The 72,089-nt window shown below is 41.3% G+C and overlaps 3 protein-coding genes and 1 long non-coding RNA gene across 4 annotated transcripts in view; all 4 read right to left on the bottom strand.

The window, feature by feature from the left end:
* Positions 1–517, bottom strand: part of SPAG11B (sperm associated antigen 11B) — a 1,998-nt gene extending 1,481 nt beyond the window's left edge. Inside the window, exon 1 of the mRNA XM_003364244.3 lies at positions 369–517. Within this exon, the coding sequence (XP_003364292.2) occupies positions 369–423 (55 nt within the window). The 5' untranslated portion in view covers positions 424–517. The remainder of the gene's footprint in view (positions 1–368) is intronic.
* An 18,299-nt stretch (positions 518–18,816) lies between these two features.
* On the bottom strand, positions 18,817–24,026 carry LOC102150190 (sperm-associated antigen 11B-like). Its single transcript, XM_005606459.2, has 3 exons — positions 23,961–24,026; positions 22,870–23,019; positions 18,817–19,474 (listed from the first exon to the last, which is right to left on the bottom strand). The coding sequence occupies exons 1-3, from the start codon at positions 24,013–24,015 to the stop codon at positions 19,341–19,343; spliced, it is 339 nt and encodes a 112-aa protein (XP_005606516.1). The 5' UTR covers positions 24,016–24,026; the 3' UTR covers positions 18,817–19,340.
* A 4,800-nt stretch (positions 24,027–28,826) lies between these two features.
* LOC138920986 (uncharacterized) lies at positions 28,827–63,396 on the bottom strand. Its single transcript, XR_011433106.1, has 2 exons — positions 63,023–63,396; positions 28,827–32,066 (listed from the first exon to the last, which is right to left on the bottom strand). It is a non-coding gene; the product is annotated as an uncharacterized lncRNA (long non-coding RNA).
* LOC106782660 (beta-defensin 15-like) lies at positions 39,732–42,645 on the bottom strand. The gene is made up of 2 exons (XM_014736703.2): positions 42,490–42,645; positions 39,732–39,994 (listed from the first exon to the last, which is right to left on the bottom strand). The coding sequence occupies exons 1-2, from the start codon at positions 42,536–42,538 to the stop codon at positions 39,849–39,851; spliced, it is 195 nt and encodes a 64-aa protein (XP_014592189.1). The 5' UTR covers positions 42,539–42,645; the 3' UTR covers positions 39,732–39,848.
* Positions 63,397–72,089: the final 8,693 nt, after the last annotated feature.

The following is a 72,089-nucleotide window of genomic DNA, read 5'->3' as shown; positions in this document are numbered from 1 at the left end:
AGAAAACCCCTACACCCTTCCAGCTCTGACATTTGTCGAAATGACAAATGCTATCATTTCCTTTTGAAAACTTTTTTCAGACTGCAGTGAGTTCTTCCTATTTCTATCGGAGCAAATCTGCCCCTCTGTCTTGTGTTATCACCCTGATAACTCATATTTAGCTTTTAAAAACTCTTCACAGGGGAGATTAAAATGGTCCAGAGCTGAGACCCAGAGCTGAGGTCACCTGCACCCACTAACAACACACAGACACACTCCCACCCCACACACAGACACACACATCAGTGGAATTTCTGGCTCTCCCAGTCTCTCCCAGTTCATCTTGACTATCTGAGAGCAGCTTTCCACAGTGGCCAAGAGACATTTACCTGAGTTCATTTGGACCAAACAGAAGAGAATGGCGAAAAGAAAGAGAACCTTCATGTTTTAAGGTTCTCTCGGATCTCCCAGCCCTCCTGTGCTGAAAAGCAAATCTGATCAAAGAGTGAAGTGGAGTGGAGAGGGCACGCAAAATGGGACATTTATAGTTTTTTGGGAACACTAATCAGAGATGAGCACATTTATCTGGTCTACTGAGTAAGGCTGTGGGCAGAAGGTACTGGATACTCTTTATTTCTGCCTAAAAATAGACAGGCTTCTTGGTATTCAGAGAAGCAAGGCTTGATCAATAACTCAGCATAACAAGGTTGAAGTGGAAAGAGATCCAACAGGGGTGAATGGATACTTAGCACCAGGTGCTGTGTTAGTTGATAGAGATAGAGATGTGCAAAGACATGTTCCCTGCCTTCAAAGAGCTTTTTGGCTGGGCAGTGTCCACCAAAGTTGGACACCTGGATACACGCCCAGGTGATACCCAACAGACGTAGGCCCACGGGGACCGAGAGACATGTACAAGAATGTTCATTGTAGCATCACTCATTACAGGCATCAACAGAACCCAACCCAAATAGTGTATTAAAACATAGTGATGAAACAAATAATGTATTTCCCCATGGCAAGGAAAACAAAAAACTCTCAACTGCAGGTGCATACAACACGGATGTACCTCATAAACATCATGGACAAAAAAAGAAAAACGATGGATACAACATACAGTATTATATTAAAAATTTGGCAAGTCTAATCTACTATTGAAAGTCAAGAAATTGTCTACTTTGGGGAAAGAGTGACTCTTCTCTCACTCAACAAAGTTTTGTTGACTTGAGGGGGTGGCGGTCCAGGGGAGACACAGGGAGCCCGACCAGGGTGCTGTGCTGGGAGAGCTCTGGAGGGCGCTGTGGGTGCAGGATGGAGAGCCACCTGGGGGGGGGACAAAAGGCAAGTCTTCATAAGGGGGTGGCACTACAGCAGGGTGTGGAAGGACGGCTTTCCATGCAGGTTTACACAATACTGAGGCTAAAATGCCCAGGGGACATGGCTACAGGTTTTTGCCCTGCTTCATTTTAGTCCTAGCATCATTAGATTTATTTCTTCTAAAATTTGCTTTGAAGTGAAAAGCAAATCTTCTTTCCATCCTGTCTCCCAGGCCTTCCTCACAGCTTACTAGTTTCTTATCAGTCCTTCCAGAGGTTTTCTACATATACATAAGGACATAGGAATTTATGCCTCTCTTTTTGTATAAATAACAACAGACTATGCATCTTATTCTGGACTTGCCTTTTTTTTTTAAATATGACACCTCTTGGAGATTTTTTAAATAGGTACATGGAGAGCGTCATCATTTTTTATAACAGCTGCATAATATTTCTTGTAGTTGGTGTCCAGCCTTATTTAAACAGTCTGCAACAAACATATTTGGCCATGAGTCTTACCTAGAAAATGGAATTTAACAAAGAGAAGTCAGGTAGTGGCTCCAGATTTATGGAGGTGAACAAGGGCCCAGGTGAACAATGTGGGCATTCTGAAGAGGTGAGGGCCACGGGTTCATTTTGGAGATTCCAAGTCTAGAAAGATTAAGTAGACAGAGAATCCTAATAAAGGATATCCTGATTCACTGACCTTTCCATACCTTCTAAAAACACCTATGAAAATAGCACTTTGGGAGAAATCATTTGGGGACAAAAAGCAGCTTTTCTCTCTTTGCCAATGAAAGTTCACTCTGTAGGTAACGACGAACTAAGTCATTATAAAATAGATACGAAGATGTGTGTGTATGTGTGAGGGTGAAAGAGTCAATAATAAATCTCTTAAAAATTGAAATTCTTTTTCTATGAAGCATTTGTTGTGAACACATCTCTGAAATCCTCCAATGTAAAAAAAAAAAAGCATACGCAGTTTGACTCAACCCTTGAGAAAACTGGCTTCCACACCAAGAATACATCCTAAGTTTGAGGGTCCCATTGAAGAGTCATAACTCTGAATGCACCTCTGCGGATGGAGAGAGTGTCACATAAGATGCAAGAAATATCATTTGATAAAAGCACTACAGTGCATATATCCAAATGTATGGAGCATTATTTAAAAGTCACCTTGGTAGACTAGACAATAAAAAGTATGTTTTATACTTTGAGTTCATTCTTGCTATCTATACTCGCGTGATTCAGAAAGGGTTTAAGGTAAGTGGTTAGTGTATTTTTTTCTAGCAGTGTGACCACTGATCGATCATTGTGCAATTAAAGTTTGGAAATAGTGTTCTGTATAGTTTTGAAATTTTGTGAGCTATGTTGGAAAATAAGCTCATTTGGGAAAGAAATAAATTAATAGTATCAGGATTTATCACCCACATTTTCCTCCATACCTGAATCTGTTTCCAAGGCACAGACTTGGAATGTAACCACTAAGGAAGAATTTTATAAATAGTTTTGGGGATCAGGCATGCCATTCCAAAGGAAGACCAACTAGAAAATCAAGCCCAGTGAATAGTCTCATTAGTCTGGTCGTAGGTTCATAGGTTTGTATAATTACAGGGTGGAAAGGAACTAAAGCTCAGTTTGTCCCAATACAGAAGGTAATTATTCTGATGTGCATTATACTCAGGAATTGAAGAAACTATAAGGAAAGTTAAAAGATACCCTCGGGTTTGCAAACATTTGATAGCAGTAAAACATTTTAATATATTAAAATAAAACTTTGATATGACAACAACAATTAGACAGTCTCATTAAAAAATGGGCAAAGAACTTGGGTAGATATTTCTATAAAGAAGAAATACAAATTGCCAATAATCACATGAAAAGATGCTCAACATCCTTAGTCATTAGGGAAATGCAACTGAAGTCACAAAGAAATATCAATTCACATGCACATGAATGGCCATAAGAAAACAAAACAATAACAGCAACAGAATGGAAAATAACAAATAATGGTAAGGCTGTGGAGAAATTGGAACCCTCATACATTGCTGATGGGAAAGTAAAGTGGCACAGCCACTGTAGAAATGTTTAGTGGTTCTCGATAAGTTAAACGAGTTATCATATGACCTAGCAAATACATATTTTATTTATTCAAGTAAAAACGTGTACGTGAATGTTCATAGCATCACTATTTACAGTACACTAAAAGTAGAAATACACAGATGTCCATTGACTGATGATTGGGTAAACAAATAGTGGTATAGCCCTATAATGAAGTATTATTCAGTCATAAAAAGGAATGAAGTAGTGATACATGCTATCACATGAATGAACCTTGGAAACATTCTGTCAAGTGAAATAAGCCAGACGCCAAGGGACCACATATTGTACGATTCCATTGTGTGAAATGAGCAAAACTGGCAAATCCAAAGGGATAGAAAGTAGATTACTGGTTGCTGGGGGCCAGGGAGAGGGCAATGGAGAGTGTCTGCTTAATGGACATTTCCGTATGGGACGATGGATAAGTTCTGGAACTAGGTAGTGGTGATGGTTGCACAACATCGTGAAAGTACTTCATGCCACTGAACTTTATGCTTTGAAATTGTTAAAATGGTAAATTTTGTGTTATGTATATTTTACTACAACAAAAAAAGAAAACCTTAAGGATTTTTGAAACCATATATCAGTACAGCAAGGAACCATTAAGGATTGTGTTATTAAAATCCCTCTCATTTTAGAGAAATTGACTCAGCAGAGGACACAAGGATGGTTAATTACAAGTCCAAGAACCAGGTCTTTGAACAGCCTGCAGGTGTTTTAACCAATGTGATCAGTGGTGATGCTAAGGACACATACATAAGCACACACAAACTATTCTACCCCCACCATATAAAATAGAACACTCTGATTTTACTTATGGAATCAAGATAAAATTCTTTCAGTTCCATTTCTGTGTCCACAGGTGGCAATACATGATTCTTAATGCACTTGGGACAAATGCTTTCCTGAGACAATTATTTAGAAATCCGTAAGAGAAGAGGACTGAGTTGAGCCACATTTTCAAACAAAATGAAAAATATTCCACTAATCTTATAAAAATGAGAATCTATCATCATCAGTGCAATAATCTCTAAAAATCTTTATAAACTTTGATATGTTCAGAAGCCAGATACTTCATCTCTTTAGGGGTTTGATTCCTCTATCTGTAGAGTGAAGTGTTGTGATTTTAAATAGCTTAGAGTCTGAAAGTTATGGAATTCTTTGATTCTATCTCTAAAATTCAATGGAACTTAGAAATCAGATGACAATCAAATAGAAAAATCTTTGTTATTTTATAGAATTATTTAATTATAATGTCTTGCTTTTGTGAATTTTTCATAATTAAAAATTGACTTTCACAAGCTTTGTCTCTTCTTCAGCAATTCCATAATCTAGATGGGCCGATTATCATCACTCCAGTTTTAACAGATTAAAAACTGGAAGCTGAGGGAGGTATAAAGTTGCAAGGATTGTACGGCTCTGACTTGCAGAATGGGGGTTTTCGGTTCCTAGTGCAATGTTCTTCATCTCCACATATTTGATCACAATTTTAAATCTGCTTTCCTCTATAATATGTGTTAATCATGCATTGTCATACCTTTGTTACCATAGGCTGTCACTTAACTCCCAGACCCTTAGTACTGGTAGCCAAGCATCTGGGAACTCCTAGGCAAGAGAAACTGTGTCATTAGTTGGTTTATATCAATGTTCTAATCTTCATTAAGGATGTGACCCGGAATCATTATAAAAGACTATACAAAAGGACAAATCCTCACATTGTCTCATTTTTGGTTTTTTTTGAAGAAGAAGATTAGCTCTGAGCTAACATCCATGCCTATCCTCCTCTATTTTATATGTGGGACCCCTACCACAGCATGGCCTGATAAGCGGTACGTAGGTCTGGGCCTAGGATCCGAACCAGCAAACCCTGGGCCACTGAAGCAGAACACATGAACTTAACTGCTGTGCCACTGGGCCAATGCCCCCCACTGCCCCATTTTTAACAAGCTTAACTCAGTTGTCTTTCTATTACTTTAGATCCTGAAAGGAGAATTAACATTTATGTAAAAAACAGGCATTAGGGGCTGGCCCCATGCCTGAGTGGTTAAGTTTGCATGCTGTGCTTTGATGGCCCAGGGTTCACCTGTTGGGATCCTGTGCGTGGACCTACACACTGCTCATCAAGCCATGCTGTGGTGGCATCACAGACAGAAGAACTAGAATGACCTACAACTAAGATATACAGCTATGTGTGGGGGCTTTAGGGAGAAAAGAAAAAGAAAAAGAGGAAAGCGAGGAAGGCTAGCAACAGATGCTAGTTCAAGGCCAGTCTTCCTCATCAAAAAAAACAAACACAACAAAAAGAAACCCAAGCAAATATTAATTTGGCCATTGATTTTCACCGCGGTTTCTGTATCTGGGTAAGAAACAGTAAGAGTTGCCTCGAGGCATTGTTTGGGGATTATACATAAGCAAGTAAAATCTAAGCACCATGTTTGCAACAAAGTATATTTGGTCAACTATGGCCACCTAATGGAGACCGCGTGCTGAACCAGAGCCCACTCCAGTATGCTGAAAGAAGATGCTGTTATTATTCTGACAGCCATGGACACAAAGGCATTGGAGCCTTGAGGTGCCAAAACGAGGCAACAATCTGTGGCACAAGGAGGGAGAATGTCTTTGTCAGCTTTCCATTAGGGTCTGCTGGAAGAATCCCAGGGCTGTGCTGTTGCTGCCTAATGTTCTATAGAGCTTTATTTCCAATTCCAGTCTATTTGACCAAATGAGTGACTGGGTACAGTTGTGGTTGGGCTGGGACTCCCACTCACCTGCCATCCAGGTGATTCTGAGATAGGGTCCTACTGCTCTCAAATAAATGGTGAGTGAAGCCATTTACTCTTTCTACTCTTTTATTTATCCCTCTAGAATGTAAGCTCCATGCAGCCAGGAGTTTTCTAAGTTTGGCTCTTTACCGTTTCTTTAGCACCTTGAACAGTGCTGACCATATACTAGGAGCGCAATAAATAGAATGAATTCATGTTTGCCAACAGAGATTGAACTCAAATCAATACAGAGTGTACAAAAAAAATACAAAATAAAGGGAAGGGAATATTATTGAGAAGACTCAGAAAAAGAGCTATCCCATAAAAAAAGATTCACTGCAGGAAACAGCAGACAATTCTGTCTCACATATTTTTGAGAAAGTAGCATCTACTAATTAGAAGCAAGTGTCTATAAGAGCAAAACAGGGTAAAGTGAAACAATAGCAGGTTAAGATGAAAAAAAAAAAGAATTGGAACAGTAAAGAAAAGTTTATGTATTGAGGAAAAATTGATAGCTTGCGAGTTGAATTAATGATATGTGAGGATCAGACATGAGTTGGCATTCCATACTGAGAAGGAAAAAAACACAGGCATGAAATTATTGGAGAGGTAAGATGGAAGTCAGAGGGAGAAGAATCAATCTAAATGGTATGGTATTCCTGAGAAGAAAACAGAAAATGTTTAAAGAAGAAATAATGTCGAATGGTGGTTATTGGGGAATGGAGGGATGGGAAATGATGAGCTTTTAATCAATAGGTATAAAGTTTCAGTTAAATAATATGAGTAAGCTCTAGGGATCTGCTGTACAACATTGAACCTGTAGTCAACAATACTGAATTGCACGTTTAAAATTTGCTAAGAGAGGGCCGGCCCGGTGGCGCAGCGGTTAAGTTCGCACGTTCCGCTTCTCGGCGGCCCGGGGTTCGCTGGTTCGGATCCTGGGTGCGGACATGGCACCGCTTGGCAGCCATGCTGTGGTAGGCGTCCCACGTATAAACTAGAGGAAGATGGGCACGGATGTTAGCTCAGAGCCAGGCTTCTTCAGCAAAAAGAGGAGGACTGGCAGTAGTTAGCTGAGGGCTAATCTTCCTCCAAAAACAAAAACAAAAACAAACAAACAAACAAAAATTTGCTAAGAGGATAGATATCGTGTTGCCTTCTTATCACATTACAATTAAAATAACGTTTATAAGAAAGAATGTTAAAATACAATTTTAAAATAGTTTATGAATTAGAAAATGACACTTAATAGGGTTTTCTAATTTTCATATAAAACCAGTAAAATGAGAATTGCAGTTGAATATGCCTTAATGAAATATTTGAAGAATAAACAAAAAGAAAAACAGAACCTACAAAAATAAAGCATTCTTTCAAAAAGCAAAAGTAGACCTGTGTTTTGTATCTCTTACACTACATTAAAGGCTAGATTTTAAGAGGAAAATTCTGTTGCAGTGATTTGGTTCCATGGCTAATTATCTTTTATGAGTAAAAGAGAAAATCATTCTGGAATATGCACAGAATCAGAAAATAGTTCATCCAAACAGCATTCTTAAAAATATCATAAAATTTACTATTTGTACGTTGTATTGCCTTTTTTTTTTAAAAAAAGGAAGACTAGATGGTTGTTTCTTGCTTTAAATTTGCCATTTTCAAACCCATTTTCGTGTGTCCCTGTTACAAAGGATGCTCATCATCCTGACGACAGAAAGCATCAGTGTTAAAACTCTGTGGCTTTGCCATTCTGTCTGTTCCGGAAGTCACATCTACCAGTGAAAAGCATATGGTGGTTGGCTAAATTCATCTTTCCCATCTCAAAGTCATACGTATGTTCACATTTACATTTCCTCAGTCCAAACTGGCTCTTCAACCTTACTGAAGCATTTCTTACCTCACTATGTGTCCATTTCCTCATGAATAGTGTTTCATGACCTCCCTTTTAGTCCTGGAGAATTAACCAGAATTTTCAGTCTTCAGTATCCCAGTGGAATTATGTCACATTCTTCTAAAAACCACAGAGGAGTGTCTTGATTGTCTATAATAAGACTAATTTCTCTATTCAGAGGCGTACATCAAGTGCTTGGTTCCCAGCTACTCAAATTACATCAACCCAGACCTTGGGTTTAGACCAACTGAAATAATAAACTGGGTCCCCACCACCTGACTTTGGCTGGAGGCAGTTGTTCTTATTCTTTGGCTAAGAACTCTTACCACAATATCCTCTTGAAATGATCTTCCTACTGACTTCCTCTCATTCTATAATACACATGGTTTCTTTCTCCTGTGTCTTTCTTTTGTTTTTATTCCTGTGGCTTCAAATAAAGAGAAAAAGTGACTAATCAGCAAAACCAACCTCCTTTCCTCCTAGCCCTGGAAACTCCTTTGGGGCTTTCTTTACACTGTACTAACTCAGTTCTTGAGTTATTTCCTATAATCCTCCATATTATGCCCCCATACTGCTAACAATCACTCACCAGACCCTTGGCAAAGCCAGGGAAAAGTTGGGGCAATTAGTTATCATTTTCCCATAGTCTTACACCAAATTCTCATCCTGTTTGTCTCCCACATCTTTCTTCTCTTCCAGGTTCAACACAATTTACCAGAGGAGAGCATGCAAAGCTCCTACAATCATAACCCCTTTTTCTACCAAGGTCCTTGAGTAACTTCTGGAAATAGGTCTTGCAGATGACCTCTGTTTAATGTCCTCACCAGCTGTGGTCATGCCACTTGTTTCCCAGGATGAGTTCCTCATTCATACAAATACAACTCACTGATCGTCACAAAAAGCTTAGGTGTAGAAGGGCATTTTTGCTATTGTGCTCATTGGGAGTTACACAAAGGATCAACACAACTGTTATTGGTGTTGTGACTGGAACCCAGTATCCAGAGTTCCCAGTGAGTGCTCTTTTCTCCACATACAAACTTACATAGTCATCTGAGATTACTGAGCCATATGCCCTCCACAAGGAAGGCACCTTTCTCTGGAGCTTGTTGAGGAGCTTTCTATCCTTGTCCTAGCCAGGGGACAAGGTTGCAGCCAGGAAAGCTTGTGAGAAATAAATGTGTGTTCTCAGAGAAACATCAAGGTCATGTCAGATAAAAAGCTCACAGTTTGAGTCTTCTGGCTTGAAGTGAGCTGAATTAGGGTCCTGGATATGTCTCCTGACCTAGTTTGGGTGCCCATTACAGGTGCCTTGGATTGACAGATAGGAGGTAGCAATAAATTCTTTAAGGGAGTTCCCAGAGCTCTCGGAGAAAGGAGGAGCAGAGTAGAGGCAAATCACAGAAGGAGTCTATAGGAAGCAGATGGAAGAGAGAACAAATTGTCTGATGCTTTCCTGCTCTTGCTTCCTAAATACATAAAAGGACTGCCCACATGCTTCACCACAGCACACACTGATGCATTTAGACCTGACAGAGCCATTTAATCAGACCCTTCCGAGACAAGCACCCTCTAATGTGGCTCAACATGGTTTCCCCACAGCCAGGGTCAGTTCTCATCTCTGTTGTCTTTGTAGGTAATGTTAGTGTTACTCATCTGACTCCAGGGACATTTTTCGGTCTGTCAAAAACGTGGCCAACCCCAGTGGCCTAGTGTGGTTAAGTTTGGAGTGGTCACCTTAGGCGGCCTGGGTTACATTCCTAGGCATGGACCTAAACCACTCATCTGTCAGTGGCCATGCTGTGATGGTGGCTCACATACAAAAAGAGGAAGATTGGTAGTGGGTGTTAGCTCAGGGCAAATCTTCCTTCAAAAGAAAAGAAAGGAAAAGAAAAATGCAGATGCTGTGTTAATGAATGGAGTTTCCCTTCATTTGGACATAGGAATTTTAATTTTTGAGCCTATTTCTAAGGATCCATTCCTTGGGTCCAGTAAAGTCATTTGCTATGACCCAAGAGATAAAGATAAGCTGAGTCTGAGCAGGGCCCAGCCTATAGGGGTATAGTGACCACCACATGTGTGGACAGGAAGAAAAGATTAGGTGAGGCCATTATTAAAGTCATAGGATATGACAAATGGGGATATGGCTGACTGAGCCTGCCCACCCTGTGCCCACCGCATCAGACCTTGTCACTGAGGGGGAAATAGACTTCCTGATGACACGGAAGCTCTGGGGGATGGATGAGACAGAGGGATCAAAGCTCACAGAGGCTTCTAGGGGTGCAGTGGGAGGGCAGGACACTGTGTGTGGATGGTGGGCGTGGAAAAAGGCAGAAAGCAAGGCAGTCAGGTGTGTTATGACTGGCTCTGTAATGACCCAGAGCAACCTGATGGCTAAAGGATCTCTTCCCACCAGGGGTACAACTGGTGTCCATAAAGCATCATTATCGCTCAGGGTCCTGCACTAAGCAGGCTTCTGTGAAAATAACAAGACAAGTGTAAGTAACCGAGTTGCTGGCTCAGAACTGACCTCGAGAGACCATCATGCTCATTCCCTTGTCTCCAACCAGAACTGCAAAAGTTACCGCAGAGTGGTAGAAAAAAATCAGTTTTTACCTTTTCTAATGAATCCCAAAGTGGGTTCCAAAACCTCTCTGGGTAACATGCTGTGATGTTTTACAATATTAATGCTCAGGAAGCTCTTTCTTATGTTAAATTTATGACTTCCTGGAGGCAATATAAGTGTACTGTAGAACGTCTTTGCCTAGGATGGAAGTGTGTTTCTGTTTATATGTGTGTATATATTTATCCTTAGGCACATCAATTTCATCTATTATTTAAACGTGTATCTAAAGTATAAGAGTAATACAATAACTTGACAAGGTATTTTTAAAAGACAAAATAATTTAAAAATCACCAATAATCTTAATACTGTAACCTAAAATCTTTTTTACTTTTTTTGCTTTTGGACATATTTTTCACAATTAATTTTACAGGGCTGGCCTGGTGGCTCAGCAGTTAAGTACGCACGTTCCGCTTTGGCAGCCCTGGGTTGGCTGGTTCGGATCCTGGGTGCGGACATGGCACCGCTTGGCAAGCCATGCTGTGGCAGGCGTCCCACATATAAAGTGGAGGAAGATGGGCATGGATGTGAGCTCAGGGCCAGCCTTCCTCAGCAAAAAGAGGAGAATTGGCAGCAGTTAGTTTAGGGCCATCTTCCTCAAAAAAAAAAAAAACAATTTTACATCGAACATATGAAAACTTTATCCTGTAATTTCTAAGACAGAAAATTATCTTGAACTTTTTATATTATTTTTTTATGATATTTATTTGCTTATATGTTTATTATGCCTAAGGGATATGGAACATCCCTTTAAGTAGATGTACGATAGTTTCTTATGGTGTTGCTCCATTTTGAACATTTAGTTTTTTTCAAAAAGTTTCTCAAACTATTTTTATTTCCAAAGTGTAATTTTACTTTTCATTTTTTAATTTAATTTTACTTTTCATTTTTATTTACTGAGGATAATTTTATTCTTCTAAGGATAATTTTGTTCTTACCTTTTTGTTTTTAATTAAAGAAGGTAAGAACATGTGACATGAGATTTCCCCTCTTAACAAACTTTTAAATGCACATGACAGCATTTCTAACTATAGGCCAATGTTGAACAGAAGATGTCTAGAACTTGTTCATCTTGCACAATTGAAATTTTACACCCGTTGAAGAGTAATTTCTGAGAAGCAGAATAACTGAGTCAACAAATACAAGTATTTTATATCTTACATACATATTAAAAAATTGCCTCACAAAGAGGTTAGGTAAATTGGCAACGCTTCTGGTTTTGTATGTAAGTACCAGTTTCATGATACCTCCACTGTCCTCTGAGTGCCAGCCTCCTCTGAGTGTGCCTGTGTGTTAATTAAGTACAGAACACATTTATTCAGAAAGAAGTCTGGAAAGGCAGCATTCTCTAAAGAGGCGTAGGTCCCTAGCTTTGTTGTGCTGAACTTGATACCGAACCAAAATGAATTCACTCTCTGGTAAGTTCAAATCAGACTCTCCACTAGGAGTAGTTGTCACACAAAGCAAAGTATATTTGCAGCAAATAGGAGACCATGTGGAATCGTTTCCAAAGTTGTTGCTCCATGAACAAGGGTAAGCAGGTCTTTTCACTTCTGGTGGGGAATGAATATTTAAATGGGAAGTTTTGTCATCACATTTAGAGACCTATATTAGTTGACGCAGGTGCAGTCTGAAAACGTGTGCTCACATACATTACGTGTTATGCTAATAAGGCCTAGGCCCCTGCTAAGGCAGAGACTACAGCATTGAGATGAGGAAAAGGGCACTTTCTGGTCATCTCCAGAGCATCTGGGTGGGCACTACCCTTGGAGTGGGGCTCCATCTGGTTCAGGCCAGTTGACCCTGGTATCTCTTCCCAACGGAGCTGTAAAGCAACCCTTGAGGGTTGTAACCACCTTTAAATTTCCTTCAAGGTGCTTAGGGAATGCACCAGGGAAGAACTCTGGAATCTTGATTTTAATCCAGACGCCCATACATAACGGTATCAGAAAGTATTTTTGTATTTTTTTAAAGGTACATAGTACTTTCTCTCTTTTCAGGTTTTATTGAGGTAAAATTAACATGAGAAAGAATTCTTTTTTTCTGGTTTTATTGAGATATAATTGATATACAGCACTGTATAAGCTTAAAGTATACAGCATAATGATTTAACTTACGTGTATTGTGAAACGATTACCATGATAAGTTTAGTTAATATCCATCATCTCATATAAATCCAAAAAGAAAGAAAAGGAAAAAAATGTTTTATTTCCTGTGATGAGCAGAAAAGATTCTTAACTCGTGAGAGCTAAAGAAAGATGTAGAAAGAAGGATGGACTCAACATTTTGTAACATGAGTCACAGCAGTTTACGAATAATTAACTTGAGCCTAAAAATAATCGCCACTTGTAAATATTTCATAAGTTTATGCAAATTGCACTATTTCCTCACTATGAATCTATTAAGAAATCCCTGAAACTTCTTCTGAGTAGAGACGCTTTACACAAAATTCCAAGGTAAACAACAGATGGGTTCTGTCCTGGGAACACACTCAGCCGTTCACCTGAGCGCTTGCTTACCTGCCCCACAAGAGGACCTCCCTAGCACCTCTCTTTGGGAAATTAGGGGTTAGCAGTCAGTATAAACTTAGGAGAAGTCTAAGGGGAATCAGCACTTTAAAAAAGTAGGAGAGACAAAACTGAACTGGCATAGGTGTCATTTCAATGAGGAAACACAGAGAATTTTTTTTTAAGTTAATGTGTATTTATTCTCAATAAGATTTGAGAAGATACAGTTTGATCAACAAAATAAGAACTGGATGCCATGAGAAAGGGATCCTTTGAGGAGGAAAAAGACTATTTTGAAAAATCAAGAATATTTAAAAGTAACTAAAAGTCTAATATCTGAAATGAAAATCACTCCTCCTCGCCAAAAAAAAGTGAAAAATAGAGAGGAACTAATAAAGGAGAAATTCGTGATCTAAAAAAATTACAAAAAGTGGAGAGCAAAAGGGGAAAGACATGGAAATTACAGGTGAAAGATGACAGACAGGAAGACTATTCCCAGGAAAACTGGGGTTTCAACAGTAGGCATTCCAGGAAGAGAGGAGGGAATCAGTGATGAAAGAACACGTGAGGTGCTGTGTCCCATATGGAAAAAGAGCACGCAAACACAGATAAGAATGGAGTTGTAACCCAACAAAATTGTGAAAGCTTACAGAAGAGAAAAAATGATTAATGAAAAACTACTCAACTACAGTGATCAAAGATATACCTATTCTATAAATTAGCTACAATTTTTCACTCAACACAGTGAAAAGACTTACTTAACTTTTAATAATATTAGAGGTTGGAAAGGGTGTGGAGAAACATGTATTTTAATACATTGATGATGGGAGTATAAATATAAATCTTTTTAAAGGGCAATTTGTATAGGTCAAGATTTTTTCTTGTGGGGTAAGGAAGCTGGGCCTTGAGCCAACATGTGTGCCAATATTCCTCTGTTTTGTATGTAGGATGTCACTACAGCTTGGCTTGATGAGCCGCATGTGTGTGTCCATGCCAGGGACCCAAAACTGCGAACCCCAGGCTGCTGAAGAGGAGCATGCAAATCCAACCACTACGCCAGCAGGCTGGCCTCTAGATTAAGGCTTTAAATACACATACTCTCTAACTTAACAGTGCCAATTCTCAGTATCTTATACATTTTCTTAAAGATGATTGGACTAAAATGCTTGTTACATTATTGTTTGTAATGTCAAATAAATAGCAGCCACTTGCTTGTCAACAGGAGAATGATAAAATAAGCATGGTACGTCCATACAATTAAATATCATACAGCCATTAAAACAAAAAGAGTGAGACGATGTACACTTGCTTATAGAGAACTCATAGATGTCGTTTTAAGGGAAAATGAAAGTTACCATGAAAATGCCATTTTCCTGACGACTGCTGTGCAGAATTTCCCTAAATTTGCTCTTTGCTCCTTGGTTTGTGAGTAGCAGAAATAAAGTGTGATCAGGTTTGGGTAATGAAAGACTAAATTCTGAAACAAAGACTCACAATGAAGCTAATGATTGGTATCTAGACAATCCTACTCCCTTCCATGCCCTATTTCTCGTGGCTCGGGAGGTTTGGGGTGCTGGTTAGGAAAAAATGGATGGGCAATTGATTACTTATTTGAGAAATGGGTCAACTCAGCAGGCCCCTCACAGTCCTGGACTCTATTTCCTGTTCTTTCCATCAAAGAAACTCCATTCCAACAGGAGCACCATCATATCTTCTTCTCAGAGCCGCAAGAGAGATAATTCCCTGTTCCACAGAGTTTAGGGTCACCTCTATTGGCAGAGCCAAGGTTGACCTGTCGTCTAACTCTGACCTCCTTCAGGATCACTGTCTCACTGGTGAGGAATAGAGTATTCTATTTTGTCATTTGGAATAAACATCTCCATTTGCATATGGAGGCCGTCCTCCCACTACCTCATTGCTTACATTATTCTATACAACAACAGGAGGATCTGGGGCCTGCCTATCCAGGGTTATTTTTGTTGGTGGGTTACTTTTGAAAAGCAGATGCTGCTGGGGAATCCTCCCTGTCCTTCAAGATCTGAGTGAAATTGGGGGTAGAATATAGGATTATTAGCTATAGGACAAATGAGGGAAGTAAGGCCTATCCAATAGCCTCTTATTATAAAGTGTGACTCCATCTGTGCTTTTTACTCCTAAAATCCTTGGCATGGTTACTACAGCCCTCTAGATCTTCCCATTAGAGTCACAGAAAGAGCTCCCCCTCCAGTCCTGCCCAGTACTGCATTAGAAACACACAGCCAAAACGTGGTACTGAGATTTGGAACTTGCAGGATACGTTAATACAAAGTCTAACTTCTCTCAATTAAAAGAAATTCCCCTCATGGGATTAGCTGAGTTAGGAGCAGCCATGGGGACCAGAGACAGGGATCAGCCCAGCCTGTGGGTAGAGTGACCCAGGACAGGGAAGGGCCTGGAGACCCCTCCTCAAGTTCCCTCTGTCCCAAGGACTCTTCTGTCACTGTCCCTTCATTCACTCACAAACACTCATGAGCACTTGTGTACACGTGTATATGATGTATAAGACATGTGGCACTGCAGTTTGGCAGCGAAGGGCACAGACGTGCTCCCAGCACTCATAAATTCACCTTGGAGTGGGGGTTAGACATTTGCCAACCCTGCATTACTTAACTGTGGCTTCACGGGGACATTTAACCTCCCTCTGAAGGTGAGTAGGTCAAGTAAAGGGGCGTGGCAGCATAGAAGGAATTCAAAGCAAAAGGTCAGCTTGTGCCAAGGTATGCCAGGGAGAAGGGCCCTGACGCACTTGAGGAATGAAAGACCATTGTGCTTGGGATTCAGGGAGTCAGGAGGAGAGCAGGAGTCAGAGTACGGTAGGCGGTAGAAGCCACGCTATGGATCCAGGGCTTTGTGCTGGGAGCGGTGTCATCCTTGACTCACCACTTGCTCTCACACCCCATGTCCAATGTGTCAGGAAATCTCTTAGCTTCCCATCTTACCTGATTCAGAACTTAACCCCTTATCACCTCCATGGCACAGCCACTCTCACCCGGCTTATTGCAATAACCTCCTGATGAATGGCCTGCTTCTGCCTTTTTCCCTCCTCTACCCTCCACACAGCAGCAAGCTACCCTCACAACCCCACAGTGGGACCTGACCTTGGAGGCAGTGAAAGGGATGCCATGGGAAGAAGAGATGAATACTGCGGGGGGTGGTTCTTCAGTGGCCTCAAGAGGGATAAAGGTCTGAACTAAGTGGAGCACCTGTGTCATTAGGTGGATGGAGGCGTTAACTACAATTAGGAACCTGGTGGGCAAACAGGACTGAGGATGAGGCTGAGGATTCTGAAGTGCAGTTGTCTGCATGGGCTCCTATAAGAAATGATTGAGGAGATGATTAGAAATACTCAGATGGGATTCCAGCGAGGGACTAAGGATAAAGAATGGGTGTGGAAGTTGCTGATGTTAACAGTGTTCACATGAAAAATGAAAATTTAGAGTTGTATTAATAAATGTACTTCCCAGTCACCAGCAGTGGTCACAGGCTCACATTGGCACTCAGAGTCGCATGACACAATAGGTCTTTCCCCACTGTGACTTTTATTTGGCTTAAAGGGACAGAAAATATGATGTGCAGTGTTTTCATCTCGCAAACCTGAAGAGAGTTGCAAGGTCATTTCCCCAGGAAAGCCCCATTCTAATGTTGACACCTCATTCCCAATATTGTCAATAAAATACTCCTTATAAATATAGGAAAACAAAGAAACAAGGAAACTCTAAATGGCTTCCTAAATTCCTCAAAGTGAAAGTCCAGGTCTTCCTCTGACTCCGAGTTCACCACCTGACTCTACTGCCCTCTGGCCTCATTGCCGACCCTGCCCCTAGTTCTCTTGGTTGCAGCCACACTGTCCTTTTCTTGATGGTCTTCAAATGTGCCAAGCACATGTCTTCCTCCGGACATTTGTCATTTCCTCTCCTGGATGTGGGCCCATCCCCTACCAAATACAGCGCATGGAGGGCCCACTCCCTCACCTCTGTTAAAGCTTTACTCAGCAAAGACTTCTCCAACTCCTGCACCCAAAGTGGACCCTGCTGCCTGGCAATTTGTATTCCTTTCCCGCTTTTTCTTATCCTGTATCATTTATCACTTTCTACTATATGACCTATTCTATTGGCACGTCCTGCTTATTGACTGTCTCCCCAGTTAGAATGTGAGCTGCATGAGGATAGGGGATTTTGTTCATTGCTGGATGTCCTGTATCTAGAACGAAAATCAGGGCATTGTAAATCCTTATGAGATATTTGTAGAATGAATGAATGAATGAATGGATGGATGGAGTGAGTGAAGACAGTAGGGAAGCCATTAGAGAGTTTTAAGGAGGATGGTGACATATTTAGATGTGCTTTTTTGCGGGGAGGTCCTCTAGTTTTTGCTGTCCTTTCTCAGTCATCTCAACTTTATGCTACCATTAAAAACTTCTCATATACACATATGCTCCACCCATTCACTCTCACAATAATCACTATTTTAACTCTTACACCAAAAACAAACAAAAAGCTTCCCTGAGTAAATTTTTGTTCTCATCACTTAGAAGGAGACACTGACATCCGAAGGCTAAGTCTCCCAGGCTATGTTGCTAACTGAATTCGATGTAGGACCCAGGTGCCCTGAGGCCCAATCCCTCAGCTAGAGGTAGCTGCAAAAACATGGAGACAGATGTCACCCTTCTCTTTTTCCCAGTATCTCTTCCTGTTGTCTCAGACCCCACTTTCTTTCCTGGACTACCTTCCATGGCACCAGAATTCCTCCTTTCTCATCTTCTAGATCCCTCATCATCTCCCTCAGTGACTCCTCTTTTCTAAGCTTCACTCGAACATTAGCCTTCTTCAGTGTTGTCCCTCTGCTCCCCTAGAAAGTTGTCCCTGGATGATAGATTATAAGAGTTTTTCAAGATTTCAGTTACCATCTACAAGGGAATGCCTTCGACTCTTTTGTTTCTTGTCCCCTCCTCACTCCTGGAATCCATATAAGTCCATTGAAGTCCATACTGGTCATCTTGAATGCCCCAACCCTTCAAATCCAACGTGTTCAAAACCAATCTACTCCTCTGCGTGCTCCTCCTGCTCCCCCTCATCCTGTGTGTGTTACCTTGGTTAACATGACTCATCCACTCCATAGCCTTCCTTCTTCTCTGTCACCAAACCTGTAAACTCAGTTTCTTTAGAACCCCCTTAATTGTTCCCTCTTTGTAGCCATTACCTCCACGTTAGTCACTGAATGGATGTCCTTGGACTCCCCCATTGTGATCATCCATTACCAGTGTTCCTACCTCCATCTCACACATTTCCAGTCCATCCTCAATTCTGTTGTTAGAATTAATATTCTAAAATTGAAAATATGATTATGTCACTCCCCTGGAGCACCTGATAAGCTTCTTTTGTGTAGCACTCTAAAGTCTTTATCACAATATTTGTTTCCTTCCACAATTTCCCAGCATTTTCTAACACCAGCATCATTTAATACTCGTAACGTCTCTTGCAGTTAATGTTTAATTTCTCCCCGTGTACTTAGCAAACCATTCTTTAATGTCTCCATGCCTTTCTATAAACTGTACCCTTTGCCTGGAAATCTCTGTCTCTCACCTTCGCTTCACAAACTCGTAGTCATCCTCCAAAATCCTGCTCAAATTTCCCCAGGAACCCTTTCTTAATTCTCCTATATCTATCTTCCTCATATATTGCCTTGGATATATCCACATTATGGAATATGTAGCATTTTATCGTATTTATGTCTTTAGATATCTGTCTCCCCACATATTCATGTTTCCAATTCATTACATTTCTTAGTGCCTAGGATAAAAGCAGGTAGTCAGAAAATATTTTTAAAGTAAAAGAGCAAATTACTTGAATGTTTTCCTATGAGGGTTTATTGCATCCACCTGTGTCAGCAAAAATCACCTGATTTTGAAGATTTTGTACATCTCAAACTAAGTTAATTTCTCTAAGATCAAGTCTATAAGATCATGTGTAGCCAGTCTTTTCCTTAGCTACAATAAAATGTTTAGACTCTCTGGCATAGATTATAATGCCTGACCTCCTCTCTGCTTGACCCTTTCTCTCAAAAACCTGCATCTGGATTGATGACGTGGCCCAGGAGAATAGGCAGGTGGACAGAGCTGTGGTTCCTATGTCAGCAACCTCAGTTCGGATGTAAACAGCAGGCATCCTTTTTCTTAGAGCAGTAGCCTACTTGTACTTCCATATAATTACAATATTCTTGACAGTAGCCTTCGCTTCTCTTGCAGTTGACAATTTTGAAATCTGGTTCAGGATCTGTATAAAGAAATACCCAACATTAGGCTCTTAAAATCATTTCAAGAAGCAAATGGTCATTTTACCTGAAGGGATATGGTGGAAGATGGCAAGGATAAGAAACAGGTTTCCTTTGTATGTGATCTCTCATGTTTCCATGGAACCATCTGATATATAAAAATCAGATCCTTGATTTTGGCTTAAAAATGAACTGTTAATTTACAGGCGACTGGGAAGAGAAAGAGTGATGGATGTGTTATGATAAAAATGTTTCAATTTAAATAATTTAGAATTCTGTGTAAGAAGACAAATAAGGACTCTCTGAGGCAAACTGGGACGTGATATGGCCCTATCAAACACGTATTGAAGCGCAGTGGTCCTCTGTGGTAGTAGATAGAGCCATCCCTGGAGGGGAGTTGGATCGCTAGGCCAGGCCAGGTGAACAGGGTAGCATAGGGTAGAGCTTTAAAGAGTTAAAGAGATTTCTTTTTTCCCCCTCATCATAAGAGAGTGCTTGGAAGACTATTTGGGACCTAAAATGTGTGCCAAGTTTCTTGAGTAATGTGAAAATGATGTCTCACTCTAAGGTTCAAGTACAGAAATTATTAAACATTAATTTTTCTCTTATATGGTACATTATGATGACAATTGGTAGAAAAGAGAAAGGGGCAAATGTTAAAAGAACAAAATAGATGAACACAATGCAAGCAGAGGGATGCTATCAGAGTATTAGTGGTAAGTATCTATCCGGGGAAAACTTCCGATGGACATCATGCCAGGATGCTCTGATTATCATAGGTTCTGTCAGTGACTTGAGATCTGATCTTAAGACAAATTAAATGTGAAGACATATTGTGGTCTTCCTGTCCTAATTTTTTTCACCAATATACGTTGCAATTATTTGTCTAGATTAATGAATCAATGGGTTAGTCAATTAAAATTATTTTATCACTTCATTGTCTGACCAATAGTCTTCTTTTTTTTGATAAACAAAAGCCTTAGCATATTTAATGTACACAATTTGATGAGTTTGGACATATGCATACCCTTGTGATACCATCACAACAATCAAGGTAACAAACATTTTATCACCTCCAAAAGATTCCTTGTGTCTGTTTTTGTTTTTTTTTCTGTTTTGTTTGCTTTTGTTTTTCTTGTGGTAGGAATGCTTAACAGAAGGTCTCCTCACTTCACAAATTTTTAAATGCACAATACAGCATTGTTAACTATAGGCATGGTGTCGTCCAGCAGATCTCTAGAATTTATTCATGTAGCACAACTGAAACTTTATACCTGTGGAACAACAACTCTCCATTCATTTCTCCCATCCCTTATCTTCTAGAAATTCCATTCTATTGTCTACTTGTATGCCTTTGATTATTTTAGAAACCTCATATAATTCATAGTTTCAAGTTCGGAACTATAAATTCAACTCCAGATACATAGCTCTGCTTCTTCAAGAGAGAGGTTATCTGTTCAGACCTTTATCTGTCTTGTTCAATCCCTGACACAATGCAGGAACTATTTCCTTTATGCCATCTCCGGTAGATGAACCTAGAATCATCTAAACACTGCTGAGAACTTTCACATTTTTCTAAGTCGTACTGTGCCAAAGCTGTAAAAGAACCATTGTTAGGAATCCTTTTCTTTTTGGGATTCAAAACTCCTTCTCTATAAAGTTCACTCTCTGATTTTGCTTAGTCTTTTGGATCTACTCAAAATAATCCTGCTTGCCAGCTAGAAAGTGGCTGACTAATTTTCTCCTAAAAACACCCATACATTCGTACGTACAAACATACATGCACGAAAACAACTCAATCACTCTTCCTTAGAGAGAAGTTACGTTCTTCTGCTGGTTGATACTTATGTTGTAAAGACACAACAATAGAGGCCCAGGAAGCCCACACAACTTCCCTGAAGCTCGTTGCTCAGGGCTGCTGCAGGCAGGGCATGGGATGCGGTTGGCAACGTGCTCTGTTCTTAAAACACCTACTCTCCTTCTCTTAGCTGGATTACTGAGGTGTCTGTCTCCTCTGAGGCTTGTAACAGAGGAGAGGATGACAAGGAGAACAGAGAGCAGAGTTTCTTATTGCTTTGTTCTATTACATGCTGACTTTGTGCTCAGAGTCAGCTGACAGGAGGACGCATCTCCACTCCAGCTCAGGGCTTACTCCTTCCTGGGCCCCTAAGTATCTGGTGACATCTAAAGCTGGTTGTTACTGATGCCTCATGGCCTCAACTGTGTCCCTCTTCAACAGGAGCAAAGAGACTCCTGTGTGAGACCCACATCGGGACCACAGAAAGTACACATTTCCCCCACCCCCCCACCCAAATCGCTAGGAGTGCAGGCCCATTCCAAAGCAGCAGCAGCCTCTCCTTTGCACCCGCCATTTGGAAAGACCTGGGTTGAAGTCTTGACTCTGTCATTTACTAGCTGTGTAATCCTGGACAAAATATTTCAAATCTCCTCAGGTCCCTCAGTCACCAGATGGGAATAATAATCCTGTCTCATAGATTTGTTGTTACACTAAATGACACTGCCTCGTATTGTTTATATTTGTGGCCCAATCATATTTTTTTCCCCTCCCTTGGGAAGAGAACCAAACTCCTGAGTCCCTTGGAACTGAGGGCCACTTGCAAAGGGACTGAAGAGATGCTAGGATAATGCAGGGATTACAGTCTACAGCACTTTAGTGTCTGAGTTTCCTCTGCCAACACCCATGTGTCCTCCCTGCTCTCACCTATTGATCTTCCAGCATCGTTTTCCCTGTTTCTGGGTCAATAATGAGTTTTGGATTAAGGACATCTTGGAATCTATGGTTTCCTCAAGGTCCATATGGATTGGAAGCTGGCACTGGACAAGGGTTTAGGGGTTAAGGATTGACCAGAAAAGTGGCTTTTTGTCCTTTGTCATTCCCTATACTCTGCTTCGTCCCAGTAGCCTGACATCTCTGACTCTCCTTTGCCATCTCATCCCGGGAGCCATTCCCTGAGCACTCACTGGTCCCCTGGCACTCTGCAAGTATTTAGTAAATTCCTGTAGCAAGAATGGACTCCAAGGCCAAGGGAGAAGGGCTCAAACTGGCAGGCAAGGGATGACTTACTCAGTATCATCTCCTATGACTATTGGGTTTGGGTGAAATAAGAGAATTGGCCTCAGATGATTTTTTCCTCTCAGGTTCCCAAGTTTCCCATGTTTCATGAGACCTTGAGTGATCCAGTCCCAGAGGATGCTGTAAGACCCCCATGACCTTCCTGACAGGTAGGGCGGCTTGAGCCATCCACATGGTGTCTTCATGAAACACAGCCTGTCCTGACTCTCAACCACTGCTCAGCCCCACACAGTCACCTTCCCATCTATTCATTCACTAAACAGTTCCCGGGTGGATGAACTTGTCATCAGCTTTTGTACTTACCCTCGTAAGGGGGAGTGCGTGGTAAGAGGTAGTCTTCTACTAGCAGGCGGAACATGTGAGCCCTGCTTGTTCCTCGTTGAGGGGACTCTTCCCTGGGTTCTCTGGGACCCTTGGTACCTTGCTGGTTAACATAGCTGGCTCTTGCTGATCCTGGTTAAGCGTAAATACACAGCAGAGAAGCTTCAGAGCTCTCTATTCAGCAGATCCAGGAAGATGCAGCACCTATACTCTAAGGGGGAGTCAATGTGAAGGAGGGAGGCGGTGTGGGGGGTTTTGCTCAGTGGGGGTGAAGTTTCAGCCACGTAAGGGGATACGTTCCAGAGACCGGCTGTGCGGCACAGTGCCTCTAGTTTACAATACGGTATTGTGCACTTCAAGATTTGTTGAGAGGGGAGATCTCATGTTAACTGTTCTCACCACAGAGAAAAAAAAACAACACAAAGGGCCACAAGGACACTCTGGGAAGTGTTGGATACATCTGTTCCCTTGGCTGTGGTGATGGTACCACAAGGGTTTGCATGTGACCAATTCATCAAATTGTACACATTACCTACATGCAGGTCTTTGCATAATAATTATACCTCAATAAAGCTGTAAAAGAAGAGGAAGTGGAGGATGGGATGGAGTAGGTTGGAAGGGACCCAATGTTATGTGGATTTGTGTGCTTGTGTGTGTGTGAAAGAGAGATATACAGAGAGAGACAAAGAGGTGAATGATGTGTGAAAGGATAATGGAGCCTGAGTACCTCCTTGAAGCCAAGCTGAGCATCCCCCTAGGGCATCACCAATACCGTTGTTGAGATCCCCTAAAATTTAAGGTCCTTCCTGATACAGACTGTCCTTCCCTGTAATGGGAAGGACAAAGTTAAAAGATAAGAAAGTGGAGTCAATGGCGTGACCCTCTGTCCTGGGAAGCTATGCCGTCAGCATATTCAAAGACTCATTTACAAATCAGCCAGAGACTCCTGCCTAAAACCCATCAGGAAATGGGCTCCCAGGGCCTAGTGTCTGACTGCCCTGCCTGGACTCCCATCCTGGAAGTGATCATTGGGGAGAGCCTGGCTCCGGGCCCCGGTGGCATTTCTGATTTACCTGGAAACAGCAGGGCCATGAGGAGAAGGGCGAACTGAGGGAGGGATTGCTTCATGTCCTTGAGGGGCTGCAGGCTGGGATGGTCCAGGGCGGGCAGCAGGGCTTCCTTTATAGAGCTGAGCAGGGAGTGGGCCTGGTGCCCAGAAGAGCTGCCGTCCAGAGTAATGTCTCAGTCCCGGAGGACACATGTAGGTGCATTGTTTTCCCACTGCCGGGGGAACAACCATGGAGCCATTTTTCTCAGGAAGTAAATAGCATGCCTGAATGCTTTAGGTGGGTTTGGTGAACAACAAAGAACAGGGAAAGAGAGAAGTAGCAGAAAATCAAAGAGAGAGGTAAAATAAGTATGTCATTAACATAAAATCAGTTTCCTCAAGTGCATTTCATTAAAATTTGTTCCATGGTAACATAAATAAAACTGTCCTATTGCTTCTATTCTATCTTCTGAACATATTTATTTTAGTGCAAAAAATCATGCAGAAAAACAAAACATTTCGGTATGACCTGATTTTCCAAACTGTCGTTTGCTGAAGTTATATAGGTGGCTCCTAAGCCGTTCCATGTTCTCTTCCCTGTCCTTTCTCCCCTGTTCCTTGAGTCTCTCCCTGGTCCTTGGCCTCCTCCACTAGTCCATCAGCTCCTTTTACTCACCACCCTTTTTGATTTTCATTTATCTGACTCGTCTCCGTTTCTCTCCCTCCTTTCTGTCCTCTGTTCTCCAGATCCCTGGCAATCAACGCCATTGGGTCCAATTCAATTCTGCTTAAAACGATTTTGTAATTGAGTCTGGATTTTCTTTTCTAATAACAGCTAAGCAAAAGGCTGCTCCCCTGCCCCTTCCCCTTGGCAGGCAAGAGGTTTGTTTTGCTGCATTATCTCAGGCATGCACAACCCAGGCAGCCCTGTCTGGACTCAATCAGAGAAGCATAGGCTCTGGTTCAAGAGCATTATAAGCATCTACATCAAATATGACATCAGTGATGCTGGAAAGGGTGATGTTTATCTCATGTGTCTCCATTGCACATGCTCTTTGGTCCGGAGAAAATGTCTTAGATCATTTGTGTAAATGAAATTACTTATACTCCACTTGGAGAAAGATGAGAGTGGATGGAGAAAGAGGCAGCAGCCACACCAGAAACTGAGCATCCAGGGAAGCAACAATGAGGAAGAGAAGGTTTGGAGCTAAGAACAGATGTGCACAGAAGGTGTCCCAGCATCGTCATCATGCAGTAATCACTATTCTAGGTCTTGGGACAGATTCAACAACAGGGAGCATGGAGGTGCTAGTTGGAGATAACCTAAGAGCATTCACATCCTTTTATTTTTAAGCACTAGGAAATCTTCCAGTTTGAAGGGGACAGTGAGGATACTGGCAGAGATGGGAGGCAACAGCCCTTTGATAAAGGCTGTGAATCACCATGGCCTCCAGATTCTGACAAAAAGTAGATGGTCAAGAAAGGAGGTGGAAAGCTACTGCTACCTCAACTCCCCTCGAAGATTCCCCTTGTCCCCTTACCTACACGTTCTTTTTTCTTTTATATTCTAGTCCAGAAGCTATTTTTTTAAATATTTGCATTTATATTTATTTAAGTGTACAATTGGGATCATTTATAAAAGTGATGAAAATTCTAGAGTATATGAGCAACTTATTTCTACAGTTATGTGTCTTCTCCAAAAAAAGAGAAACAAAAAAAGCCTATTCTAGTATTCAGACATTAATAGTGATGAATCATGAATTAACATATAACAGCATTTTGATCACCGCCACTCAGCTAAAGAGTTGTTCTAATTCATTAAAGTCATTTGATCTAATTCGATGAAGACTTTGAACAAAAAACAGTCAGATCTCACTTCCTCTGTCTAGATCTTACGATAAAATAAGCTTTCCCAATACTTCTGAAAGAATAATCTTAAAAAGGAGGGGCCAGTGAAATGTCAGGTCTCATTTTTGACAGAAAAAGGTAGGTGAAGTCATTATAAATGCAGTTGGTGCCACACCTGTCCTAACAGAACAATGTTTTGAGATCCAGTCCTCTTCCCAGAATTCTGTGTTCTAGAAAAACCATAAACCAATTTACCTTCTGAAAGCTACATCAACCCTGAGGGGAGGATAACAGAACTCATTAGAGAATATTCTAATCAATGGTTCTAACTCTTTTTTAAACTTCTTATTTTTCTTTACTTACTTATTTATTTACTTATTTTTGGAGGGGAAGATTTGCCCTAAGCTAACATCTGCTGCCAATCTTCCTCCTCTTTTCTTTTTTCCTTCCTTTTTCTCCCCCAAAGCCCCAGTACATAGTTGTGTGCAGCTGTAAATTCTTCTGGTTCTACTATATGAACTGACACCAAAGCCTGGCCACTGACAGATGAGTAGTGTGATTTCACACTCAGGGACCAAACCGGGGTGCCAGAATGGAGTCTGCCGCCATTTAACCTCTAGGCCCTTATGGCTGGCTCTAAACCTTTTATTTTGTCCATGAAACTAATAAATAGTATGTTTTTAAGCTGCTTAGTAGGTGAGATCTTGATTCATTTGAACTGCGTGGATGGGGAAAAGTGATAGAGGCAGCATTAGCAAAGATATTCTGTACCACATATCTCTGCATATCGTGTAGTCATATCGTCCAGGATTTAATATGATGTCACTTGGGAGGCAAAAAAAGAGGACATGTCAAGGCTGAAATTTCCACCCCGTGCATGTTTCCTTTCTCCATGAAAGACCTGGTTGACAGATCTCTCACCCAGGTGTTTGCTCCATCCATCTTTCCCTCCTTCTCAACTTCCAATAATACAAATGTATAAATTTAATAAAGTGAAAAATGTCCAAACTCAATTCTTCTATCTGCTGATTTTCACTGAGCTAATTTCAAATGGTTATTGATTTTCCATTTTGAACAGCAGCCTACAGGTGTGTATACATCCTTCAGAGAAAGAAGAAAATTAGCAACGTCATTGGGAGTTTCTGAATGTATAAGTAGTGCATTAAATATCTCTTGATAATTCTGGAAACAATCATTTAGAACAATCTACTTTTGTTCTTTCACTCTGAAGCCACGAAATTAAAATAGCGTGATTTTGTAATTCCCTTCAGTGCTGAGAGCAGCAGTTCACTAACCTGACCATGAATTACACAGAGGGGGCGCTATTTCAAAGTCTAGCCCCTTCACAAAGCGAAAGGATGGTATATCATGACAGCAAGCAAAAGAAAACCCCTGGGGTTCCTCAGGGCAAACAGGATGTAAGGCCACACTGATTTTATCTGATTTTGTCTGATGACGAGATGCTTTTTCTCTCTGCTTGTTTTTCCCACCCTGACCACTACCATCGGTGGTGGTAACTAACGTTTGCAACAGTTTGTTGCTTTTCTCCATTGTCATATTGGAAAGTACAGCATGGCCCCTTGCATGGCAAATGGAAAACAAGAAAGGAGACCAAAAAGTATCATTGCAGAACAGGGTCTGAAGTTGGCTCTGAGCTTCGAAGTGTTGTTTGAAGCGCCATATCGCAGATGGGAAGTCAAGGTAGAAACCTTCCCATGGTTATCCTCCAGGTGGGAGAGCTGGGATTCGAGCTCACCACGCTGTTCTGCTCTGATGTGTGCTGGCATGTGGGGTCTATGCCTCGCCCTGCCCAAGACTCTGATTGACTTTAGCAAAGCCGCTCTGAGCCTTAGTTTCCACACCTAAGTGGTCGGGACAATGCCTGTTATCCTGATTAATTCAAAAGCTTACTGTGAGGATGGAAGACATTATGTACGTGGAAGTTCTTTGTAAAATACAAAGTATGAGAACAATGAAGAGGGACATTAAACAGGATGGGAAACAATTTAAATTCAACGTTGCGGTGTTGTATAGTATATTCCATAACCCGTAGTTGGAGTGTTGCATCCTTGGGGGCTGTTTAACAGGTTCCTCTCTCCCCTGTAATCACTGTGATGAGATCTAGAGGCTCATCCAGTTCACATCTGATTTTTGGCGCAGTACTTTATAGGTGGAACAGCAAGTATGCAACACCATCCTTACAAGAGGCCTTGGACACAAACCACCAAACCTAGTGTGTAGAACTTTTCGGATCCTGGTTCTAAGAAACTGCCTCTGACAAAAGCGCTTATGAAACAACCAAGGTCACCTGAACACTGGTTGACTCTTAAATTATAGTAAGGAGTTAGTGTTGATTTTTTCCAGGTGTGGTAATAGCACTGTGGTTACATTTTTTTAAAAGCAGTCTTTTACCTGATTTATATGTTCCAAAATATTTTCTGATGAAGTTTTATGGCATTTTGAGTATTCTTGGAGACAATCGTGGGGAGGCGCTTATCAAGTGATGAAACAAGATTAACCACATGTTGAAGCTGAGTGATGGCTACATGAAGGTTCATTTACTATTTTTTGCCAAAAGGACATAATGTAGCTTAACAGCTCCTAGGTGGCGCTGTGTACATCTAGTAAGAGCCATGTAACATTCGTGTCCTTCTTGTTTATTTTAGCAGCTATTGACATTCATTTCCTAAATCATTCTTTCCCTAGGTGTTTGCAAAATAGTTATATTCTCATTCTGTCACTTCTCTTTCGTTTATTAGCTGGACTCCTCTTTTAGAGAGAAGCTTTCCTCACAAACCATTTGGTTACCCTGAAACAGTTTGGACAGGAAAGGCAGATCAAATTTTTTACTACAGGACAAAGGCATCTGGTTGCATCCACCCACACCGCCCAGGGACAGGGCTGCTCTCTGCTGCCATCTGCTGGATAAGATCCCACACAGACATCTGCTTGGGTCAACCCACACCTTCTCATTACCTAGTAACACTTTTGTTTTTCCCCCGCGGAGGTCCGTGTTTTGAATGATAGTGTATGCCAAAAAAACTGCGCTTAATATTGGTTTATTTTCCATTTTCATTGACAAAAGACGCATATAATTGCTGAGCAGAACTTCTGATGGGAAAAGAAAACTAATGTTATTGAGATGAGTTGGTATGTTGTTCACTTGGGTTTGTAGCTGATTAGATATATTTTTTGGTTCATCTTTTAAAGTGTTAAGCTCTCAGTTAACTCGCATTGCTATCCTCTCTTCTCACAATCAGAGAAGCTCGTCGGAAGCTCAGAAGCCTGAGGCCCGTATTCTGCTGCAGCCTCCTACATTGGCTCTGCGTGGAGTGAAAGCTCGGCAAATCCTCACTTAATAATTGGATTGATGGCTGCCACTGGGGATGTTCTAGGTGTGAGGCCTCAAGAAGGGCAGGCTCAGAGGTCCAGCTGTCGGTGACTCTGGGGATCAGGGTTTCAGTATCTCACAGGATTCAGTGAGTTGGCATTCCATTTCTTCAAACAGCATGGAGAGATGTTGGAGCAAATTCCAGTTTTGAATTCCTCATTTTTACACTTCCTCTGGCAGCGAGCAGTCCCATAACCACATATCCTGCCTGCGTCAAGGACACTTCTCATTACATAATGGAGTAAGTCAGTGTGGTTAATCGTTCCTGAGGACCAAGAGTCAAGACTTTGACAGCAGGATTTTGGGGGGAAAGAAGTGAAATTGACTAGAGAGAAGGCTGGGGAATCCTGGCACAACAGACACGTGGTAACGGTTCCCCGACACACCCACCCTCATCCACTTTCCTAGCTGATTGACCCAACCATCTGACTCTCCTCCAGCACAATTTACAAATATGTATATTAAAAGGTTCACATCACACCTAAAATCTCTCCAATACTTTGCTATTGCTTTCTGAATAAATCCAACCAAGCCCCTGACCGTGGTCTACAAAGCTATTGCGCTCTGACCCTGGACCACCTCTTCAGACTCATGCTGTTCCACGGGGCCCTCACTCTCCCCACCACAACTTCAACCTGAAGGTCACAATGTTGGGGAAATTAGCCCCTGTCCTCATTATGTGGTTCAGTGCCCCAGAGCTCTTGTCCTCCCTAGGCAATTTTTTAAAATTCTTTCTTTAATTTAATTTAATTTAATTTTAATTCTTTTTTAAGTCTTTCATAACACTATCCCAAGTTGTAGCTACATAAGTTTTTAGTATTTTGGTCTTTTCAGTTGAATTCTAAGTTCCCTGAGTGGGAGGACAATGTTTATGTCCCATGCTCACCATCATGTGCTCATTCACTACCAGGCACACACATGTGCTCAGTAATTACCTGTTGAGTCCATGATTGGATAGACAAGGATAGACTATGGCAGAGTGGATGTGAGGAGAGGAGAGGAGATAGAATCCTGAGCCTTTGACCCTTGGCCCAGAGCAGTAAGCAGGAGATGTAGGGTTAGTTACTAGAGGTCTCTGGGAGCGCTCAATGAGGCTGAAAGTAGCTATTTAAACCTGCAGCTGCCTGACGGGTCAAACTGGTTGCATCTTACATCCAGGAGAGCCCGGAAGCATGGTTGATGCTGGAGGGAAAAGTGGACGGTGGCTTGAAATAGCCTCCCTGGAGAACTTTGCCTGGGGTGGTTCTGTAGACAGGTGCCTCCTGCACTGGGCAGGACCAGGATTTGGGGATGGTGTCAGGAGAGCTCTGGGAAAGGAGGGTCTGATGTGCAAAGTCAAGGCTGCATGTGGTCCCCTTTAAGGAGGTGCGGGCTCAAGGTCCTTATCACACCTGTGCCCCAAGCCCTCTACCTCCCCTTCTGTCCATTTTCCACAGACCAGAAGGGGCAGCACAACTCAAACAGGTTGCTTATCCTTGGGCTGGGATTTCATCGTTTTCTTTGTCCTGGTAAAGAAAGCCTCCATTTCCAGTGCCTACGTGTGTGGGTTCCCTGATCAATATGTAGATGAGGATAAAAAGTCTATGCACAAAATAATGTACTTCGAAGAATACTGAAGACACTGATTGGTGGGATGTCCTCAGTACTGCGACCTCTATTCAAAACCACGCTCTGTGATTGGAGTCGAAGGCAATGAAGGAAGGAACGAGGTGAGCTGAAATATTCATTATGCTGAGTGAGTATGTGGAGACTGGGGATCAGATAAAGGATTTCTGACATGTTTGGAGCCACCTGTTTTACAGCCTGGAGTTAGAGGAAGAACCTTTGTGGGCTCATGGACAGTGAAACCTAGGGTAGAATCAAAATGAACCAGAAAGAGAGTACAGAACTTAAAATGCTGGACTGTCAGTTTCAAGCAAGCCCTCCTAGGCCATCTATTGAGAGGTGGGAATTGAGGCCCAGAGAAGGAAAGTGACTCATCTGAGGTCACACAACAACTTAGTGTCAACACTGGGACCTAACCCCAGTTTTTGCATGTTGCAGTCTGAGGAAACAGAATGCAAAAGAGAGAACACGGTTTCTGAATTCAATCTACTCACTGAGTAATAAATACATTCCAGAGTAGACCACATTACACTGAGTCTCTTGCTACATCTCCATCTAACTTTGAAATTTCCTCAGCAGACTCCAAAGATACCTGATATTTTTGCTATTGATAAATTTATTTTTTACCTACTGAAATCACTGCATTCCTCTTAATTCTAATCCCCTGAGTTGATATGAAAAGGCGTTGTGCAATTGAGGAGGGTGAATAGGACCCCCCTCTGTGCAGATCAAAGCTGTTCAAAGAGAAGCCAATGGGGGCCATCAAGGGCAGAAGGCATCTATTTCCACAAAATCAAAATGAATAACTGCATACTCCTTCAATGCAATAAGTAAGGTTGGTGAAACCCCAATGACATCTAAGATCCCTACAGTTTTTGAGCTAGGAAGCCTTGCTGCTAGGAGGTATATATTAGGACAGACTTTTACTGAATTTTACTCATGGTCTTAATCAGGGCAAAGAGATTAAGAAGGTTGCTGAACTATGCAGGATGTTTATTCTTAGTCAAGTTTTTTCTTCACCTCTCATCTTCTGCAGCTGTACATATTTCTAGTAGAGTGACTTTTTAGCTGTAGGACCTCGGTAGAGGAGAAGAAAAATGGTCAAGAGCAGGGCAAGGATCTTCATGGTGCAAGGGCTGTTGAAGAGAAGCAGAAGCAGGTCTGCAGGAATTGTGACCACGCCAGAGAGGAGTAGCTCTGTTTATGGGTGGAGAGGTGCTCCTGATCACTGAAGCTCATCGAAAGCCAGCACACGTTGGTGAGCACTCACCAGACACAGCATAACACCTGTTAGAGACAACAGAAGTGTCAGTTAGATGGTGCTCAGGGTAGGGGGGTGGATTATTTTATGGAAAGGACCCTTTAGTAGGAGTTGTTTGTTAACTTAGCACAAGTCACTTCATTAATTCTGAAACAAGAATTGGATTAGATGATCTTTAAGATATTCTCTGATTCGGGTGAAGGGACTTTCAGTCTGTTTCAGTTCAATTGGTACAAAATTGCTCCAGGTAAATTTCAATCTGAGCTTCTCATTAAAGTAGTGGTGTAGGCAATTGAGGTAAAGCCATTATTCATGGGACCCCTCTGAAATGAAGACACAGAAGGAAATAAACATATCATTTCAAAGAGAAGACTGGCGTGGGACGTGGAGGTCATGAATGCCGAGGGATCTCAGCACATTTCTGGATCAGAAAACCTGTGTGATGAGGACAATAGGTATCTCCAAGGAGCAGATATCAAAAGGAATTAGAAGAGAAAGACATTTATTGTGGGAAATTCCTGTGGAGGGTGAAGGGGGAAGGAGTAAGATTGGGCAAGGAAAGTCTTCCACCACGTTGTGGGGCTGACACCTGTGAAAAGGTGGGCTTGAGGTGGGTGGAAAGAGCCTCAGACTGCAGTGCAAAACATCTCAGCATTACTGAAGGGGACCCCAGAGCAAAGGATGCCCTTGGAGGAGTCCTACATCGGCAGATATGGCACAAATCTGAATCAGCTCTGCGCTTATTCACTGACTGGAGGAAGCTGGGTAAAGAATGACCTTGGTGGGGTGCTGTGTCCTCACAGTAGACGAACCAGAGCCCCACAGTGTATGATCCAAGTGCTCTCCCAGCCTGTCACAGGTTGCCTTTAGTCATCCTTGTTGAAGAACCTCAGGACAAAAACAGCCTATATTCAAGATCGTCTACTTGATCAGGATTCTGAAGAAAACTGGAAACTTCTGATGATAATAAATAGAAAGTGGCTCTTCACAGAAATATATACAAAAGCATTTCAAATATAGGTGCTGAAAAACTGAGCTTCAAAAAAATATCCAACGTTGTCTTCTTGGGGGGAAAGAACAAAAAATATATTACTTTGCTGGGTCCCTAAGAAGTTTTTGAGACTTCTGGTTTTAGCTGCCCCTGAAAAATACCTGGAAGTCACCCCTCCCACCCTTAAAATAAGAAAAATGCTGAACAAACTAAAAGTCAATGGTGTTTCTTAGCCCCTTGAGAGAGCTGAGGTGACAGGGCAAACTGCCACCTCAAATTTGGAGAGACAGTTGCAGCTAAGATGTGGTTAACTGGAGCAGAAGCCTCTGGAGTCGTAAACTGATAGGAACACTTGTGGTAATTTTGCCAAATTGCCAGAGCCTGAGTGCGGACTAGCATGAGGGTGAGAAACTACTGAGTCCCAGGGACGAAGGGTACCCCACACTTTTCTGGGTTTAACTCCAGAAAACCCACCTGGTTCTCATGGTGAAGAGCCAAAAGGACCCCCTAGTGGCATGGTAAGAAGAAACAGAGTGTGAAATATGTCCATAGAATTCTCTATATCACGAGCTTACTCTCCTGGGAAAATGACTTTACCAGAGCCATGTCCCTCCCGGGGGAAGGGAGTTGCCCCTACTCCAGCCCCACCTTGCCTTCTTGTCTCAACTGATTGGGGGGAGAGTCTGATAAATACTTGTGAAGGTCTCAGTGCAGGGACACAGGCCAGGAAAAGACTGAGGTTTAATCCTAAGATTACAGGATGTTTCCTCTCCACCACACTTTACCACCATGCCAACAGGGCTCCAGTATAATAATAGTGGCTTATAACTAGAAAGAGCTGCAAACACAGAATCTATTTAAAATGAGCTTTTTTCAGAGAACTCAAAGACAAGTTGCACAAAAACAAGAACATCAGAGGAAACTGAAGCTTCTGACACCTACAGATACAGCAAACAGTACACACAGCCCAACTCCTAGCCAGATTAGCATCAAACCTCACACTAGAGGCATATTTACCCCAGTTCTTATTTACCTCAGTACACATCATGTCTGACTTTCAACAAAAAATTACAAACTGTGCTAAAGGCAAGAAAAAGCAAATTCTGAAAAAATAGACTCAGATATGGCAGAAATGTTTGAATCATAACTGTGAGTCTAAGAGAACTATGATTTGGATGCTAAAGGTTCAAATGGGACAGGTTGGCCAGATGCAACAAATGATTGGCGATGTAAGCAGAGAGAGGGACTCTAAGAAAGAATCAAAAGGCTGGGGGAGGGGGTCATGGTGAGTTATTGTTTAATGGGTGCATATTTTCAGTGTTGCAAGATGAAGAGTTCTGGAGATGAATGGCGGCAATGGTAGCACAATATGAATGTAATTAATACCACTGAACTGTATGCTTAAAATGATTAATATACTAAATTTTATGTTATGTGTACTTTATAACAATAAAAAAAATTGCAGAAAAAGAAGAAAATTCTAGAAATTAAAAGCATTATAACAGAAATGAAAAATGCCTTTGATGGGTAAATGAGCCACCTGGACACCGCTGAGGAAAGAATCAATGATCTTGAAGATATGTCAATGTAAACTTCCAAAACAAAAATGCAAAGATCAAAATACTAAAAAAGAAAGAAAGAAAGAAATAGAATATTAAATATCCAAGATCTGTGGGACAATTATAAAAGGTGTACACATGCTGAATGGGAAAGCCAGAAAGAGAAAAAAGAGACAAAGGAATAAAAGAAAAATTAAATGAATAATTGCTGAAAATTTTCCAAAATTAATGAAAATACCAAATCACAAATCTAGGAAGCTCTTAGAATGGCAAGCAGGGTAAATAAGAAAAAATCTGCACCTAGCTGTATCATATTTAAATTGGAGAAAACCGTTGACAAAGAGGAAATCTTGAAAGAAGCCAAAGGAAAATAAATCATCTTACTCACAGAAGAGCAAGGTGGAGAATCAAAGTGGAATCGGAAGCCATGTGAGCAAAAAGTGAGTAGAGTGGGATATTCAATGTGATGAAAGAAGAAATCACTAACTTAGAATTCTATACCCAGCAAAATTATCCTTCAAAAGTGAAGAGGAAATCTTCTGAGACAAGCAAAATCTGAGGGACCTTTTCACCAGTAGACAGGACCTTCAAGAAATGTTAGAAAGAAGGAAAATTATGTAGGTCAGAAATACAAATCTACCTAAAGAAAGGAAGAGTGTCCAGAAGAAATACATGAAGGTAAAGTAAGATCTTTCTTTTTCTTGTTCCTTTTTTTTTTTTTTTTGAGGAAGATTAGACCTGAGCTGACACCCACTGCCAATCCTCCTCTTTTTGCTGAGGAAGACTGTCCCTGAGCTAACATCCATGCCCATCTTCCTTGACTATATATGTGGGATGCCTGCCACAGCATGGTTTGATAAGCGGTGTGTAGGTCTACACCCAGTATTGGAACCGGCAAACCCCAGGCCGCTGAAGTGGAGTGAGGGAACTTAACTGCTATGCCACTGGGCCAGCCCTCATGAAGATGTTTTGATGTGCGAGTTCTCATATACCTGGTACCCAGTTTCCCCTGTTCTTAACATATAGTAAGTTTGTAACAATTGATGATACATTATTGATAATTAAATATATTATCGCGAAATAAGTCCTAAGCTAATTAAAGTCTCTATTTAACTTCCTTAGTTTTTATCTAATGTCCTCTTTCTGTCCCAGAATCCCATCCAAGATACCATATTACATTTAGTTGTTATGTCTCCTTAGGCTCCTCTGGACTGTGACAGTTTCCCAAGACTTTCCTTTTCTTTCATGATCTTGACAATTTTGAGGACTACTGGTCAGGGAAGAACGTCCCTCAATTGGGATTTGTCCAATGCTTTTCTCATGACTGTATTGGGATTATGTGATTGGGGAAGGAAGACCGTTGAAGTGAAATTCCATTCTTGTCATATATTAAGAGCCCATCCTATCAACATACCTCCCCATGTTGATGTTGACCTTGGTCACCTGGTTGAGGTCATGTATGTCAGGCTTCTCCCCAGTAAAGTTCCTCTCTTTCTCCCTTTCTATACTGTCGTCTTTGGAAGGAAGGCACCATGCACTAGGTAATCTTTTCAGACTTATGGAGTAGGAAATTATGCCCCACTTCTTTGAGGGCATAGAATCTACATAAATTATTTAGAATTATTTTGCTGTCTCTTCTTCCCCATTTATTTACTTATTAAATCACTTATTTATGTCAGTATGGAGTCATATTTAATGATATTTATTTTAAAGTCTGGATGATAATCCAAAACTACTTAATTTTTTTTTTTTTGCTTAAATTAATCCGGCTTTGGTCATTAGGCACTCCTTCAGTTCACTCTTGTATCCCTTTGACCTGTACTCCTGCCACTTTTTGTCTGTTTGTTTTGAGTACTTTCTTATATTCTGACACTACAAGATGCTCTGAGTTTATCTTGTATATTTCATGCTCCAGTACCAGAATTAGCCATTTCTCCAAGGATCTTTGGCTCCTTTTATTTGAGAATCATATTAAATGCCAATATCTGGGTGCCAGGTGTGCTCATAGTTGGAGGGTCATTGCTTCCAGGCCATTTCAGACAATAGTGCAAGGAAGTATATATTTGTTTCATAACCTATATACACATCCAGATCTATAAATATTTGTATATGTAACCATCTATATCTATACTAAGCTAAACATGACTTCATATTGATGTCTCTAACTCTCATCCATCCCCACATGAATCATTCTACATTTCCTCTCTTTTCTGTAAACTCCCACTCCAATAGTCAGGAACCTGGCTTCCACCACCTACCATCCATTTACTCAGTAGTTCAATTCGAACATACATGTATAGCAGTGTCTGAATTGTTAAACGTCTCTTACACAGGACAGAACATTATCAATAGAGTGTAATATTGTGTACAGTTCTTTTGTCTTTAGACTTAGAGATGGCTCTCATTCCCAAAGTTAGTTGAGTCAGCCCTTTTCCCCCATCACCTTCAGTGAAGTTGCTTGTACATTTATAATACAGTTAGATTGTTTTGTCACATTCTCATTCCATCCTGGGGTAGCCCTGACTTCCTAACTTATTTCCCTTAATTTTCACAGTGAGACATAGTTCACTCTTTGTGCTGTAAATTTCTAAGAGTTTTAACAAAATCCATAGTATCATACAGGATAGTTTCACAGCCCTAACACATTCCCTGTTCTTCCACTCACCAAACCCTGGCAACCACTGATCTTTTTACTGTCTTGATAGTTTTTCCCTTTCCAGAATGCCACGGAACTGGAATCACACACTACGTAACTTTTCAGACTGGCTTCTTTCATGAATCGATATGAATTTAAGATTCATACACGTCTTTTTGTGGCATAATAGCTCATTTCTTTTTATCCCTAAATAATATTTCATTGTACGGATGAACCACAATTTCTTATCAGTCACTTATTGATGGACATCTTGGTTGATTCCAGTTTTTGGTGATTGTGAATAAATCTGCTATAAACATTTAGGTTAAGAGTTTGTGTGGACATAAGTTTTCAAATCAGTTAAATAAAATCTATGAACTGATGTTTGAGAAGGGTGCAAAAATTATTTACTAAAGAAAAGACAGCATTCTGAACAAATGCTGCTGAAGCAATTGGACATAGACAAAACAAAACCAGAAAACCTTGACCATCTCACAGGTTTTAGAAAAATTAACTCAAGATAGTTCATGGATTTAAATATAAATCTGAAACTATAAAACTTTTAGAAAAGAATATAGGAGAAAATCTTCAGCAGCTAGGGCTAAGCAAAAGTTCTTGAATCTAACTCAAAACTCATGATCCATAAAAAGAAAATAAATTGGATTCATATAAGTAAAAACAATTTCCCTGCAAAAGATCCTGTTAAGACTTCAAGAAGACAAGCTGTGGACTGGGAAAAAAAAATTTGGAAACCACATATCCAAGAAATGACTAACATGAGCACTATGTTAAAGATTCTCAAAACTTAAAGAGTTATAACAAAAAAACAATCCAATTATAAAAGGATCATGAGGCAGATATTTCACTGAAGGAGATGTAAAAATTGCCAATGAGCACATGGAAAGTTTTTCAACATTGTTAGCTTTCAGAGAAGTGCAAATTAAATTCCCAATGAGCTTTCAATACACACTTACCAAAATGGCAAAAATAAAAAGATAGTGATAATTACTTTTAGCCAATTCTGGCTAAAATGTGGATGAGCTGGATCACTCTTCCATTGTTGGTGGGAATGTGAAATGGTACAGCCACTCTGGAAAACAGTTTGGCATTCTCTTAAGAAAACTAAATTTGCAACTACCGTATGACCCAGAAATTTCACTCCTGGACATGTCTCTCAGTGTAATGAAAACTTCTACTTGCTCAAGAATCTATAAATGTAAATGTAATAGCTTTATTTGTAATAGCACCAAACTGGAAACAACCCAGATATCCTTCCGTAGGTGAATGGTTAAACAAACTGTGGTATATCTATATCATGGAATACTACTCAGCAATAAAAAGAAAAGAACTATTGATACATGCAACAACTTTGAAGAATAATCTCCAGGGAATTGAGTAAAAACCCAATCCCCGAAAGTTACAAACTGAATTATTCCATTTATACAACATTCCTAAAATGACAAAACTGTAAAAACAGAGAATAAATTAGTAGTACCTGAAGTTAAGGAGGAGGTTGGGGCTAGAAGGAGGAGAATGCGTCTCTAAGAGAGCAATATATGAGGTCTTTGTTGTGATAGAGATATCCTGTATCCGTGTCAGTATTGCATTATAGTTTTCCAAGATGCTGCTATTGGGGGAAATTGGGTAAAAGGTGTAGGAGATACCTCTGTATTATTTTTTTTACAATGGTATGTGACTCTACAATTGTCTCAAAACAGAAAAATGTCATCAAATGGGTCATTGATTCCAATAGGATTAAGTGCATTGTTCTTGAGAAATTAAGAGGGAGGTAAGGCAAGATTTATGACACAGCAGGGAACCAAGGCTGGGTTTTAAGCTTAGAGAATATGACAAGGAATCCTTACTTGATCTAGGTAACTTGACAGCTTAGAGTCAGAAGGTAATTTGGCAACTAGCTATTTCCTAGGAAAATAGTAGAAAGTCAATCTGGACCAGGATCCAGGTCACTGGAACTATTGACAATTATGGAGATATTATTTACAATTCCTCTTATGATCAGCAAATTTAATTCCAGAGGTTTGGATAATGAACAAATCCATAGGAAGTACTTTGCTGTCTCCAATCAAAGGCATGGAGTCAAGATGATTAATTTGGACAGGTGCATGACACGTCAAATTCCTTGATAAATAGATTACTTACCTATCCATTTATCATTATATAACTATCCTTGTAGATATATGTTCATTTTTTTACTATCCATTATCTATCTATCTATCTATCTATCTATCTATCTATCTATCTATCTATCATCTATCTTTCTACCTCTCTCTTTCTCTCAACAGGTTGGTTAGGGCTGACAGCCTGAGGGCAAGCTACAGGTTTGTTGATTATAGTCTCTTCCAGTTCCTTTTTCAAGGAAATATCAGATGGATTTGGGGCAATTCCCTCACTAAAGCTTTACAAAAAAATAAAGCAGGAGGCAGGGTCCATCAAAGTTTACTACTCATGTTCCCTTCTAAGTGAAGAACTTGACAAATGGATAAAAGACAGTCACTTATTTTTATTGAAGTGTCTTCTTCCTGAAGAGGCCAGAGTAAAAGGAAGATGAAGCTGGATCGTTCCTGCTGCTCTGGGAAATCTAAGTCTTCAGTCTCAATCATTTTTATTTATTCTTCCAACACGGTTGGAGCGGCAGACAGCATTTCAAGGACTTCTGGCAGAGAGCAACAAGTTCTTCATTTTTCCGACAAGATTTCAAGCATCTCCCTCCAACATGGTAGCATTTCTCATCAAAAAATTCACTCCTGGCTATACAAGGGAAGGAGCCACCCAGATTAATTGTCTTCTCAGATATATCTAATTACCAGGTACAGTCATGTAACTAGTTAGTGGAGATTTCTTCATGAACTGTCACAGTGCCTTATCCTGCCAGTAGATGCGACAGCAGGGGAAATATTTTCTCTCTATTTTTCTGTCTTTTTATCATAGAGGATGAAAGACTAGGTAGAACAGATTTGACTTCCAGCATTTTGTATTAGGCTTTATGGGGGATTTGGGAAACAGAAGCTATTGTTCTTCTATCAAAATCTGTTGAGGTAATTACCAACTTCTTCCTGTAAACATCTCCAGAGTCAGTAACTTCCACACTGCACACTCAATGTGCTACTTGGTGAGAAAATAATAAGAACTGAGATTAGGGAGATGGCCCAAGACTGGAGTAACCAAGAATAGATGCGTAGAAAGAAAAAGGCGTACTGCAGTGGGTAGTAAAGAGATTGTTTAGAAAGGCTCAATCTGATTTCTCCTCCATGTTCCACTAAATGTATTCAAGAGCAGGAAGGGGGAGTGTATTGTGAGTCACTCTCCAAGTCTCATTCCACATAAAATACCAGGTTCTGGTCTTAGCACTTTATCAGTAGCAATCATAAGAGCAGCTGGCTTCAGGTCAAGGACAGACAGCATATCAGAATCAATATTTTAGAGTTGACTGCTTTGGGTATATGTAATGAAAGTGTCAGATGGACACAAACTGCAATTAATGTCAGCATATAAAGGTGCCTAATTCGTATATATGTAAAACCAAAACCAGATGGATTAGTGCCAGTACGTGCGCTAATTATATCTAGCATCAGTGTGTAAGTTCATTAGTGTAAATACCCCAATATTTCAGAGCTCAATGAACTGTGGCTCCCACTGCAGGGGTCTATACTCTCTCGGCCCTCCTAATATTGTAAGACTATCTCAGGCTGGAGGTACTGGATCTCACTCTGAAGAGTCCTTCTGTTGGATCCATTTCACAGGGATGGCCCAAAAAGAGAAACCTCTGAAAAGATAAAGACCATTATGCCTACAAGGCTTCTAATGGATCATTACAGAGACCCATCCAGAGCTTAATGTAACTCGTGTGTCTGTGTGTGTGTGTACATATGGCACATTAATAGGTTTATATTAATAAGCACATTTCATTTGGTTGTGTTAGATAGATTTATATTATATAACTTTGCAGTTTGTTCTAATTATATAACAAGTATGAGTGAGTGATCTGAGAAGGATAACTTGGTCAGCTTCCAATCTGCACATCAAAGCCAGTGGAATGAATGACTCCTCACAAGCCCTAGATTCCCATATACTTGGCACAGTATCTACTCACACAGTCTTATTGCAAAACAGACCAGAGACATGCAGAGCTAGCATGAAAATTCTGACCATCACACAGGGGGTATAACTAGCATCTGGCACAAATTTGGGCTCCTTGTGGATTATAGAAAGTCCTTTCTTCAGCTTCCTGGGATCTGGGATGAGTCTAGTCTCAGACTTTAATTTTGGAGAAGATCCAACTGAAGCCATTAGAGGTTCCCAGGAGCAGGAGAGAGTGACAAGAGTTCTGATATGGGAAGAACACCTCCCCTCACTGTGACAAGACAGATTTGGACTCCATTCATGCCTCACTCCTGCTTCTCTGTATGACCTTGAGAAGCTACTTAGCCCAACTGAAGGGGCGAATTTCTGCATCTTTAAAATATATATAAAGGGACGCCCAAACCAAAAGAGTTGCTTTGAATATCACTAAATTAGAGATAGGACTCAGTGCTTTCTAGGCATTGGCATTGGAAAACTAAAGGCATTTCATTATATGGAGTATTTGTAGCATCATACAGCATTATAATATGGGATTAAGGAATGGCAGCTTAAGTTCTCCTATTTTATGTAATTCCATGACCGGCATGAATACACAATGTCTGTAAGCTTCATTCCTTTTGTGGTCCCTTTCTTCCTTTCTCTTTCTCTCTTCCTTACCTGTCTTAATTTCTATCACATCTATTTGTTAAAAGATAAACTACCCTTGCTTTTTTTTTTTTAGTTTTTGAAACTCTTTTTTTTACTATTTTTTAAATTTATTTACGCATGTACTTCATAATATATTTCAAATTCTGTGTAGATTACATCATGTTCACCATCCGAAAACTATAATTAGTTTTCAGGTACTCTTGCTTTTAATTCTTTCTCCATTTCTTTTTTTCTTTCATGAGCATGAGACTGGGGACCAAAAGGCATCTTTTCTGGCATATCTTAATTCTTTAAATCTGTGACACCCCATCCTAGATAATAATGAAAAATGCAAAGGCTTTACAGAACAGGCATTAGAGGAAAGTTGCCTGCTGCAGCAAATGTTTCCCTGCAGGGATACTGGCCAAGGGAACCTTTCCTTTCTAGAGTTGATCACATCCAGGTGCTCACTGAGGCAGACCCTCTCTCTGGGCCACCACCTCCACTAACCTTCCCTGCAAAGGAGTTCATTTTACCTGGACCCAGAAAGAAGAGAACAGCAAAGAGAAAGAGGAACGTCCTCATGACTTGCAGGGTCTTGAGAGATCAGCACAGAATCCATGAGAAAACAACAGCAAACACCCAAATTTATACATTTCTCCAGACCGAATAGCATCTTGATCAGTGAGGCATATCAGAAATGAAGATGTCTCTGTGCTCTGCTGAGTAGAGCCCACACACCTCAGTGGGTGTCACTCACTTTACAGCTCATCATTTTTCTGATACTGGGAAGTTCCCAAGAAGGGAAATGGAGATGAAGGGAGGATAGCCTAGGGTGTACATTGATGACCAAGAGTAGACACATGAGCCACAAGCAGGAAAGGTTTGGAATCTGGTGATTTGGATTCATAATCCTGACCATGCTCCTTAACTCAGTTTACTCAGGCTACTCTAACAGCATACACAAGAACACAGAACCGTCAATAGAGGGAGAGAGGGCCCAGACTTTTGGCGTAGTGGGTAAGTTTGCGAGCTCTGCTTCAGCAGTCTATGTTTCACGGGATCAGATCCCGGGCACAGACCTACACACCACTCATCAAGCCACGCTGTGGCAGGTGCCTCACACATAAAGTAAAGAAAGATGAGCACAGATGTTAGCTCAGGGCCACTTTTCCTCACAAAAAGAGGAAGACTGGTGGTTGATGTTAGCTCCCGGCTAATCATCCTCAAAAACAGAAATAGAGGCAGAGAGAAAGCACGAGTAAGACAGAGAGAAAGGCAAAGTTGGATGAGTGAGATTGGAAAAAATACAGATGTGAGGGGGTGGCAATAGAAAGAGACAGACCACTCAAGAGAGACTGAAATGAAAAATACTCGGGTACACATTAAGGTTTTTCTTTGCTGACCAAATGGATATGATTTGCAATGAATCTGCAGGCGGATGTCTGGAGCTGCCATGTCTCCTAGGGGAGAGGCACATGTCAAAAGAGCCCATGAAGTAATACCTGTAATGGAAACTTCTGTGAACTGAGTAAAGCAGCCCGTGACACGGAGCGCCATGGTCAAGGAGAACATCAAAGTCTGGAGAGCCTGCAAGAATCAAACGGACAGAGGCAAATCTCAGCCCTTTGGAAAGCAGTGTGCCCACTCTATGCATCTCAGGGTCTGTCCTGTTCAGTGAGCCATGATGTTCATAACAACATGAACATGACAGGCAGGTAGTCCCAAAATAGTTAATTCCAGGAGAATTAAATTCCAGGCCTTTATTAAAATTATTTTTCTAAAATATATACTGTGTTTAAAAACATTTAGAAATTTTGTTGATTTTCCCTATTTTTTTATTTTTTACTTTTGAGGACAATTAGCCCTGAGCTAACATCTGCTGCCAACCCTCCTCTTTTTGCTGAGGAAGATTGGCCCTGAGCTAACATACATGCCCGCCTTCCTCTATTTTATATGTGGTATGCCTGTCACTGCATGGCTTGCTAAGCAGTGCATAGGTCCGCACCCAGAAGCCGACCTAGCAAACCCCAGGCCCCAAAACTGGAATGTGTGAACTTAACCGCTGTGCCACTGGGCTGGCCCCTTTCCCCCAGTTTTTATAGCTTGTCATCAGGTTCACTAATCCCGTAGCTGGGTGTGCAGCTCTGAGCAAGTGTTGCCGGTTATGAGTCTGGCACGTACCCAGGATGCTAAAGCTGAGATCTGATACCAGATTAGTGTTTCTTAAAACCTGCCTGTCCTGTGAATGCTCCAAACAAAACACAAATATACCCTCCACACTAGAGAAACTTTACATCATAATATAAAAATAAGTTGGTCGGCTGTATTTCACCCATAGGTTTCCAATTCATGATTCTGGTTTAGATGAAGAGTCGGTTTGACTCAATTCAAAAACTATGAAGATTTAGACCTGTAATAACTTGGAAACTCATGATTCTTGTCCCTTTTGCAAGCAGAGAGAAAATGGAGGGCCAAGAATGGGTCAGTAACCAACCTAAATTCTCAGAGTAAATCTATCAAAACGCTGGGACCAGAACACAGGTCTCCAAATCTCTTGTAGAGTATTGTTTGTATTACACCTCACTATAGTAGTTACTCACTGGTGCAAAACAAATGACCCCAAAACTTAGTGGGCAAAACCAACAAACATTGATTATCTCCCAGAGTCTGTGGCGGGTAGAAGCTATGTTTGGCTTGACTGGAGCTTCAGGATAAAGGCATTCATGTAATTGCAGTCGCCCTGTCAACCAGGGCTGCAGTTTCATCTGAAAGTTTAACAGGGAAGAATCTACTTCTCTAAGCTCACTCATGAGGTTGTTGGCAAGAGTCGGTTCCTTGCAGGCCATTAGATTAAGGTTCTCAGTTCCTCGCTGGCTGTTGGCTAAAAGTCTCCCTCAGTTCTCTGCAACCTGGGCCTCTCTATAGGGCAGCTCAAAGCATGGCAACTGGCTTCCCTCAGAGTCAGCAAGTGAGTGTGTAAGAGGGCACCCAAAATTAAACATACGTTATTTTTATATGTTAATCTCAAAATTGGCATCCATCACTTCTGCCACATCCTGTTTGTTAGAAATAAGTCAATGAGTCCATTTCCACAAGCAGAAGGAGGGGATTACATAAGAGTGTGAATACTAGTAGGCAGGGGTCATCAGAGACCATCTTAGAGGCACCTACACACTCACCATCTTACGAATGTCTGCCAGGGGTCAGTAGCCATGGCCCACTGGTTAAATCCAGCTGCTCCCTGTTTTTGTAAATAAAGTTCTTTTGGAACAAAGCCATGCCCATTGTTGACATATCGTTTATGACTGCTTTGGTGCTACACCTGCAGAGCTGAGTAGTTGCAACAGAAACTGTTATGACCAGTGAAGCCTAAGAATGTCTATTATCTAGCCCTTTACAGAGAAGGTTTTCTGGTTTCTGATGTACGCAACCATAAATTATTTGTAAAACTATGAGAGAGGAGATTGAGATAGAGATGCCAAGTTCATCATTTCATTGAATTTCTTTTGGTGCTCTGGCATCATAAATGTCATGGTGGGCACTTCCAAAAGGCAGTTATCTGAGAATTCTCAAAACTGTAGCAGCTCTGTGGTCAGGTTTGAGCGGGTGAGGTATGGCTTCAATTCCCTTTAGTCATTTCCTATACACTTTCCACCACATAGTGTCATTAACCTTGCCATTGGGAAACTCACTCTCAAAGCCTTTAACAAAAAGATGGTGTAACACATAGTTATATTGACTTCAAGCAGCAAAGTGGACATTAACATAATCTGTGAGCCTGATGGAGCTAGACTCCAAACTTGAATTTTCCCAGGTTATTTCATTTCTCTTAGCTTCAATTTCCTTAGCCTTAAAATCCAGATTATAAGACTGATCTGATAACTTTTTGTCACAAAAATGCATTAAAGCACCAAATACAGTGCTGGGTACCACAATACAGCTTGGTGCATGTCAGTCATCATGTGTGAAACATTTGATGGCTTCCTGTTACCAGTTAGATTGTTCCAGAAAGGAGCCTGTTTAAAGACATCATATCTTCATCCTGGCTCTCTCTCCAGAGCTTGTCTCCCTTCAGATCCTACTGGGTATTATCACCTTAATTTTATCTCCTCACTAATGGCACCAACATTTTCGCTGTCCCCTGACTGAACACTGACAGTCTTCCTCTCCTGCATTCTCACACTCTTAATTCCTTCTCTCACGCTCAATGATATCAACATTTGATACTACCTTCTAAGTGGCTCTAGCTCTTAAGTCTGTCTGCGTCTTTATCCCCTTGTAGCTGAGAATGTAACAGGCCTTAATCTCTTAGTACAACTCTTCCTCTCCAAGCCTTGAACCTCATAATCCTGTAATCCATCCTCCATATTATATTCACTATGAATTTTCTGCTAAAATGTAAATATGTTCAGATTGTTCTCCCACTGTAAATACTTTGTTGACGTTGCATTACCTGCTGTGTTTCCTTTCTATTTCCTAAGCCTTCTGGGATTATTTCTCCATTATTATATTTGTTCCTCAATTTCCCAGTTTTAAAATATCTCCAATTGTTCAAAGGATGAAAGCAATATAGGACTTGAGCATCTATTTTCTCACTAACACAAAGACACAAATGTATTGACACTATCCATTAAATGTCATAAGAAATGTTCATAAACTGTGATAGTATATGACATTCACTATGGTGTTTGGCAGTAACCTCAGGGGTGATACAAAATATACTCTGCACAAATGCAGAATCAGGAGCAATCACTTTCAACCAGAGTGTTCAGGACCATGAGGAGTTCATACTTGGGCTGGGCTTTGCAGATTGTGCAAACCATTGTGTAGAAAGAAGCGGCTGGATGCAGGGAGTAACTGCATTTGAGCAATTAAAAAAAGAGAAGAATCAGAAAGAATCTAGATTCCAGTTTACATTACCAAGCAATTAGAAAGTGAAGGTGATATTTACAAAAAACTGAAGGCTTGATTACAAGCTGAGGTGAGGGTAAGGTGCTAAATATTATCAAGATGATAGCAATTTTAAAATAGATGCAAAGATCAGTCAGGAAAGTTGGAAAAGTAGCCCAGGTTAGTGATGAAGATGGAAATCATCTGCATAGAGGCATAGATAACCCACATCTCAAGGATTATATGCAGCAATAAGAGGACCAGGAGTAAGAATTTAGTATATAATTAAGACCATGGGGTATGTATCTAGCCTCTCTAAGTCTTGATTTCCTCATTTGTGAAGTGCAAGTAATTGTATCATCCTTATTGAGTTATGCATGATTCAAATGAAGTAAATGCATATAAACTGCTTATACAATTTATATTTACGCAATTTTAAATTGCTTTCAGTGTCTGGAACATGGTATGCACTCAACTAATGTCAGCTGTCATGATGATGATCATCATCATTATTATCATTGTTAAGACAATGTAAAATTCTTGAAGATATTCCCTTTTAGGGGCTTAGGGGAAAGGAGAAGGATGAAAAAATCCAAGATGAATCAAAGGGAATAAATATGAGGCTAGGAGGACAAAATCAAAAGTGTATATATTTGATACTACATGTTACCATGTCGGTGTCTGTGTCTTTTCCATTAGACTGGGAATAGTGAAGGGCACAGAGCCGAGAGACTAAACAGTGCTTATCTTTGTACACTTTACAGCATCAGGTCCTAAAGTCTTTATATGGAGCAGAGGTCCACAGTTTTCTGGATGTTGAATTGAATTAGAGGGACAGATTGTAAGATTGAAGATGACCCCACAAGTCACATGTTGCAAACAGGTCACATCAAAGATTATGGAGAAAGAAGTCATTGGATTGGAGATGTAAAAGTCATTGTTGAAATTGGGGAGAGAAGAATTTCTTGAGATGCATTCCAGGAAGCAATAAATTGAGGAGGAATGGGTTGAGGGATTAGGAGAAATTTGATAATGAATGAAAGACGAAGAGGAATGGTTTAAGGGGAAAAGAAGGGTCAAGGACAGGTTGCTTTTAAATAAAGAATTGAGTGTGATTGTAGACCATATATGGAGCCAGTGGAGAAAGACAGAGTGAGGGAGAAAGAAGATAAGTAATAGAATAGGGTTAAAAGAGGTGGTTTGGGATTTGAATTTGTGACCTGAGTAGATACTGGGAAGAGCTCTCTGTGTAGAACTGGTGTAGGATAAGGACATGGAAGCACTTTGTCAATTTATTCTCCCCTTCACAAAGCTAAGAAGTATCTCTATCTGCTAGACTTATGCGTGGAACTCTGAAGGATAGTCCCTCATCAGTGGCAATGGTGGGGAGTCAATGATTGTGGCTGGATTAATGTGGTCCACTTTGAGAAGACTGAAGGATGAGTGCATGAAGCTAGGACACGAGGGGTGTGGAAAACCTTGAAAAGCAGCCTCACTGATTGACCCAAAGAAGATCTTAAGCATCATCTCTTCAAATGAATTTATTTTGCATGTAAATAAATGAGGACTAGAAATGGTGATGCAGGATGATTTTCATATTTGCTTGATACAGAGCTCAGTGACTCTTAATGTGGGACCCTTGAGAAAGTAGATCCTTCACCTTCCACTACAGTCTTTGAATTGTAATTTGGCCCAGGTCCTCAGCATAGAAAATGCCTCTAGTGAGAGCATCTTCCCTCTGGACGGCCTAGGTGCTCTGAGAACCACATTGCTGCTGAGACGCAGAGGAGCAGGACAGAGTGGCTGAGACCCAGTGAATGTCCCTGGGCATCAACATCCTATCTCACAGTGGTCAGGCTCCCAGAGTCATCAATTGACATCATGAGCTGGTAGATTACGTAAATGGTCTTTAAAACAAAAAGATTTCTGAAAGAGTGACAACTAGGGTCATTGGCCCAATCCTATGTACAACTTTCTTATCCTTTCTCCTCAGTCTTTATTGAAGGAGTTGTCAGTATACTCAGCATGATAGACAATTTAAATTTACTTCAAGTTTTCCAGAACTCATGGCAAGGTCCTCATTTCTCTGCCAAATCAAATGCAAATTTGTTCCCATTCTTGTCCACTAGACTTTGGCCAGACCAGACTATACGCTATTCTTAAATATGCTCTCTGCTCTCCCACCTTTGCGGTCTGGCTCCTGGTGAGAACGCTTGTGTCTCTGACTGCCTCTCCTCCGCTAGATTAAGCAGCTCATGAATCTTGTGACACATGCTGAGCCAGGTATCCCTCAGGCCCAACTCTTGTTCCTCCTTTGCACAGTTTTTTCTTTTCTTTTTTTTATTGTACAGTGCATGCAACACAATATCACACAAAGTGTTTACAAGTCAAGGGTATTTGCAGGAAGCTAAAGGATCAAAAATGATTGTTCATGCCTGAAAGATGCAATAATGCCAAGAAAACTTGCTGTCTAAAGGTGATATTAATTATTTGTCCACAGCCAGCTAGTTCAGAGGAGACAGACAACTCCCTTACCCAGTGTTTCCTCTAGTCCACTTCCCCATGTGGAGAAGCCTCTCAGACTTGGGCTTGCAGGGAAGACACTGTCTTCTAAAGCAGGAATCAAGCTCGGAGGCTTTCAGGAGACACATAGCATATAAATGCACAAAGCAGGCAAATGAGACGAAGGGCTAAGCTGATTTTTCAGCCTCCATGGAGGCCTAATTCACTGACAAAACAAGACACTTCCGTTGAGGGTCCCAGACTAAAGGCCTACAGTTTGCCATCCTTCCAGAAGGAAAGGTCCTCTGTGGTTATAGTTGGGGAAATGTTCTTGCTCCACTTTCCTTGATTACATTCTTTTGGAGAGAAACAAGTAAGCTAAAATAACAGTGAAAAATTGGAATGCTGGAGACTGCCTCACATGCACACTTGCAAAGGAAGCGTACACTATTGTGAGAAAGTGTAAAGGAGGACCCGCAACAAGATGGTGGCTGCTGGCAACTCCATACCCTTATCTCAAAGACTCCTCTCTATGCTGAATCTTCTGATGCTGGTAAAGTACACAGGAGGGCAGTGCGTAGCAAAGTATTACCCTAGCTGTTGGCCATAGGGTAATGTCACCACCAAAGGAAGAATGAACAGAACTTTAATATTGTGAAGTTTTAGAGCACAGACTTTGAAGACAAAGGAAACAAATAAATTTAAGCATCTTAAAAGGGGAATTCAATATAAGTAATTGTCTATACAGGTGATAGGAGAGCTGAGAAGCCCAAATGTATGGCGAGTTACCTCAGAATTTGCAACAGCAGAAAGAAACTACTATCCTTAGGTCTAGGAGGACAAAGGGAGGAAGGAGGTAATGTTCCCAAAGCCTAGGATATGGACCCCCTACAGAGTCTTGGCAGATGGGCCTGTTGGAAGGATCATGGATGAAGCGGCCTTCTGGTAGGAATTGGAGGCACAGAGGAGATGCCTCCTAAAGTACAGGAAGAGAAAGATCCCAGTGTCTCACCAATTCCTGCCCTCTTATCTTCAGCCAATGCTTTCCTTTGGTCAATCTTTATGGTACCTGGAGGGCAGGGGTGCCTGGGAAATGTAGATAGTCACCTGCAGTTCAGAGCACTGCCACCCACTAGCTGGGTGGCCCAGGGCAAGTTACTCAGCCTCTCTTAGCCTCAGTTTCCTCATCTGTAAAATTGAGACAATGCCTGTCTTTGCCTATAGAACTTACATAACCATGGTCATTCCTAGATTGAAATAGCAGCAAAGGAGAATGGATGCACAGTCCGAGACTATGTTATGGTAAAGAAAAGAGTTGAAATCCTGGATTCCCTTGCTGGGAACGCACGCCACAATCTTTCCTCTGCCTTAATATTGCTCAACAACCCTCACTGGTTATTATTCCTGAGGGCCACATGAGTGACACTTGGGTGACATGGTTATTTGCCGTTTATAATCAATTTCACTTCATTAACTCATAGGCTTTCACTGTGGGCTGAACAGGACGTGTTTTGCTCTCTGTGCTTTATTGCTGAGGTGCAGAGGTTGAAAGAGCTTAAGGAATTTATCAAACAAACCCTAATAAGAAATGATGGGGCTGAGAGTTAAACTGGTCATGTCTCCCTCCAAACCTAGTGTTCCACCCTCCACATAGAGCTGCCCCTCAACCAAAACTTGGGTCAACCAAATCTCTGCTCTCTCTCTCTCTACATATTTTTTTCCTAGGAAGATTAGCCCTGAGGTAACATTTGTTGCCAATCTTCCTTTGTTTGCTTGAGGAAGTTTTATCCTAAGCTAACATAAGTTCCAATCTTCCTCTATTTTGTATGTGTGTTGCCACCAAAACATGGGTGATGAGTGATGTAAGTCTGCGCCTGTGATCTGAACCCACGAACCTGGGCCGCCTTAGCAGAGCATGCTGAGCTTAATGACTAGGCCACAGGACTGGTCCTCTGCTCTATATTTAAATAATAGAATTTTAAAAAACAGCAGAAATTAAAGGACAGACTGGTAGGAACAAAAATTTTAAATGACATTTGTCTCTCCTTTCTAGACATAAGAAAAATTGGAAAAAACACTGACTCAGCTGAGAAGAAACCTAGTGTGTCTAGTACAATAGTTTGCAGGGTCTGCATGTCAAGCCCTGGTACCTCAAAGCCTTGGGGCCAAGGAGTGACACCCACTGTCATTAGTGTCCTCACACTCCATCGGCACATATTTATCAGTAGACAGCAAATGTGTAACTGCTATTACCTGAGAGGCTAAAGGTACTTTTCATGTTAAGAAAAGGTATAATAAGCCAAAAAGAAGGAAAATCATACTTACCAGTGGTTACCTGAGGAGAAGAGAAGTGAAAGGCACTGTCTCACTCTTCTAGTGCTTGAATTTTTTTTTTTTTTTTTTTGAGGAAGATTAGCCCTGAGCTAACTGCTGCCAATCCTCCTCTTTTTGCTGAAGAAGACCGGCCCGAGCTAACATCCATGCCCACCAACCTCTACCTTATATGTGGTATGCCTGCTACAGCATGACTTGGAAAGTGGTCCATAGGTCCATACCTGGGATACAAACACGCGAACCCTGGGCTGCTGAAGCAAAATGTGTGAACTTAACCACTGCGCCACCGGGCTGGCCCCCTATTGTTTGAATTTTCACCACAAACATGCATAACTCTTATAAAATTTTTAAAGTACAGAAATCCTCCTCAAAACTCATTTTGTGAGTGGGGATGGGGCCACTGCCATAGCCCAATCTTCAATCCCCAGTTTCTAAATTAGCAGACAAGAAAAAGTGGCTTTTGATCCCAAAGAATCTCTTACGAAATAGTGCTATTGATTTAGAAATGCCTCCCAGTCTTTGAAGGAGGGGGGTCTAAACTGTGGAGGGCTGTTCCCACGTGGAGACGCAGATCGTCACCAGCGACCTCAGGGTCTGAGGAGTCCAGCCCTGCGCCTGGGCTGAGAGCCGGTTATAATTCTCTACAATGTCCGCCTCGCCCTCTCTCTTTTATCCTAAGACAGAGTAAGACTCTCTGCTCAGTCAATACCCATGCCACCCCACACTCACTTCCTTCCCATTTAAAAATACCTGCTTTGTCTCAAAGCTTGAGCTCTAGAGGAAAGTTAGATTTTAAAATGATGAAGTGTCTACGACTACGAATTCCTTTTAAATGCGCTATCTAAACTCACGTTCAGCATGACTTACCATCTTCTGCATTTCCACAGCCCTGTGCTTGAACCTTTATCATGACACCAAAATCCACTCCCTATATTTTACTTCACTGTGTGTCCGTCTGCCTTTCTCTACATGGGAGCTCCTTGACAGACAGACCAGCATTGGCCCCTCTTTCTATCTCACCCCCTTCCACCCACCTACCTACACCTAAGTACATGGTACTTGTTTCTATCTATAATAGGTTCTGCTTGCTTACAGAATCCAATAGGTTCACCAGGATCCTGAATATACACTCCTTGAACTAACACACTCTGGAACCTCGCTATATCCCTCATAACTGCACACACAATGCAACAGTCAGGCAACAACATGGTGACTTCAGCTCCCAATTAAATTCTCTATCCACCAATAAAACCCTCTGATTGGATTCCTTAACATTTAAGCCTAATAATTAAAAATAAAAAGCAAGTAGTTGACCCTGTACACTTTGAATCTATATCATTGGAAATCATCTGATCCCTGGACTTCCTTGAATGTTCATGAGCCAAGAGTAACCAGAGACCTTAAATTTATCTTCTTAAGACCTTCATTTGTTTAGGGAGTGCCAGCCACAAGGAAGATATGCCTGTCAATCAAATAGATCATCTCAGCATTCTCTTTCTCTGATGAAGAAAACTGAGACATCCTCTTAACTCATGAATTTGGCAATTTTCAGACAATGATGAAGTGTAAGCTGAGTTTCACCCTATTTATAGCACCCATTATGGCCAAGGGGCATCAGGTCAGGTGCTCTGCAATGTAGCCCATTTTTCCTCCATTTTCTTACTGCCTAAAAGACAATCTTGTTTTATCTCACATTCACTCAAATGCGTGCAGTCTCAAGGGGTGGCCCAGCCTGAGCTGACACCTAGACTCTGAATATGTCCAAGGCTGGACTAATGAGCTTCTCTGGTGGGTCTCAGGCTCTCCCAGGACTTTAGAAAGAAGGCAGAAAGCTTAGAAGTACCACACTGGGGACAAGTCAGCCCCAAGCTACATGCCCTAGGACTGCTTCCAAAAGGAGGCAGGTCTTCCCTACCTATATCTACAACCAGGTCTGAGCCAGCCCTGGACAAGCTCCTGGAGCCTAGAGGGCATCAGGATAACTGTATGCTCATATCAAAATCTACTTCAGCGATTAGGTTTGTCACTGACTCCTGGGTGAGTGGGCTTTGTCTGTGTGGTAAGAGACACTGGAGTGAGATATCAGGAAACATGTCATATTGCCATCACTGTAATATTACAGGAATTGCAGCCATTGCTTCCTTCTGCTAATGGCTGGAATCTTTATAAAGTGAACGAACATGTCCCTCCATCTAGTCTCAGCGTGCTGTGAAGCCTGTCAAGCATGAGAATCCATTTCCTTTTCCTCATGTTGCTCTTCTTTTTCTTGATGCCTGTTTCAGGTAAAATGGGCAGGGAAATGAGAGGATTGAAAGAATTGAGAAATTCCAATTCAGAGTCAGTCCCTCTCTAATCTTCATGGAACTTTAGACCAAATAGACTTGTTGTATGGGAAACAGAGATCATTGTTTGTTTCTTTTCTGACAAGGATCATCAGGAACCTTAAAGGAGGTTTTGCAATCTTTTCTGATCTACTCCGAAGAGTCTAAATGGCTCACAGAAGCCACCTCTTTGTGGGAATACTCTCATACTTGTTAAGGAGACATGAACGAAGTGATGTAAAAACTTCAATGCCAACAGGAAATATTGATTTAATCTGAGAACAGAGCAACAGACTTCCACACTATTAGCTTAGTTGTTCCTAAACTTCCTTGTGTGTTCTGTTTCTTTATTGCAGGAAATGGAGGAATCATAAATGCATTACAAAAATCCTATTGGAAAATAAGAAACGGCCAGTGTGCTGTGCTTGGCTGCCTTCCAAAGGAGGAACAGTTTGGCTGCTGCTCTGTGAGTGGCTGAGAAAAGGAATAAAAAATCCAGAAACACCATGAGAATCTTTGAAAGTGTGAAAATGCCTCCTTGAAGTTTATGGTAGCAAAATCAAATTAAATCCTCTCTTTTCAAAAAAAATTGGGGGGCCGGCTCCATGGCCGAGTGGTTAAGTCCACGTGCTCCACTGCTGCGGCCCAGGGTTCGGATCCTGGGTGCAGACATGGTACCACTCCTCAGGCCACGTTGAGGTGGCGTCCCACATCCCGCAACTAGAAGGAGCTGCAACTAAGATATACAACTGTGTACGGGGGGGGTTTGGGGAGATAAAGCAGAAAAAAAAATAAAAAAAGATTGGTAACAGTTGTTAGCCCAGGTGCCAATCTTTAAAAAAAAAAAAAAAAAAAATGGAGGCTTAAGTGGTTTTTGTTCTTGTTTTAAATCCTGGTTATTGCACTAGATGTTACCACTTAGAAAGTGTTAAAGATTCACTTTTATTTGAAATAAAAAAGTATAATCTTTAGAGCAATCCACAAGGGCCCTAAACTGATTTTCTGAGGGTGATCAGGTTTTATTCCTCTGTTGTAAAATTTACATCCAGTGACACTGGGCTCCCTGTTCTTCCTCAAATAATCCTTTTGCTGTACAGTTGAGGAAATAATTGCCTGTCATTTTCCAAATTTGATGACAGCATAAACCCACAGCTTTAGTACCCAAAGCAATCTAAGCAGAATAAACATAAAGAAAGCCACACTAAGCACATTATCATCAAATTATTTCATCCAGTGATAGAGAGAAAATCTTAAAAGCAACCTAAGAGAAAAGACACATTAATTGCAGAGGAGTGAAAATAATTACAGCAAACTTTTCACCAGAATCTATACAAGCCAGGATAAAATAGAGGAATAGTTGCAAATATTATAAAAGAAAAAATGTCAACCTAGAATTCCATACCAGCAAAAACATACTTCAGCAATGAATGTAAGTGTGTCCTGGGTGATAGTGACATGTCAATTCAGGTTCATCAATTGTAACAAATGTCCCATCTGGTAAGGATGTTGATAATAGGGGGACTGTGCATGGGTAGGGTTGGGGGTATATGGAAATCTATGTAACTTTCATTCCATTTTGTTGTGAAACTGAAACTGCTCTAAAAAATAGTCTATTCTTTTAAGAAAATGAGGTAAAAACTTTTTAAAAAGCTAAGAAAATTCTTCTCCAGAAAATCTTAACTATAAACACAAATAAATAAGAATTTCTCCAGGCAGAAGGAAAATGATACCAACAAAAATTTGGATCTACACGATGGAATGGACGCGCTGCTAAGATTCTGAACACTATTTCCTAAAGGGAGAGAGCCAAAAAGTAAACCCAAGAATGTACAATCAACTGATGTGCACCAAGGGTACCAAGAATACGCTATGGGAAAAAATGGCCTCTTCAACAAATGGTGTTGAGAAAACTGGATCTCCACATTCTGAAGAATGAAATCGGAATTATCTCAGACCACACACAAAAACCAACTCAAGAAGGACTGAAGACTTATACATAAGAACAGAAACCATAAAACTCCCAGAAGAAAACACAGGAGAAAAGCTCTTTGACTTTGGTCTTGACAATGATGTTTTTGGATTTGATGCCAACAGCACAATCAACAAAATCGAAGATAAGCAAGTGGGACTCCCTCGGATGGGGACATTTCTGCACAGCAAAGGACAAAGTGAAAAGGTCAATCTCCTTTAATGCTCCAATTATCTCCCAAGACTGAGAGGATGACAGTAGCATCCACAGAGGCTGCCCTTTGACAGAGCGGTAGTCTGGCCTTGGGGCTGTAGGAGAAGGTCTGGGGACGTTCTCTGAACAACCTGGTGAATGTGTGGGGTAGAGGGAACACGGGCTTTGAAAAAAGACTGATTTTGTCTCAAGTTACATCTCTGCCCCTTGGTGGCTTGTGGTTTTGCACATGACCTGTAGCCTGTCTAGGCCCCAGGATCATCTTCTGTAAAATTGGATAACGCCTGCTTGGCCAGTTTGTTTATGAGAATTAAATTAGATAACTTGGACAAATGTGGGCATAAGTAGTGCCAGCTACTGAAGCACTTACATATAAAACTTTTTTCTTTAAAAGTATTTTATTATATATAAAATGTAATACGGATATTAGATATACAGGGATAACATATGCTTACAAATCACACAAAATATTTTCAATGTCATGATTTTAATAGGATAAAGAATAATACTTCACAAATGGGATATCTTGAGGGATCATAAAATTTTTCTAGCCAAATTTTCTGGAAATTCATTTTAGATTATCAAAATGTATACTTTAAACAACTTCATTTTTTATTTTGAGAAGACTCTGCTCATGTAACTGTTATAGCAGTCGAGTGTTTTGTAAACTATGACAACATTGGGATAAATTATTTTGGAATATATCTTTTGTTACTTCCAGAGCTGGTGATTCTCTTTTTATTTTTAAACTTTTCATTGAAGTCTATAGACCTGATGATTCTTGTGAGATAATTTTTATAAAAAGAATTAATTCTTTATAAGAATCAGTTTTGGGTAAGTTTGAATTTAATTTTAAATGTAATTTTATAGAATGGGATTTTGATATTTCTTCTGACATTTCCAGTAACTTGTGTAGGCACACAAGAAATTGAAAATGGTTTCACGATTTGTATTTATTTTTTTCTGAGGAAGACTAGCCCTGAGTTAAGGTCTGCTGACAATCTTCTTTTTTGCTGAGGAAAACTGGCCCTGAGCTAACATCTGTGCCCATCTTCCTCTGCTTTATATGTGGGACGCCTACCACAGCATGGCTTGACAACCAGTGTGTAGGTCTGCACCTGGGGTTCTAACTGGCAAACGCTGGGCCGCAAAGCTGCAATTCTGCTCCATGGGGCAGGCCCTGATTTGTATTTAATTAAGAACTCCTGTGTATGCATTCTACTGCTGTGTCTTCAATAACAGGGGGGAATTAATTCAAAACTTGTCTTCCTCATAGTTCATTGATTCATCTGAAGCTTCATATGAAAATAGTGCTCTTCTCTGTTGAATGTGACTACCTTCATAGTTTTCATTTCTATTTCTAAGCCTGATAATTCCTTATAGAATTCTAAACTCTTGGAAGATGTTTAAAACTCCCTGGTATGCTTTCTTGCAATGTCCACGTGCACATTCTTATTTTTCAATAATTTACCGAAGACTGTTGGCCACCTGAGTGCCCACGACTTCTGTCCAGGTGCACCAGACCGGGAGTTACTGTCTGTGCAGATGTGCCAGGAATGGCTCTGAGGATGGATGGGCACAGAGGTGTCTGTGTTACCTTCAGGCAGAAACCACCCTTTCCCTCTGTGATATTGCCATTGCTGCTGCAGCTAACAATGTCACTGCCAATCTGGGTCCCACTCCACCCGCTCAGCCTGGCAATGCGTGAGCTGCTCTGGGCAGCAGTGCCAACTGTTCCCACACACACAGCCCTTGGCATCTGTGGGCCGAGCCCACATAGCCTGAGCATATCTGCCCTGCCCAGGTGCAGGCTCCATTGTCCCACTGACCTTCACTCAAGAAACATGAGTTCAACGAAAAACTAGTGAGAATGTCAGTGGTGGCAGCAGAGCATTAAACCAAGCACAGGGCCCTTCTGGGAGCAGGTCCCTGTGTGACTGTCACAACCCGTGAAGCTGGTCATAGTGGTCAAGTGGTGCTGGCCATAAGAGATGGGAACCAGTCAAAACTGCTTTTGTTCATCACCATTGAGCATCCCATGCTGAGAAACCTCATTTTGTAAAGTTATGGATGTAAAGATTTCACTGTTAAAAAGCATATCTCTAGCAATGAGACACCATGCTCTTTTCTAAGAACTGAGGCACTTTGCCACAGAGACCCTGCCTCAGTTTCCTACTCAGTTACAGGTAAAAGGGGTTTAGGGACACAGCATTGATCTCCCTTTGAAGACGGGACCAGGAGTCTACCTCTGAGCCCAGGCTTGATGGTAACCATTTTATACACAGCTTTGTTTTGCTTTGAGCCTGTGAAAACTACTAATTCATTTAGATTTTACATAAATTCCACCCTTCCCTGAATCCCATAATAACTCCATCTCTGGCTTTTGGGGAGGCATGTCATGCTTTCACTGGTGGTCTCCTTGATGAAGCAAGATAATAACCCCATTTTCGACTGATAAAGCTGCTGCTAGGATTTGTATCCAGGATGAACATAGCCACAAAGGATTCAAGCTTAGACCATGCTGATGGAAAAGAAGGAGCTGCAATCACACAAATTGTTCATGGGAACACTCAGCCCAATGTCCTTAGACAACCATGCTGATGCCAGCTACTCCTTCTGGCAGTTGTCCCCAGTGACCCAAGGGTAATACATTTCACAGTGATTTTCAGATTTCTGGCAAATTTTGCCATCTCATCTAACAGGACCTTCACAAATGCACTTGGAACTGGGCAGGGCAAAAAGTATAGAGAAAAAAATGCTATTATCCAAAGAAAATGAAAACTCTACCTCAAAAAGATAATGTTCCTTGCAGCATTATTCAAAGCAGCCAAGATATGGAAACAATCTAATTGTTTATCAATGGATGAATGGATAAAGAAGACCTGATACATATACACAATGGAATACTATGCAGCCATAAAAAAGAAGGAAATCTTGCCATTTGTGACAACATGGATGGACCCTGAGGGCATTATTCTAAGTGAAAGTCATACAGACAACAACAAATATTGTATTTTCTCACTTCTACGTGGAATATGAAACAAAAACAAAAATCAGAAACTGAACTCATAGATACAGAGACCAGATTGGTGGTTGCTAGAAGGTAGGGGATGGGAGAAATGGCTTAAGGGAGTCAAAAGCTACGAACTTCTAGCTGTAAAATAAATAAATCATGGGTACACAAGGTACATATAATGTAGCATGGTGAGTGTAGTTAATAATACTGAAATGTATATTTGTTTTGTTTTGTTTTGCTGCGGAAGATTCAATCTTCCTCTATTTTTTAGTATATGGACCACCAGGACAATTGCTAAACAGAGCAGTTTAGTTCCATGGCAGGGAACTGAACCAGGGCGCTGAAGTGGAGGGCACTACACTTAACAACAAGGCCACTGGGGCTGGCCCTGAATTGCCTATTTGAAAGTTACTAATTGTAAGTTTATATATATATTTTAAAGTAACTAAAGTAAGTCTTAAAAGCTCTCATCACAGAGCCAGCCCCAGTTGCCTAGCGGTTAACTCCAGCACGCTCTGCTTCGGCGGCCTGGGAGCAGCTCCTAGGTGCAGACCGACGTCACTTGTCTCTCAGTGGCCATGGTGTGGTGGCGGCTCAAATACGAAAAGAAGAAGATTGCAATGCATGTTGAAAAAAGAAATTCTCATCACACAAAAAAACTTGCAACTGTGTGGTGACGGCTGTTAACTACACACTGTGGTGATCATTTCACAACATATACAAATATCGAATCACCCTGTTGTACACATGAAACTAACAGAACTTTTCACGTCAATTATAGCAATATTGAATGCTATTGTTGATTCTCTGGAGTTGGAAAATGATTGCAGGAAAATTCACTCTTATTCTATGGGTGAAGTTTTAAACGACAATGTATTACTTCTATAACAATAATTTTAACCAGTAAGAGTTGAGATTGATACCAAACATAAAAAAGAACAGAAACCACTAACTTTAAGTTAGTCAGAGCGCTTTGCCAAAGTGTGGCATTTCTTTAAGCATGCTTACTCAAAAACAAAAAGAGACATAACAACCTAACAGTGTGTGAATCTTGACTGAAAATGAACTAGGAGTAAAATCAACAGCTATAAAGCACGCTCTTGGAACAATTGGGGGAAGGTGAATATTGACAAGATACTAAATGATACTAAGAAATCATGATCATTTTATAATCTATGGAAATGGTCTTGTGATTTATGTGGGCCTTTTTCTTTATTCTTAAGAGATGCATTGCAAAGATCATTAGGGTGAAGTGCCATGATGTTTTCCTCTTCCTTTAAAAGATGAATGAAATATAGCAAATATATATATATAAGTATATATATATATATTTAAAAGAGTTTAATTTAGGAGGAACCTATACAGTTGGCCCCATGTATCTGTGGATGCAGAACCTTGGATATGGAGGGCCGACTAAGGGACTCAAGCACCCATGGATTTGGGTAACCGTGGAAGGTTCTGGAACCAATCCCCTAGGATACTGAGGGATGACAGTTTAGGTTTTCTTTCACATTCAGTTTTTCCCTATGCTTACTCCCCCTGGAAGAAACAGTTTTAGGGTCAGGATTGATGAACAAAATCCTCAATGCAACCTGCTTACCACACAGGGAAACAAAGTCACGGCAAGGGACGTAACCTACTGGTGACCACACCTGGAGCCTTGGATGGGAACTCTGTTAGAACTTCCACAGCCCCTGGCCCAACCCTCGTCTGCACGCCCCATCAGAAACTGCTTCCTGTGGAGAGTCATTGCCAGTGTTGCTACACAAGAGCACCAAAAGTAGCCTTTTAGGAACATCTCTGCCCTGTTGCAAACCATGGTTCATGAAAACACGACATTTTAACTGAAGAGGTAAAGTGGACCATGACTAATTCTCCTTCTTTCTCCAGTGTTGTATTATAGCACTCATCAAACTGACTCTGGATTATAGGTTTTCTCCTATAAAGTTGGTCAATAAGCAAATATGTTATCTATAGATAATTATAATATGTATATAAATAGGTGCTTGTCTCTCTCAACCATCATTTAGAGCTAAAGAGGAAGGAACCAAGATGAATGCAATTTATTATCGCTCCAAAAGTCCTCCCCCAGTGAGTTCTGGTCAGAGGACTCTGTCCATTCCCAGGGACCACTGTTTGCACTGCTGGGTCTACCTGTAGGGAGGCTGGGTGTGAGCAAGCCCTGCTTCATCCTTGGGAGCTGAATATGTCCAGGGGTGATAGAATTATATAAACTAGTTCCTAGTTTGGCCTGAGACTGACCTCAGACTCAGGAAAAGCAAAGTTAGTAGACTGCAAATTCCACAGAACAGGCAAATGAGTTCCAGGAAGTTTGTTCTCACATGGACGAAGGCCTGGCCCATCACCCCACCGTGCCCCACCTGAAGTGAGCAAGACCGGAAGAAATTCTGGTCCCCAAAGCAGGAGAGGCTTATCTAGGATTTTCCATGTCCTAATTTGCATGAGGGTGACTGGGTGTACTTTGTGCTCTCAAGGCCATTCCCACGACACACCAGGTAAGACATCCAGCTTACTTACTGTAATTACCAAAGGCGCTGCCAATACCAAATTTTACCGGTAACCTGGAACCTTTACAAGGTGCAAGGCTCAGCTTCCTCCCCAGTGTCAGCTTGCTGTTAAGCTCACCAGCCATCAGCATGAGGATCCTTCATCTTCTTCTTGTGTTCCTCTTTGTCTTCCTGTTGCCTGTTCTAGGTAAGGTGGGCCAGGGGAACAGAGGGCTGAACAAATGGAAAGAATAGGAGAGAGTCTCTCTTCTTTCTCTCTCCTTCTCTTTCTCTGCTTCTTCCTCTCTCTTCTTCTTTCTCTCCTTCTCTCTCCCTCCACTTCTCTCTCTCCCTCTCCATCTTCTCTCTTTTACACATATTATTATACCAAATAGATGGTATGGATCACTTGTGGGAACCAGGCACCATGTCCTTCATCGTGGAAGGACTTTAAGAACCTCACTGCACAGTTCACAACATTTTCTCAGCCAATCTGAAGGAGGCAGACAGCTGGTAAATCTCCTCTCCTCGCTGCTTGCCATACCAGACCTGCTGCATAACAGAGGACGCCTCTGTCAGTTGAATTTTCTTTTTTCATAAAAGCAAGACATTTAATTTTGTCTGAGGACGGAAGTACAGAATGTCGCGTTCTACATCTTTATAATTAAGGGATGGAGGCTCTGGCTAATGGAGAATCCCAGAGAATAAGGAAGCCCAGCCTGCTGTTTGGGATCTGCCCTTGGGGAGCCCCCTGTGCCTCTGTCTCTGCAGCTCCGAGGTCCTCGAGGGCACGCCCCTCAGAACCCCACTCTCAGTTCACAGATGGGAGGCAGTCCAGCCAAAGAAGTTTTTACAGTTAGAAGCCTAAGTTTTATTTTACCCTCGGCATTATGTAAATAGTATAAAAGGAATGAAGGAAGGAAGTATAGAGGAAAAGAGAGATGGAGAGAGGGATGAAGGGATGGAGAGAGAGACAAAATGTGAGGTTGGGACCTGAGGTAACTGTTCATTAGATTATATTGAAAACTACCTTTTTTTATTAATTTTGTTTACACCTATATTCCAACAATTAGAGCAGTAGCAGTTAAAGAGCGAAGGAGGAGGGAAAATGAGTTAGGAAGGCAGGAATACAAGGAAGATGAGAAGGCAGAAATGAAGGAAGGAAGCAATGAAGCGGGGAGAAGGACATGTGAGACCCAGACCACATCTGAGATAATTCTCAGATATTAAAAACACTGTTAGAAAAGGTTGTTTTAACCATTAATTTCCATCGTAAGTTACTTAGAGATTAAGTTCTCATTAAACAATTCCTACCTTTTAATCTGCATTTTATTCTCCCATCTCAGCTGAGACACTTAATCCACTAAATGACTTGGGAAACAGAAGAATACAAACAGACAGTGGCTGGCTGTCTTTGGTTCTGAAACCTCTGGTCTGTGTGAGAACCGACTTCCCACACCCTGGAGGGATTCTCTCCATGGGGGGAGCCGAACTCGCACAGAGCCCTCCGCAGACCCCAGGCTCTGGGCTGCGGAGCACAGCGTTCTGGTTCTAGAAACGCGAGGCCCCGCTGGAACCTCCGCGCTGCCAGCCTCTGTCTGGAAACAGCACGTCAGCCTGTGGGACAGAACAGCCGCAGCCTCGGGAAGGGAAGCGCTGAGGACCTGCTCAGGGGACGCAGTGTGACTTTCTGCCTCAGTGCTTTGGTTTCTCACATTCTTTTGTCTTTCTCGCTTTCCTTTTAGGTTTTACTGAAAACATGAAATATCTTGTTAGTTGCATCAAGAGTAAAGGCATATGCTTGCCCGTTAGGTGCCTTCCAGGGATGAGAGACATCGGCACCTGTGGCTTGCGCAGGACAAAATGCTGTAAAAGAAAATAATACGAAAGGGGAGAAACTGCTGTGACTGATGTGGAGTCAGAAACTGCTCGCTTGGCAAAGACGTGTGAAATTTAAAGCAGATTAAATGGTTTTGTACAAAGATGAAATATCTTGCCTCCTGGTCACTGTGGTTGTTGTGTGGTGTTTGATCACACAGGCTGATCTCCAAACTCCTTGAGGATCCCCTTTAAGCTCCCCATACTGACCACCAGGGCCACCACTTGGGACCCTCCTGAGCTGTTCAGGGCGATGGTCACCTGGCCTCCCTCAGTCACTGCCTGTGCTGTCCTGTCAGCTGTGCCTTGTTCTTCCCGCCCTCACCCGCCCCATCATCCCTCAGACGTGCCCTCATTCATCCAGTCCCCACTGCATCACCACCTCCTTCCTTCAGGAAACCATGGCTGATCCGCACAGGAAACAGCCCCTCCTCCTCCATGTTCCCCCCTTCCTCACTTCCTGTGGTTTGGGCTTCTTCCTCAGTCCTGCCTTGTGCACATGGGGGTTAAATTCTCACTCTCTGTGGGGCTGTAGGAGATCTATGAGAGTGGACTTTGTCTTATTCATTCATGTGCTGGTCACTGAGCAGAGACATTACTTCGTAAATTACCATCAGTTGGATGACCAAGCTGAGTGGGATAAAGTATTTCTCTCCATGTGGACATCACACAATTCAAGTAGGGGCTGGGGGGAAACAAGTCCTTGTTGAAAGCATGATTAAATGAAGATAGTATAGCATGCAACACAGGGAGAGGGGACTGAACACCGAAGGAAAGACACCGTAGGTGGCCAGGGAACGATGGGGATGCTGCCCTTGCCCTGTGGTCTCTTTTTGGGAGGGTTTGTTAGTTAGTTCAGCTGATGTAGCCTGTTTATATAAGCAGCTCTCTGTCTCTTTACATTAACTCTTCACTTGATGTAGCTATAATTTACCTCTTGGTAAGTGCTCTTCAACTCCAAAATAATCCCTCGGCTTTCTGAGAGACATTAAACTGAAAAGAGAAATCAGATCTTGTTCAAATAAAAACAACTCTCTCCAGGTAGAGACAGCTGATAACGAAGCCAGGACTAGAGTGAGGAGATTGCATCTCTTGCTGTGCGTGCAAAACTTACGAGGCTGCCAAAACATTCTGCAATCAAGATAAAAAATATAATGTAGTATTTTTTAAATTAAATTTAATGCAGAAAAACCCAAAGGTGAGAAAACATCAACCTTTGAAACAAGGACAGGATACGATCCTGTACTTTACAACTCCAATCCACTGGCCTCACTCTAACCTCAGCCCTGTCTTGATTTAATCATTTGTTTTCAATAATTTGTGACATTTTTATTTATGATAGTTGTGTCTCTCTCTTGGTGACTATAAGTACACGTCTTTGATTGTATAGATGAACTGAAGCTTAAAAACAGAGTAAATGTGTTACTGAGTGACGGTAACAATGTCACTCATTCCTGTGTTTTAGGCAGATGGCACAATTCCTTTCCACCTGGAATCAGGGGTGGCATTGCCTAAAGCTGCAGAGATTAAAAATGGAAGGAGTTTTTGGTTCCAAAAGGAACGTGCGTCTATCATATGACAAGACGTGGCCTGCAGAGATGAACAACTAATAATGGTGGGAAAGCTTTCGCAAGAGTGTGCTGGCCTAAACAAATAAAACAGCCAGTTATTTCACCAGCAAAATGGATTTATTTGGGAACAGCAGAAGAATGCAGTGTGGGATAAGCAAGCTATAGCAAAAGCCATCAGCAAGAAGAGCAAACACAGGAGATACATGTTACTTTGTAGAAAAAAAGAAGGAAGTTCAGAGGGGTTGTTTGAACAAAAGTCCGCTGGTGGAAAGCGGGAGTTCAGGCTAGTGATGGTTCTCAATGGCTGAGTTGCTGGCGTGGACCATTTCTTGCTGGAGTGCAATGCACTTCTCCTCTTGTTGGGGTCTGTATCTGACAGTCTTTCCTGTAATTGAGGTTGAGCAATAATGTGTGCAAGCTCCTCCTTTTGGTCCTCTAGCCTCGTTTTTTTTTTTTCTTGAGGTCACATTGGTTGGCAACATTACATACATTTCAGTTGTCCATCATTATATTTCGACTTCTGTGTAGACTGTATCGTGTTCACCACCGGAAGTCTAGTTGTTATCCTCCAATCTTATTTTAAATGAGACTTTCTTTATTCTGTTTCACAAGTACATTCTGATTTCCAATTTATTTTTTAACATTTCTTTCTAGTAGCCATATCATGACTTTCAAATTTTCACAGAATCTTGTTTCACTCACTGCCTTTGTGATTGTGAAATCTTGGGAAATGGGGACGAGCCCCAGTCATGCTTAGTGCAGCGCTCTGAAGCAAGAGAGCGGTTGCCACGGGAAGTGAGGTGGAATTGGCCAGAGAAGGTTATGGAAAAGCTGGAAGTAAGCGTTTGGACAAAATGTTGGGAGCAGAAGCACCAACTGGGCTTCCTGAGAAACATTTGAATATTTGAAAGAATTTATAAGGGGTGGGAGGTGGAGTTGTTTAATTTGGATATTAAAAACAAAAACAGGATAACCCAGAATGTGGGGCATTGGCAGACGGCCTCCCAACCAAGTCAACAAGCATCTTACTCTGACTCTTTAAATCTGCTGACTTATCACTTCAAAGCAGAAAATCACTCCTACCCCATTGTGCTGAAGTATTAGGTGGAAAAAAAAAAAACAAAAACAGTGAGTCTATGAAGTACTGCAGCTACTTCATTATTTTTTATTGAGTTCACCTGGATAACTCTAGCAAAATTAGCATGTGATATTTTTTCCAACTCTTTCTCAACCAAATGAGGAGACTCCCCATGGAACAGGGTCCTTCTGTGATAAGTCTAGGTATAGTTTTCTTTGTCTATATCCTGTTTGTGTTTTGCAGCGCTATTTGAGTAAATGGATCAATATCTGTCTTTGGTTTTAGAACATCAACTATTATCCCTTCAAGAACTACTGCCGTCTGTCCTCTGTCTCTTCTCCTCCTGGGAAAATAATTGCATACATATGACACCTCTTCACCATGGTCTCATGTGTATTTTATGCTATTTTCTATTGTTTTATTTATCTGTGCTTTGATCTAGAAATTTGCCATTGATTTGTATTCTAATCCTCAAAGCTCCTCCTTCTATAGCCAAACTGCTGTTAACCCTATCCATGGGAAGTCGTTTATAAAGATTTTATTTATTTTTTATTTTTCCTTCTTTTCCCCAAAGCTCCCCAGTATATAGTTGTATATTTTAGTTGTGGGTCCTTCTAGTTGTGTCATGTGGGACACTGCCTCAGCCTGGTTTGATGAGCAGCGTTAGCTCCGCACCCAGGATCCGAACTGGCAAAACCCTGGGCTGCTGAAGCAGAGCACACGGACTTAACCACCCGGCCATGGTGCCCACCCTATCCACTGTAATTTTTACTTCAGATATTGTATTTTAAGTTCCGAAATTACCATTTGATATGTTTTAATCACTCAAGAAGACCTATACAAAAATGGATGTTGTCAGCTATTTTGCAGATCTCCCAGCACTCTTGGGATTACAGGATTTTTCATTGTAACACTTTCCCGTTAATGAATCTCAGATGGAGGAGTAGTTGCTTTAAAGACAATAATTTCAAGTGAAGCACTTGATCAAAGAAGGATAGTGACAAACTACTGAAGAAATACAAAAAGATCTAACTACAGGACAATTCGGGGGTGGTGGCACACCAAGGAACCTTAGCACTTCTTTTAAAAAGGGACCTGTGATATAACCTTACATGCGGTTTTCTTATTTTTGCTCTCACAGATCGACAACTTAGAGAAAGCATATATCACTTTTTATTAGTGCTAAATCACTAGGGTGGAAGATTTAGCAAGTAAAAATACAGGAAACCCAGTTAAATGTGAATTTCTGATAAACAATCACTAATGTTTTGGCAGATATATCCCATACAATATTTGTGACATATATATTCTAACAGGTTATTGATGGTTTATCTCAAATTCAAATTTACCTAGAGATTCTGTATGTTACCTGACAACCCTATAAATCATTGAAATGTTTCTCCTTAAAGACAATATTTTGACCACACAACATAAAGTTTAAGTCATGGTAACATAAGTACACATATACACACACACATATATATATTATACATATATATGTATATGTTATATGGATTGCATTTTTTCATGAGCTGATAATTCTCAGCACTCAAAAGAATTAAAATACAAAAGCCAATAACATAAATACATAGAATAATAGGTGTCCCACATGAATGTAAAGGGGGGTGAAGAGGAAGGAAGCGGAAGGAGAAAGAATGAGAAAGCACAAAGGATTCCTAGGGATTGTGTTAGAGGGTAATGGCATCAGGGGAGAGGGGCAGTGATGACATACAGGAGGCAGGAGAAGGGGTGCTTTCACAGGGCTCTTAGTTATCAGGAACAGAGAGAATATAAGACAAATGTGGGTTCTATCCAAGCTAGAACGGATTATGTCATTGTGTGTGTGACAATAAGAGGACCAGGAGTAAGAATTTAGTATATAATAAAGACCATGAGGTATGTTTTCTATCCTCTCTTTAAGTCTTGGTTTCTTCTTCTGTGAAGTGCAGGTAATTGTATCAACCTTATTGAATTATGCATGATGAAAATGAAGTGAATGCATATAATGTGCCTACGCAACTTGTATATATACAGTTTTAAATTGCTTTCAGTGTCTGGCACGTGGTATGTGCTCAACAAATGTCAGCTGTTGTGATGATGATCATCATCATTATTATCATTGTTATGATAATGCTAAAGTCTTGAAGATGTCCCCTTTCAGGAGCTTAGGAGAAAGGAGAAGGATATAAAATTCCAGGACAAATCAAAGCGAACAAGAAGGATAGAAGGAAAAAATGGAAAGCGTGTATCTTTGCCATTATGTGTTACCATGTCAGAGTTTGTGTCTTTTCCATTAGACTGGGAATAGTGAAGGGCACAGAGCCCAGACATTAAATAGTGTTTATCTTTTAGCCTTTACAGCATCAGATCCTAAAGTCCTATATGGAGCAGAGGTCCACAGTTTTCAGGGTGTTGAACTGAAGCACAGCAGCTGGTTGTAAGTTTGAAAATGACCCCACAAGTCACATGTTGAAAAGAGTCAAGTTGGAAGATTACTGACAGGGAGGCTATTGGATTGGAGATTTAAAAGTCATTGCTGAAATTGGAAAGAGATGAATTTCTTGAGACAGATACTAGGAAGCAATATATTGAGGAGCTGTGGGTTGAGGGAATAGAATAAATTTGATGACAAATGAAAGAAGTGAATGAGGAATGGTTTGAGGGGAAAAGAAGGGTCAAGGACAGGTTTTTTTGTTTTGTTTTGTTTTGAGGAAGATTAGACCAGAGCTAACATCTGCCACCAAGCCTCCCCTTTTTGATGAGGAACATCGGCTAACATCTGCGCCCATCTTCCTCTACTTTATATGTGGGATGCCTGTCACAGCGTGCCTTGATGAGCCATGCATAGCTCTGCACCGGGGATCCAAACCAGTAAGCCCAAGGCCACCAAAGTGGAATGTGCGAACTTAATCAGTGTGCCACTGCTCCGGCCTCAAGGACAGGTCATTTTTAAATAAAGAATTGAGATAAAGGATAGAGAATAAATAAAGACGTGCTTAGGTTTTCTTTCACATTCAGTTTCTCTCTATGCTTACTTTCCCTGGAAGAAACAGTTTAAGGGTCAGGATTGATGAACATGCTCCTTAATGCAACCTGCTTACCACAACAGGAAACAAAGTCACAAAAAGGGACATCACTTTGTCAATTTATTCTCCCTTTCCTGGCGCAAAGCAATATCTCTGTATCTGCTAGACTCATGCGTGGAAATCTGAGGCATAGTCCATCATCACTGGCAATGGTGGAGAGTAAGTGAGTCTGGCTGGATTAATGTGATCCACTTTTAGAAGACCGGAGAATGAGTGTATGAAGCTAGGACACGGTCGGTGTGGAGAACCGTGAAAAGCAGCCTTACTGACTTAGCCAAAGAAGATCCCAAGCATCATCTCTTCAAATTAATTTATTATGCATGTAAATAAATGAGGACTAGAAATGGTGATGTAGGATGATTTTCATATTTGCATGATACAGAGCTCTGTGACTCTCAAATGTGAGACCCCTGAAAGATGTACCCATCACCCTCCAATAGAGTCTTTGAACTGTAATTTTGGCCCTGTCCCTGGGCACAGAAAATGCCTCTAGTGAGAGCTTCTTCCCTCTGGACTGTCTAGGTGCTCTGAGAACGACATTGCTGCTGAGATATATATGAGTAGGACAGAGTGGTTGAGACCAAGTGAATGTCCCTGGGCATCAACAACCTGTCTCACAGTGGTCAGCTTCCCAGAGTTATCGCTTGACATCATGAGTTGGTAGATTATGTAAATGGTCTTTGAAACACAAAGATTTCTGAAAGAGTGACCACTAGGCTCATTGGCCCAATTGTAGGTACAGCTTTCTCATCCCTTCTCCTCAGTCTTTATTGAAGAAGTTGTCAGTATGGTCAGCATGATAGATCATTTAAATTTACATCTAGTTTTCCAGAATTCATGGCATGGGCCTCATTTGTCTACCAAATCAAATGCAAACTCATCCCCGTGCCTTTCCCGTAGACTTTGGCCAGACGAGACAATGCACTGTTCCTGGATTTGCTCTGTGCTCCCAACCTTTGTGGTTTGGCTCCCAGTGAGAAATGTTGTGTCTCTGACTGCGTCACCTCCACCAGATCAGTCAGCTCATGAGTCCTATGACTCGCGCTGAGCCAGGTGTCCATCACACCCAACTCTTATCCCTTTTGCATATTTCTTCTCTTCTTTTCTTATTTTGTTTTTGTGTAATGGATTGAACACAATATCAAATAAAGTGTTTATAAGTCAAGCGTATTTGCAGGAAGCTAAAGGGTCAAAAATCATTGTTCATGCCTAGAAGATGGAAAAATTCCAAGAAAACTTGCTGCCTGAAGAAGATATAAAGTGTTTGTCCACACCCAGCTAGATGGAAGAGGAGACAACCCCCGTACCCAGTGTTTCCTCTAGTCCACTTCCCCACGTGGAGAAGCCTCTTGGACTTGGGCTTGCAGGGAAGACACTGTCTTCTAAAATAGGAATCAAGCTCGGAGGCCTTCAGGAGACACACAAGCATATAAATGCACAAAGCAGGCAAATGAGACGAAGGGCTAAGCTGATTTTTAAACCTTCAGGGAGGCCTAATTCAATGACGAAAGAAAATACTTCCATTGAGGGTCCCAGACTAAAGGCCTACAGTTTGCCATCCTTCCAGAAGGAAAGGTCCTCTGTGGTTATAGTTGGGGGAATATTGTTGCTCCAGTTTCCTTGTTTACATTCTTTTGGAGAGAAACAAGAAAGCTAAAATAACAGTGAAAAATTGGAATGCTGGAGACTGCCTCACATGCACACCTGCAAAGGAAGCGTACACTATTGTGAGAAAGTGCAAATGAGGGGCCACAATGAGATGGTAGCTACAGCAACCCCATATTATCATCTCAAAGAGTCTTCCCTGGGCTGAATCTTCTGAAGTTAGCAAAGCACACAGGATGGCAGTGCGTAGCAAAGTATTACTCTAGATAGTGACCGTATGGTATGTCACAACAAGATGAAGAATTAAAAATAACTTTAATATCATGAAGGTTCAGAGCACAGACTTTGAAGACAAGGGAAATTGAAACATATTTAAACATCTTAAATGGGGGAATTCAGTATAGGCGATTGGCTCTACAGATGATGGGAGAGCTGACAAGCCCAAATGTATGCAAGTCACCTCAGAATTTCCAACAGGAGAAAGACACTACTATCCCTAGGTTAGGGAGACAAAGGGAGGAAGGAGATAATGTTCCCAAAGGCTAGGATATAGACTCCTACAGAAGCTGGAGTCTTGGCAGACCTGCCTTGTGGAAGCTGGGACCATGGATGAAGTGGTCTTCTGGTAGGAACTGGAGGCACAGAGGAGATTCCTCCTACAGTACAGGAAGAGAAAGATCCTGTATTCTCACCAATTCCTGCCCTCCCATCTTCAGTCAATGCTTCCCTTTGGCCTATCTGTATGGTACCTGGAGGGCAGGGGTGCCTGGGAAACGTAGATAGTCACCCGCAGTTCAGAGCACTGCCATTACTAACTAGCTGGGTGGCCTAGGGCAAATCACTCAGCCTCTCTTAGCTTCACTTTCCTCAGCTTTGAAACCAAGACAGTGCCCATCTTTGCCTATAGAACTTATATAATGGTGGTCATGATGAGAGTGAATTAGCAGCAAAGGATAATGGCTGAGCCACCCTTTGACTTTGTGAAGATAAAGACAAGAGTAGAAATCTTGGATTCCCTTGCTGGGCACCCACGCCACAATCTTTCCTCTGCCTTGATATTGCTCACTACCCCTATCTGGTAATTATTCTGGAGGGCCACATGGGTGACACTTCGGTCAGATGTTCATTTGCCATTTAGAATCAATTTCACTTCATCGTTCACT

The sequence above is a fragment of the Equus caballus genome, chromosome 27, assembly GCF_041296265.1.
Source record: "Equus caballus isolate H_3958 breed thoroughbred chromosome 27, TB-T2T, whole genome shotgun sequence".
Taxonomy (NCBI): Eukaryota; Metazoa; Chordata; class Mammalia; order Perissodactyla; family Equidae; genus Equus; species Equus caballus.
This window is presented reverse-complemented; position numbering and strand designations above follow the sequence as displayed.

Bases quoted from the DNA above. Each gene is read 5' to 3' on its own strand.
- LOC102150190 (XM_005606459.2), bottom strand. From the start codon at position 24,015: ATGAAGCAATCCCTCCCTCAGTTCGCCCTTCTCCTCATGGCCCTGCTG. The intron at 23,020-23,960 runs GTAAATCAGAAA...ACGCTTAACCAG, and splicing joins CATGGCCCTGCTGTTTCCAG to GATCAGCAAGAGCCAGCTAT. The intron at 19,475-22,869 runs GTAAGTACAAAA...TTCTTTATACAG, and splicing joins ACGCACTCCCCCTTACGAGG to ATCCTGAACCAGATTTCAAA.
- LOC106782660 (XM_014736703.2), bottom strand. From the start codon at position 42,538: ATGAGGACGTTCCTCTTTCTCTTTGCTGTTCTCTTCTTTCTGGGTCCA. The intron at 39,995-42,489 runs GTAAAATGAACT...TCCCTTGTATAG, and splicing joins TCTCTTCTTTCTGGGTCCAG to CCAGGAGTGAATTTTTTGAT.